Source organism: Protomyctophum parallelum, assembly GCF_964188405.1.
Source record: "Protomyctophum parallelum genome assembly, chromosome: 8".
In the NCBI taxonomy this organism is placed as follows: domain Eukaryota; kingdom Metazoa; phylum Chordata; class Actinopteri; order Myctophiformes; family Myctophidae; genus Protomyctophum; species Protomyctophum parallelum.
Genome location: NC_139703.1, coordinates 42,746,032 through 42,818,120, shown reverse-complemented (window position 1 = coordinate 42,818,120; position 72,089 = coordinate 42,746,032). Strand labels below are relative to the sequence as shown.

General features: G+C 41.6%; 1 protein-coding gene and 1 long non-coding RNA gene across 2 annotated transcripts; one reads left to right on the top strand and one right to left on the bottom strand.

Annotated features, from left to right (window-relative positions):
• Window positions 1-34,656: 34,656 nt before the first annotated feature.
• LOC310862845 lies at window positions 34,657-46,606 on the bottom strand. Its single transcript, XR_014569630.1, has 3 exons — window positions 46,475-46,606; window positions 45,804-46,058; window positions 34,657-35,745 (listed from the first exon to the last, which is right to left on the bottom strand). It is a non-coding gene; the product is annotated as an uncharacterized lncRNA (long non-coding RNA).
• Window positions 46,607-61,921: 15,315 nt separating this feature from the next.
• Window positions 61,922-70,285, top strand: LOC310863132 (tubby-related protein 1-like). The gene is made up of 10 exons (XM_083771284.1): window positions 61,922-62,037; window positions 62,867-62,986; window positions 63,370-63,570; window positions 64,011-64,093; window positions 64,651-64,815; window positions 64,944-65,056; window positions 67,723-67,831; window positions 67,917-68,015; window positions 69,321-69,492; window positions 69,745-70,285. The coding sequence occupies exons 2-10, from the start codon at window positions 62,941-62,943 to the stop codon at window positions 69,876-69,878; spliced, it is 1,122 nt and encodes a 373-aa protein (XP_083627410.1). The 5' UTR covers window positions 61,922-62,037; window positions 62,867-62,940; the 3' UTR covers window positions 69,879-70,285.
• Window positions 70,286-72,089: the final 1,804 nt, after the last annotated feature.

Genomic DNA, 72,089 nt, shown 5'->3' with positions numbered 1-72,089 from the left:
CCAAAATGACAATGCTTTGAGTTGCTTAGTGGATTGGATGATTGAACTCTCCCACAGTAATACGGAAAAAACTAGAAAAAAAGAATCGCTGCAAGCAGCGATAAGGCAGGACCAAGCAGGAAAGCAATAAGAATAATATGCACAATAAGCCATAGAAACATGGAAGACTAAACTAAACTAAAAAGAAGACGGTGGAATTTTGACAGGCAGTGACAGAGTCTGTGGGGGCCGGAGGGCCAGGGCCCCCATGAGGATTTTCGGAGAATTGCACCCAAACGCACTGAAGACAGTCAAGACACTGTCCAACACCGCCCTCCCCTGGCTAAACCATGGACGGGCCCCCATGAGGATTATGAAAACTATTAGTTTCTGTTCAGACAGGGTTGTTTTTTTTATAGTGGGGGGCAGGGTTCTTGAAGACTCATACACGGTGTTGGCAGTACCCGGATTTGAATTCATGACGTTGTGTCCCAAAGGCAAGAGCTCTACCTGCCGAGCTAACTGGACACAATCAGTTCTTGCAAATTGTTAACAGTAAAATCAGTCAGTGTTTTTGTAGCAAGTTGCGCAAGTATAACTAATGATAAAGGTGGGTATAAAGATAAATAAATTGACTGCGTATAAACCAGAAAATGTACCAGATTCGGATGAGGAGCTCAATGAGTGAGTGAAAACCAATGAAATGAGAGTCGGAAACATGAATTAAAAGGTTAACAGATTTTTTTTTAATTAAACTGCAGAAAATAAACAGCTTTGAACATTCATGAAGAATAACAAACACATTTAAGTTGGTGACTTGAAAAGTCCCAGTTGAGTTCCTATTCAGTTCTAAAGGGAAATCAGTCTCTCTCTCCTATTCCGAGAACCAGATTACCACAAGCAGTTTATAGCATGCATGCTTTAATTGTCTTAATTGATAAAAATACAAAAGTATTTCATAATATCGGTCGTCTTATGCAAACAAAAGTGCCATAAACACAACCATGAATCAAATACTTTTAATTGAAAACAACAAAAATAACAAGTCAACCAAATGATCCAATGACGTAGGAACTGATGTCTATTGAAAAATAGCAGATCTACAAGGTCTGCTATTTTTGAAAAATCGAAGAACGACTGACATAGAAACATAGCTTTTTCAGAAAACTGTCAGGATGTAGAAGACATTTTTTAGAATCTGATCTCAGGTCAAAATGGGTCAAACTACTGTGATTTACACATTGCCGTGAGATCTATGGCCAGTAGCAGCCAGCGTCCAGCACGTGTTCTGTCAGACTGACACCCATCCTGGACAGGAGACGATTCCCTGCGTCACACAACACACACACACACACACACAGCATGCTTTATAGGGCTGCAACCATCCATTCACTGCACCACACAATAATACGCCTCAAATAGGGCTGCAACCTTCCTTTATTCTCCAGGGTTTAGTCCATGGTAATAATTAGTGATGCACCGAATATTCGGCCGCAGAAGATATTGGGCAGAAAATGGCTAAAAATGCATTTTCGGCCTATTCGGTTTCGGCCCCGAATAGGCAGAAAAGATATATCGCCGAATAGTGTATGCAATGAATGCATTCAAAAGAACTGAATAAATGTTTTATGGACCCATAATAGTGATTATTATTTAAGTTTTGCCATAACCATTTCCTTTAAGGTACGGCCATGACAGCAATGGTAGGACAAAAAGATACAGTATATAATATTAATCATATTCGGATAGTCGGTATTCAGTTTTCGGCCAACTGTTTCCTATATTCGGTATTCGGTTTCGACCAAGAATTTCCCTTTCTGTGCATCCCTAGTAATAATGATAATAATAATAATAATAATAATCATACATACCTGGATAGTCGGCCAGAGAGTGTGTGTAGCAAAAGTGCCAGGCATGTCCTCCGATCAACAGACCTCCTCCTTCTGCCACAAAGTTCAGGATCTCGTCTTTATGCTCATCACTATAGTGCATGGCAGGGATGGGAAGATATGAAAATTACACGTCGCCACTATCGTGGCAAACATAATTGCGAACAACGATATTACCGCGATAATCAAAATCCCCAGCAATCCTATTCTGGGGAGAAGGAACACTTGCCAAGAATAGCCGATCTACAACGCGTTGTGAGCTTGTAGATCTGCTATTTTACTTAAGTAAAAGTATCGATAATGTAAATGGATTTGTGTATACAGTGAAATAAGAGTGTACCAAAATGCGCTCCTCGACAGGTCGGTTTTATAGTGCACCTATATAAGTGTCTCATACAAACATAATTTTTTGGGACGTGCACCTGCTCGTGTCTCATACAAATATATTAGGACCTTCTTGCACCTGTAGGTGTCGCGCACAAACACGCTCAGGTCCTTCCGGAAGCCCGTACTCGTACACAGCAGTCTTGATTGGCTGAGCAGAGGACGGGCAAAGTCAACGTCCGGGTGGACACCGACCACCCCCTGCCGTCCCTTGTCCAACCAGTGGAGGGCGTTGTGCAGGAATCCAGCCAGCGCCTGTTAATAACACACACACACACGAAGGCTTGATTTCAACAGCACATTTTGGTTTAGTTTTAGTCAAAGTCTTTTGAATAAAATTCCATTTAGTTTTAGTCATATTTTAGTCATCTGAAATGTTTTAGTTTATAGTTTTAGTCGACTAAATATCACGAAGCGTTGTGAGCTTCTAGAATCTAGATCATATTATTTGACATTTATTTCTTATTATTTTAATAGTATAGTATAGTCTACAGTTCGGTGATTACTTTTGATGCAGTCTTTTGCATTTATTTTCTTCTTTTTAGGTATTAAAAAGGTCTTAAAAGTCCATGTCTCTTTAATTGTCACCTGGGAATCCCCCGAAATCATGTAGGGGCCCCCCTGGGGTTCCGGACCCACAGGTTGAGAACCACTGACTGCTGAGATGCAAGTACAGGTGTACCGCAGAATACTTTGATAATATTTGGAATTCATCAATATCACTTCAGTTAGGTCGGACAGACCACCAAGCAACATCGCCAAAAAATGCGGATCTACAAGCTTACAACGTGTCACATCGTGACGCGTTGAGAGCTTGTAGATCTGATATTTTTGGTGAATGTCCCCCCTCCCACAATAGGGATGCTGGGATTCACTTGAATGTCAAGTGTGATTTCCCGCTCGCCAGAATGGAAGCTTCCTCGTGACATTGTATCTTAGTTGGAAATATTTACATTTTTGCGTACCGTTAATATGCCACAAATATATATATATATAAAGTAACAATGTAATCCAGGGGATGCCTTGGATGGAAAAGTTACATTCCAGGGGTGACCTGAGACAGAAAACGTCTGAGAACCACTGCAGTTATATCATATATATTGATCAATATGAACATAGGCTCCTATGCAGTATATGATGAGTTTTTGTCTAATTCACACCTCACCTGTCGTATTTTGTCGACTATTACGAACAATGTTGACTACCTCTTTTCACTGACGAAAACTAAATAAAAACTAAGCTATGATGACTAAAACTATACTGTTTTTATTGGACATTTTGTATCATGATGGTTATAATCTTATTATAACTGTAAGACTAAATATAATGACAAGTCATAGCCGATCTACAAGCTTGTGGAACGGCAATTTTCAGCATGCAACTAACTGTAAAATCAGGCATTGTGACGCCATCAAGGCACTGCCAAAAAATGCTGAGTAAATCAACTGGATTGATTTAGTCAACTACATTCTTGATACTGTATGTACTGTAGTCAACTGAAACTAGACTAAAGCTAAAACATTTCCGATGACTATAAAATTAGAACAAAACTAAATGGAATTTTATTCAAAAGACTATAACTAAACTAAAAAACGAAATTGTTGCATGCTAGATCGAAAGATGTGAGTCGAGTCCTTTTTGGTGTGATTCTTTGATCAATACTTGATCAAGTACTTTGTTACAAGTAAAAGTACGGAATTAAAAATGTACTAAAAGTAAAAGTACTCATATTGCAGAATGTCCAACTTCACAAGTTCAAAATGTGTACTGAAAGTCTGTTGAAAATAGCAGATCTACAAGCTCACAATGCGTAGCGTTGCGACACATTGTGAGGTTGTAGATCTGCTATTTTAAAATGGTCAAAATGTATAGGGTTGAAGTGGTTAATGTCTGTTTTCTAATCAAAATTTAAATCTTCAAAGTAACTAGTAACTAAAGTTTTCAAATAATTGTAATGGAGTAAAAGTACAAATGTTGCCTCCGAGATGTAGTGGAGTAGAAGTAAAAGTACTGGAAATTGGAAATACTCAAGTAAAGTACAAATACCTCAAATTGTATAGTAGTTAAGTAAAAGTACTTTCCACCACTCTTCCTAAGTAGCTCTCGTGCGTGAACACAACAACCCTGCCCCGCCCGTAGTAGGCCCCGGCGAGGAAGACCCGTCCATCCTGGTTAGTCCCGATGGGGAAGGCCCGCGATCCGTAGACCAGCAGCTCACCTGGGCAACTATCGCCCCTGATGTCAAACTCCTGCACGCCCCGTAGGAGGAACGTCTTGGCCTATAGAATAAAAGTACTTAGTTACCTTCCACCACTGGTTATTACAGACGTTCCACGTGGCTACGCTGCAACTGTGAGGTGAACTGTAGTAGAACTCAGTGGCGTGCACAGATAGAGGGGGTGCTAGAGCACCCCCTGCCCTTTTGGCATTGTGCCCTTTTTTGTACAGTGTACACTGTACAGTATGTGGACCATGGTCAATTCTTGATAAAAAGCTTCTAATATATTATTTAGGCCCCAAAATCTATAAATCTTACACTATTAAGGCAACCGGCCGGTTCCACGCGCTGCACAAGGTGCCCTTTTTTCACTTGAGCACCTGCCCCTCTAAATGTCTGTGCACGCCACTTATAGAACTGCTTGGCCCATGTTATCGCTGCAATTTAGTTGTGCTCCAGAACCGTTCGCCCCACAGACTTCAAATTCGACACACGCGTTTTCACACAATATTATATGATATTAGTCTCTCAGACCTGCCAACCTTGGGATATGACATGAGTATCACCATGGGTCCCGCATGTCTTTATGGGGGGAGGGGTGTTATACAGAAATGTTCACACCAGAAAGAAATGTATACATTGCACTAATGGAAAATTATTATAATAATATTAATAACTAGAAAAGTCGTAATTTTGAAAAAACTCTATAACGCTAGAATAGTTTGGTCTTCTTGCCCCTGCAAGGGAATTCATGTCTTTATAAACGATTGTAAAACATAGTTGTTGTTGGTTACGTAACAACAGTCAATTAGCTACTGTTATGCAAAGCTCAGCCAATCACAGCGGACGTTAGGTAGGTTACTCCGGAAAAAGGAAAATAAGAAAGTGCGACAATAACTATAGTCTGTTTGCCCTTTGGGCAACGACACTAATAATAATAATACAATAAAAGTGCCCTTCTGGGCACAGGTCTCCACCAGGATGAGCTGATGTGAAAAATTCCAGGCAAAGGTTTTTCCTTGGCCTCTAGGGAGTTGGCATACAAAGTTATCCACAGATCCGTGCAGTTAGAGGTAAAAACAGTTTTGGGCCAGTTATAGCGCCACCTTGAGGCTGAGTTGAAATTGTTCATGTGGCATTCCGTCCTCGGCCTAGTGGGAATGTGGGTGCACAATTTCACGGAAATCACGCGATGTGTTCATGATTTGCAGCATTTTGTTTGAAACTGAGCACTCCTGTGAACTTTGGAAGCCAATCTTAACCAATCAGGATGGAGTCTGAGAAATCTGAAAGACTGGTTTCGTTGAATGGCTCTAGAGAGACTGTGTACCAATTTGCGTGATGTTTGGACAAAATCTGTAGGTGTACTGTGCAAAAACTTGTTTTGCACAAAGCAGCCTCCTGGTGGCGCTATAACAGGCCGTTCTGGAAATCTGAAAGACTGGTTTCGTTGAATGGCTCTAGAGAGACTGTGTACCAATTTGCGTGATGTTTGAACAAAATCTGTAGGTGTACTGTGCAAAAACTTGTTTTGCACAAAGCGGCCTCCTGGAGCGGCCTCCTGGTGGCGCTATAACAGGCCGTTCTGGAAATCTGAAAGACCGGTTTCGTTGAATGGCTCTAGAGAGACTGTGTACCAATTTGCGTGATGTTTGGACAAAATCTGTAGGTGTACTGTGCAAAAACTTGTTTTGCACAAAGCGGCCTCTTGGTGGCGCTATAACAGGCCGTTCTGGAAAGTTTGGGGCAGAGGTTCATCGTTGGCATCCAGGGAGTGTGTGTGCAAAATTTGGCATCGACCGGGTTAACGGTGGCCGAGATTAGCTGCTCACGGACAGACACACGGACACACGGACGGACGGACGGACGGACGGACGGAGTGCAAAACATACTCTCCCCCCATGCCTTCGGCCTGGTGGAGACAAAAACCAACCACAGTCTCTTGCTAGTTAGAGTGGAGTTTACACAAAGCACTCAAAAATAGCAGAGAAATTACTAGAACCTGGGTTACTTACGTAACCTAGCAGGGAAAGTACTAGAACCAGAGTTAATCACATAACTACTAGGACCGTGGTCACTATCCGCGGGTCGTCACGTGGGTCAAGTGGGTTATTGTTTACACTAATAAGCCCAGTGGTGAGGCCTCGTCTTTCGGCGATGGCCTGGTAAAATGAGCTAAAATGAGCGTGTAAAAGGCCGGAGGCGGAGAGTAGCTTCGGCGGTGAGTCAACTAACGTCTTTCGGCGGCAAGTCAACAAGGCTAGGCCGCGTCGGCGATGTGTATTCAGCGGCGCGGAGCGTAGCGGCGAGTTAGCTCTCAGCGGCCGGTAAACACTTACGTGGTCTTTTGCAAGAGACGTGTTGTCGTGAAGAGGGCTACCGGGAGGTTTGCAGAACACTGTGAATCTCTTGGTACAAGCCGATGGCCCGTCTTGGTGAGATACGGTTTCAACAGGTAAAAACAAACAGGTAGCGTGGCTTAACGTGCGTTCAGCAAGCAGAAGACAATCGGAATGACCCGTATGGCATGTTGGGTACGTTATCACCCCGGTGGGAGGGGTGATCATCATGCCATGGGCGGGTAGAAGTCCCGACCAATGAAATTGTTCGTGAAGTATATGGTTTAATTCTGTGTGTACGTGCCAGAGATGGCACTCCCCATAGGCGATTCACTGAGTGAAGGAGTTTATAGTAACAATAGTCTGGTTGCCCAACCACACTAATAACAATAGTCTGGTTGCCCTGCAACCACACTAAAAATTAAGGAAACACACAGAAAACGGCCAAACCTCTTTGAACAAAAATATTGTCATGACTCATGGAATGATTAATGAGGAAATTAAATTACAAAATGAGGCTTTATTCACAAAATGTGAAGAGAACAAACCATATCACACTCTCTTGAACTGGTAAAAACAATACCTGTGCCACCTAAATAACATTTTGGACTCAAACTTCTTTTTCGCTTTCAGGCTCTCTGGATATTAAATTATAAGATTCCAAATCTAGAAACAGGTGTCGTATAATTTCTATAAGTGAACTTACTAACTAAATCAATATGCCACTAAGTCAAGATAAGCTATTTCTTAACTAGAGCGTAAAGGCTCTCTCTCTCTCTCTCAAAATATAAGAGACAGGGAGCATTTACATTTCACACGTGAAAACAAAGGGTCATTGTTTACAACCCTTTGAAGCACGGTCCCCTGGCGGGCGGAGCCATTTGCTAAACTTGTAGTTTAATTCCACAGGGTAAGATGGGTATATGTTTATATGTTAAAAGGTACGATAAAAACATAGGGTTTCGCGTCACCATGTTGGTTTTTACTCTTAAAAGGTACTATGAGACTATAAGGATTATAGTGTTCGTCACTAGGTTTAAACTGTTCTTAATTCACTCTTTCAGTTCTGTTATATTCCATTAGTGTTCAGTTTTACTTTATAGTTCCGTAACATTTCCTAACTACAAGTGTTCCCATGTTTATATACTTTTAAGGTATGATTAACCATGTTCATAAGTTTACAGTTTACGTTTAATTTCATTATAACTACTATCACCTAAAGGTTATTGTCTGAGCTGGAGCGTCACAGACTTTTGTCCTAAGTCCCGCCTCTCCAGACCGGAAAGAGTTTTATGATTGGTCAAAAAGTCAGGAAACGCCTGCCTTGTGGTGGGGAGAGGTGGGACTAGATACAGGATATAAACAAAAACTGTAACTCATTTCGGGGTTCTGGATCCGGTTAACTCATTTTTTCGGCTCGAGTATACTGTGTGTTGTTAATCCAGGGACCACGAAGGATTTCCTTTGTCTTTGCTTTGACTGTTGGACTGCTTTTTAATACAAAATAAAGCTGCCGCTTCGTAACCTCACCACATCGATATCCTGTTCTTCTCTTTGTCCACCGCCGTACGCTGAAAAGATACCGCACAGGCTTCATTCACACCAATGTGAACATATTGTAACATATTGTAATAAAATAAAAAATACTTTCACTACTTTACCCATCGTTGTTTTCAGTTCACCACCTCTCAGCTTGGAGCAGAGCTGATCCTGGTGAATAATACAGTGGTAGGAAAAGAATATTACACAAGAGTGATGCTTGCGGAACTCGACTACGTCTCTTTCGTGACTGTCACTGTCGTGGCAATAATCACGTTAAACCACACCCTCTAGTGTAATATTGCAATTATACAACAGTTACCCTTAAAACTAAGAAAATCGCTGAAAAAACATTTTTTTATGACAGATGTAGTCACTACGACCACAAATGTCCCAGGAAACTAGCTAGCCTAGTCACCAAGTTTGCTGCACTCTGGTAAAACAGAGCAGCTGAATTCTTTGAGGTGTGGAGTGGTGCTCGTTTGAACCACGGCTGGAAGGCTGTTTCAACCAATCAGATTGCTTCCTCGAAACGACCTGTTGTATAATGCACATAGACCCACGCAAGTCAACAATAGCCACGCAACTCACACAGGGGACTAGTCTGTATGGACTAATAACCTTGAGTGTATTGTGTGTGCTTTCTCTCACCCCAACGCAAGCCAAAACAGACTGTCAAGGCCCCTTACGTGGATGAAAGACGTACAGAGACTTGGTGCGTTTATAGATAAATACAGTATATAAGTCATATTATAATTATATATAATTGAAATTGGGCTTTGTTTATTGATTATGTCACATTATAATTATATATAATTGAAATTAGGCTTCGATTATCGATTATGTCACATTGCAGCATGGCCGAATGGCATTGAGAATTGCTGAATCAGATATGTTTTACTCCACTAATCATTACCTGTTTCTTCTAGGACAGTAAAGTAAAAGTATTTAGTTACATGCAATCATTACCAGTGTTGTTTTTGGCAGCAAATTTAGAATAGTTTACTTTAAACTATTCAATAGACTACTTTAAACTAGTCAATAGTTTAAATAGTTTTAGTCACATTTTAGTCACCTGGAATGTGTCAGTGTTAGTCTAGTTTTAGTCGACTTCAATATCATAAGATTTTAGTCGACTAAATCTACAGTTGATTTAGTCGACTTACTAAAATGTATATTTCCCAGCCTGGATGCCGTCGTAATGACGGTTTTTACACTTGCTGAAAATAGCCCATCTACAAGCTCACAACGTGTCGCAGATGTGAGCTTGTAGATCTGCTATTTTCAGCATGCAACCAAGTATAAAATTACTTATACTGGATCTCTTGTCCACTAGTAGTTTTTATTTGTCAATATATTTTGTCTTAGTTTTAGTCACAGTTTTCATTTAGGCCCTCATTTATCAACCGTGCGTACGCCAAAATATGGGCGCACGCCGAAATTACCGACATTTTCGGCATTTAACATTTCCGGCAAAGCTTGAAATTGAACGTGACAACGGTCAAAACCCACGTCTACTCGTCAGCTGGCGTACGTTTAGTCCTCACCTGTTTTTCTGTCGTAGAACAGCGGAGCAGTATTGTTTGACCAGCTGAGAGGCTGTCACAGGCATTTAAACATATGTTTTCACTCCTAAAATGTTAATATAAAACGGTATGTGTATGTAAAAAACAAAAGAGAGATTTCCAACTTTACAAGTAATTAAAATCGCGCAATTAAAAACAATATAACATGTTTACAATGTATTAGTTTGTGCTTAATCAAACAGTGCTTTACTGGCCTTGTTATGCGAGCGCACTTGTGAGATGATTTTGGAGCGCATGCGGTGATGCGGCATATGTGATTATGATATTATTTATAATAATAATATAAATGGACTGCACGCCTTTATTTCCAAGTGACAATGACAAGCATACAGCTTGCCTATTTGTAGTAAGTACTAGCAGGCTATAGGCGTAAGGGGCTTAATCATTCACCATTTAAATAAGTGCTTTGACAGGTTTTGACAGTTTTGACAGTTCAGATAAAAGCGTGATCATTTTCGGGGGTCGCGGCGTGCGTCGCCAACACATACCAGCACACATGCAAGCAAGCCTTCATCCATATGTTTATGATTCGTTCATCAATGATCAAATCACTACATAAACGTTGATTATGACTGCCTTGACGACATGATAGCCTATCTATAGGCGTAAGGGGCTTAATCATTCACCATTTAAATAAGTGCTTTGACAGGTTTTGACAGTTTTGACAGTTCAGATAAAAGCGTGATCATTTTCGGGGGTCGCGGCGTGCGTCGCCAACACATACCAGCACACATGCAAGCAAGCCTTCATCCATATGTTTATGATTCGTTCATCAATGATCAAATCACTACATAAACGTTGATTATGACTGCCTTGACGACATGATAGCCTATCTCTCATGCAGGCATCACTGACACTCACCCACAGGACTTTAATATCACAGCAGTGCGCAGTATCACGCCTTCGCCCGTTCGCCGTGCACTGCGCACGAATGGGTAAAATGAATATAGGCCAGCCCAAACGTATTCCATTCATGGCGATGCGATGTTGATGTGTCATGTAGGTGCGTGCGTGCGTGGACATGACAGCAAGGCAAGCGAGGTGAGAGGGAAACAGACAGAGACAGGGTAGACCTACAACTTTATTTAATTCATGCAGGTGTTCGTTGTTTATTTATTTAACAACACACCAGTTAGTTGGGCTTGCAAGTTGCGTGTGCGTGCAGCGTGTGTGCGTCTGTGTGTGTGTGTGTGTGTGTGTGTGTGTGTGTGTGTGTGTGTGTGTGTGTGTGTAAGAGAGGGGGGTGAGGCGGGCAGAAAGGCACGGTAACCATGGTTTCCAGATCGTATAGCAGTGGTTCAGGTCGCAAAAACGAGGGCGAGGCTTGATTTCTTAGGGCGTGCCAGATCAAATTCAGCCGTGACATTTATTAACGTGAGAACGAAATTAAGGAAGGATCAGCTGTTTGCGATCACTTTATAAATGCCGTGGCGACGTGGGTGTACTACGAAACCTGCACTCGAATCTGTGGCAGATTTTACACTCGATTGATAAATGAGGGCCTTAGATTCCATTTTAGTTTCCGTCGGTGAAAAAGGTTAGTCGACGAAATCAACACTGATCATTACCTGTTTCTTCTGCACTTGATAGACGGCATCATTGATCCCACGCTGGTGCTTCCCATACAGGCCTTGTGTCACATCAGTGCATTCTGGGAAGTGGGAACCACACACACACACACACACAGTGAATTCAGCCACTCAGACAGAGCAATGAGCTGGGAATATTGTCTTTAAATTATCTTTCAATATAAATAATAGAATAGACTTTATTTGCCATTTGCACAAGTGCATAGGACATCTTGGAGCGCAGCTCCCAGGGTCAGCATTAAAAAAAGGGAGGGACAGGTGAGAAAAGAAACAGAGAATAAATAAGTGCTTCATAGTCTACCTAGCTGGGTCCAAATTCGTTATAATCGTGCACGTGGTGACAAGTTTTAGATTTTTGACATGGTGTTAGGTATGGTTATAAGGTTTTCAAAAAGCATCACAAACGAGTTGGGCTTGCCCCCTAGTGGTCCGTTTGCAATAAATCTAATATGAAATGGGCCAGTATATGGTTAAAAACCATAATAATGGATAAAAGAAAAATTTCAATGGATTCTATTAGTATTGGGTATGCTAAATAACATATTCAAAATGTAGGAAAAAATTACTTCTGGAAAGGCATAATTTTCAAGATGGCGTCCACGATGGCTGCCGTGAGCTTAAAATGCCTATAAACTGGGATTTAATACATAAAAAATCATAACAATTATGCACTTGGTGACAAGTTCTTGAATTTTGGTATGGTGTTAGGGATTGGCATAATGTTTTCAAAAACCATCGCAAACGAGATGGGCTCGCCCCCTACTGGTCTGTTTGCAATGAATCCAATGCTGGCCTATTTAACATTGGATTCATTGCAAACAGACCACTAGGAGGCGAGCCCAACTCGTTTGATATGGTTTTTGAAAACCTTATGCCCATACCATGCCAAAAATCCAAAACTTGTCACTAAGTGCATAATTATTATGATTTTTTATGTATTAAATACCAGTTTATAGGCATTTTAAGCTCACTGAGGCCAACGTGGACGCCATCTTGAAAATTATGCCTTTCCAGAAGTTATTTTCACCCAAAATGTTATTTAGCATACCCAATACTAATAGAATCCATTGGAAAATCTCTTTTATCAATTATCTTGGTTTTATACTTTAATATTTGATTAATTGCAAACAGACCACTAGGGGGCGAGCCCAACTCGTTTGCGATGGTTTTTGAAAACCTTATAACCATACCTAACACCATACCAAAAATCAAAAACTTGTCACCAAGTGCACGATCTTGTTGATTTTGGACGAATTGGTACCCAGCTACTATAAAAACAAGCATATTCAGTGAATCTATCATGATAGTGAAGATAAGTAAAGTGCTTCATAATCCGCCTAAAACAGTGCATAATTCAGTTCATCTTTCATGATTCATTTCATCTATCATATTGATTTCCGTCCCTAATGTCCTCGGCTACTAGTCGCGTAGTAGCAGGGAAAACACTGTTAGAGAATCGTGTTGTGTGGGTGGAGATGCTCTCTGGCCGGTGGTGTCTCAGGTTGTGTCCTGAGTCCCTCCACAGAGGGTGAGCAGGATGTGCAGGATGTGCTCTCCTACAGCGCTGTGTGTAGATTGTGTCCATGGCAGGGAGATTTAATCCAATAATTCTCTCCGCACTTTTGACAACTCGTTTCAGCGATTTCCTCTCAGCTTGGGTAGTGTTTCCAAACCACACCGCACCACATACATGTATTAGATTGCCAACTATGTTCCAAAAGCTTGTAGATCTGCTATTTTCACTAGTTTGTGTCCTGTCCCGCCGGGACATTTTCTCTTTTGGGTCACAGGCTCAACAGAGTCTATACTGTCCGAGCGATGGTACAGGACAGTCTCATATTCTCACCTGTAAAAATGGGTCTTCGGCGAGGGTTTTGGTGCCAGCAGCTCTCCATGAGTCTGATCAGCTGCTCCAGTCCTGGAGCCTTCATTCTTTTAGCAACGTCTAGCGGTGGTCTTTCTCCCCGCTGGACATCAAACTCTGGAACGCTGTTTCCAGTGTCTGAGGAATTTACATTTATTAGAAGACAAGAGAAACCTTAGGAATAATACAAGTGATTTTATTCTTAATGTTGAATAAACAGTGGACTCTGTGAGGCTGAACCAACAATGAGTGGGTAACACTTTACTTAAAGGTCGGGTCTAGGTGTTAGATATGATGCATTATAATGCACTTATAAGGCATTATAGCACTTGTTAAAAAACTATCCAACATGACAGCCATGCAAACAAACACACAATGTAATTTACAGCTAAACGTTGTTCTCAACAATGTTGCATAAATTATTGGAATACATTCACGTACGGAAATACTTTGTTTTGTTGTTACTTTTGGGTCAATATATTTATTTTAGGCTAGTAGCCGTTTAATAAAGCAGCAGGATTGACTGCAATCAATTGTGCCCTGCGTATATAGACCTGACCTTTAAAGCGTTACCAAAAAAACAAAAGCTGAAAGATAATTACTCACTTAAAAGGCTCCACAGCAGCATGGCATAACTACAATAAAAAGAGACATTCATCAGTCATTACTTTGCATATCATCACACATGGAACAGATTGCATTAAGCTGCTCATTCTCAGCGTGATCAGTTTGATAGTTTGCCAAATAAAAGCACTAACTAAATTACCTGGATAAAACCAAGCATATGTTGTTTTGGTTGTCTGTTGTCGTCAGTGTACATTTGCACATAAGAAGCTACATGCATCATCATGACTATTGTCGAACCATACAGCTAAGCAGCAGTCAAAGCTTAGGTTGGAGTTTCACAAGGCTATGCAGTGACACACAGAGAATTACAGTCAAAGCTTACGTTGGAGTTTCACAAGGCTATGCAGTGACCCCAGGCCTTTCCCAAAGACAAAGACAATCTTCCACCTTCAGGGCAGTAAAATCATAGACGGACAAATGGCTCCGTTTTAAACAAGAGTGATTTGTTCAAGTTAAAAGACAATGGTTCCAGGGACGTGCACACATATACATCAAAGGGGCCCTGCCCTTTTACCCATCTGTAAAACAGCTGCCCTCTCCAGACCACAAATGCAGCATGGAAGAAATGCAAATTCCACTCCTTTCCATGCCATACCGGGGGAGGGCAGTATTCAGGAGAATAGCTTTTTTCCCGAAGTCTAGTGAACTTGGAACGTTGAACAAATTTGTTTCAAAATCCATGTCGTACACAGCATGTCCAGTAGATGAAGAGTGCTGGGTTGCGCCCCGAAAACTGCTGCTACAAGCTCTCAATGCATCGCGCTGCGACAGGCAGGCAGGCACCACCCGCCACTGATCATATGCAGCTATAATTTTCTTTTGCCGTTTAAAAAAATATATATCCACAAATATGTTGATGTGGCATATAAAAATATTATGTTCATATATTTTAGGATTTTTTAGTTACGGAGCTATGTGTGTGGAGCCGGCTGCTTGGGTGCCTGGGTATGAGCACGGAAATATCATGGTTGTTTTTCACCACCTGTGTGCAACCTAACACACACACAGGCACACATGCACATATTAACTGTATATATGATGGTTTCGGGTGTGCCAGTACATTTCAGTGACAGTACAGTACAGTACAGTAGAGGGTACAGTAGAGGGACCCCCACATGGTAACTCATTTCTCTACTGTTTCGCTGTGGGTCTGGAACTTCCGGGGACCCCCACATGGAGTTGCACCACTCACTTCACACAGGTGTGATTTTTTTTCTAGGGTGGTAAATCAATGCCAAATCGACATTTCAACGTTTTGCCCCGTTTGCCTGGAGACGGGAGGAAACAACATTTTCAAAGATTTCCACTCTGGAAGGAGTTTACACTTTATTTTTTCAGTTTTCTATGAACACCTTTCTCGTGTAAAGATAGCACCCAGCGCAATGATAGTTCATTGAGACCTTCACTCTCATTGGCTGCCAGCTAACTCACTCACGCCCACATTCAATAAGGTGGTCTGTCTTCACCCTACATGCCAAGCTGACTCAGTTGTTGTTAAGATAAGCGTTCAAATTCCCTCCACCTCACCGACCTCCTCCCTGTGGCACTTAGTTCTGTAATGGGTGATTCTGTGATTATAACTGTGATTTATGGATTATACTGTGATTATGTGGTATCTAGTTCTGTTATGGTATCTGTGATTATAATGTGTTTTATGGATTGTATTATGATCATGTGATATGTATGTGGCATATGGAATGCATTGAAAGTTAGGATGTTGATGTCATGGCTTTATTGCGAGTCTTTGCGACCACAGGTTGCATTTACTATGAAATCGTTCATTTTTGTCCGTCAGTGTATCACTCAAAATCCCCATACATGGAAAAGCCCTCGCGTGATATCATGTATGGATTTTGAGTGATACACTGACTGGCTGACGGACAAAAATCATGGGATCAAATATCATGGGATGGTGATCCCTGATGTCATAGTAAATGTAGCCTGAGCTAACGTGTTAGGTTTCTGGTCTAGAGGGGCGGGTCGCGGCTGAGATTTGCGCACGCCCTGATTGGATCTCATCGATCTGTCCGTCACCCCCGGCCCCTCCTCTCCCCCCTAGTGCAGCGCTACGTCACATCATTTGGAGCGACGCCCACCCGGAAGGGTTGACTCTCACTTTTAGACCAGAGCGGCCAATGCGTTCCTCCAGGCTTTCAATTTTTGCACCAACAAAAATGAAAGCCTGGTACCGAGGCTATAGTAAATGTGACCTGCGTCGCGTTAAGCCCATATATGGGCTCATCAATATTGGCCAGCAACTCTACATAATGACCTCAAACCCTTAGATCTCCATATATGGATATATGTCAGAACCTGTTCTGAAATTCCATATGTTGATCCTTCCCCATCCATCCTTCCTCTTCGATGTCTCCCTGTTGACTTATAGCCTACCTGTCCATTCAAACTCTAGACAGGCCTGCCCCAAAGTTATTAGCGCAGCCACGCCCGGCAGCCGGTGAAAACTAGAGTTCTCAACAGGACCGGTAATTAAGGCTCGGCCCTACCTGGGCCTTCATCAAACCCTGTACACTCAAGAGAATGAGTGGTGGCCTTATATAATGTTTCAATCGTTTCAATTGAAACGGGCCTCGAGCCTCCAGGGGCCTCCCCATTTTGTTGGCAAGATTTAAAAAATAATAAACCCCGACTGTCTGCAGAGTTTATTTCTCCTGCCTTCTGTGTGATTTATTTATCCTTCCAAGCCCACTATACCATGTACTATACATCCTGCGTCTACTACATCCTGTAGTTCACTTAAGAAATAAAAGTATTGTTATAAGTAGCTTTTATTTTAAAGAGGAAGTTGTTTCGGTTGTAGCCAGCTGCCATGACAGTCTACTCGACTAGAAGTGCCGGGTGGTAGTGGAATAATAACAACGACATGCTTTTAGCCAAAGTTCATATGTTCTATGACTTAAACAATGTAGGCTAAACACTTTGGAATTACGTTAAACATTGTATATCCTCCGTGGCGGCGTCATTAGGTGAGTACTAGTTAATGAATTGTTAAGTTTCATAGTATCATTCATCATCAATAACAGGCTGTTGTTGATGCCCCCCAAAATGAACAGGTTACAGCCTACAGGATTCTCATTCTGTTACTGTCACTGCCTGCAAGGATGGCCGTCGTGCCATTTCTTATAAACTATCTAATTCATATGTGGGTCGTCGTGGGTCCACGCAGAGTTGTTGTTGTTCATGCGCCACGGTGTGCGGCGTGGAGAGGACATCAGAGCGCAGAGCAACAGCCTAGTAATAGTATGGCATATTGTCTGTACTCTCTGCACTCTCTTTCTGTCCAGTCCTACGTGTAGAGGCTGGCGATTGTGGCGAATTATATTCGTTAATAAAGAGAGAGCTGTAAAGGGGATATTGTCTATGGTCAGTTCATGGTGTGTATCATTCCAGTTATACCTAAAGTAAAAAAATGTTTAATCAAGCAAGCTGTTTTTTTAAAAATAATTATGAATTATTAAAATGATGACATCATGAACGGAGCCTCCCGATCCTTAAGGCCGCCAGTGCCCGCTACCACCCTTAGATCTCCATAGATGTTCTGACATTTCATATGTTGATCTGACCTCATCAAACCCTGTATACGCTCTATACATGCTCCTGATAATCTGTGATATCACATGTGATATGATATCAGAGCTGTGTCTCGGTGCACAGATAATCTGTGATATCACAGCTTTGCAATGGTTAATGGTCAGTCTGAGCTGAAGAGTCTTAATGAAGCTTTTCAAAGTGAATTGCGAGCGCTGTGAGGTTGAATTCCAACCACACAGGGAATGATGGATACCTGTAGACATCATAGGAGCATGCAGATGTGTAGGACGTGGAGAAGGCCTCTGGAGGCATGAAGAACGCTGTCCCCGCCCCCTTGATACGAGTCGCCGTCACGTTGGTGACAAACTTGGCGAGGCCAAAGTCAGTGATCTGGACGAGTGAGAGAGAGAGAGAGAGAGAGAGAGAGAGATGTTCAATACTACTGCATAAACAGGAAAGCTCTATGTAAAGCACCTTGTATTCTGATCATCTGGTTTTGAGACATACTGATCTTTCCCGATCCGATCTTTATGCCATATCAAAATAGCAGGATATACAACAGGTGTAGACCCACCCTCACCTTGACGTTCACACCAACAGGTGTAGACTCACCTTGATATTCAGTCCAACAGGTGTAGACTCACCTTGATATTCAGTCCAACAGGTGTAGACTCACCTTGATATTCAGACCTGAGTCCAGCAGCACATTGGCAGGCTTCAGGTCACGGTGGATCATGGGAGGAGTCAGACTGTGAAGGTAGTTCATGCCCAGAGCCACTTGGTGAACCAGCCGAAACACCAGGGACCAGGGTGGCAGGTCCTTTAGTTTGTTCTGGTGGGGGGGAGCGGGTCAAACATTTCATTCACAATCACACATACACATAAAGGCTATTTTAACCGTCTTAGTGCAGTAGGTTTGTTTCCCTGCCCACATCCCTGGTTTTTCCTACAAGCAGGTGTTCTGGTGAATTTCATCCACGTTTAGTGATAGTGTGATAGAGAAAAATCCAATACACCCACAATGACCTTTTATTTTTTTCTTCACTGGACCATTCTCACATGTTTTAGGAATAGGTGAAAAGTCATGATGAGTATCTTAAGTTGCCATGTATTGCTGTACTGCAATATATTTAGATGAGAAATATTTTTTTATGGAATATTTTATATTGGTTAAAATATACCCGTGTTTAGTGATGGTGTAAAAAAATATGTTTAGTGTTCTAGGGTTAGAATTCCATAGACTTTATCACGCAGGGACGTGCAGACCAGAGTAATATCGTAAGAGAGTGGCGACACTATAGCGTTGACTCCCATTGTAACAATTGAATGCGAAAGTGCTCATTCTATCTCAATGTATAGTTCCAGCCATATAGGAGCAATGTTTGGAACTATAGCCCATAGGCCCCAGGTTTACGGCAAGATCAAAGCGTGTCGCTACTCTCCTACTCTACACTTTGGTGCAGACATAGCCATCAAAGGGGGCTTCAGCCCCTGCCCTTTTACCCGTCTGTAAAACAACTGCCCTTTCCAGACCACAAATGCAACATTTACTATGGTGAAAGAAATGCAAATGCCACTCATTTCCATGCCATGCCAGAAGGCAGCATTCAGGAGAATTGTTTCAAGTCTCCTGAACTTGAACACAGCATTTTGTGTTGAACAAATGTCTTTAGAAATCCATGTCGTACACCACATCTCCACTAGAGTGCTGGGTTGCGCCCCGAAAATAGCTGATCTACAGCTCTCAATGCGTCGCAGTGCAACGCGCTGAGAGCTTGTAGATCTGCTATTTTCATTATTTGTGTTAAAAAGTGCCTTCTTACGGGATTTCAGCCCCTGCCTCTCTAACACTCTCCCTGATATTACCTAATCTTCAATGGAGGGGGCCACTCAAAAAAGCTGACCTGCAAGGAGTCGAGGGATCCTCTCTCCATCAGCTCCATGACTAAACCCACGCTTATGAGGTTGTTAGTGGGTCTACAGCCCCTGAAGACCCCCAGGACCCTGATGACATAGGGGCTCTCTGCCCGTTGCATCATCTCAGCCTCACCAAGCAAATCCTCATCTGAGAATGATCTGAACATGACAACATGAGATATATAATGTCACTTTATCTGAACATAACATGACATACAGTATATGTCACATTATCTGAGAATATCTGAACATGACAACATGAGATATATGTCACTTTATCTGAACATGACAACATGAGATATATGTCACTTTATCTGAACATAACATGACATATATGTCACATTATCTGAGAATATCTGAACATGACAACATGAGATATATGTCACTTTATCTGAACATGACAACATGAGATATATGTCACTTTATCTGAACATAACATGACATATATGTCACATTATCTGAGAATGATCTGAACATGACAACATGAGATATATGTCACTTTATCTGAACATAACATGAGATATATATGTCACTTTATCTGAACATAACATGACATATATGTTACATTATTGTCTCCACCAGCCGAAGGCATGGGGAGAGTATGTTTCGCACTCCGTCCGTCCGTCCGTGTGTCCGTGTGTCCGTCCGTCCGTCCGTCCGTCCGTGACCAGCTAATCTCAGCCACCGTTAACCCGGTCGATGCCAAATTTTGCACACACACTCCCTGGATGCCAACCATGAACCTCTGCCCCAAACTTTCCAGAACGGCCTGTTATAGTGCCACCAGGAGGCCGCTTTGTGCAAAACAAGTTTTTGCACAGTACACCTACAGATTTTGTCCAAACATCACGCAAATTGGTACACAGTCTCTCTAGAGCCATTCAACGAAACCGGTCTTTCAGATTTCTCAGACTCCATCCTGATTGGTTAAGATTGGCTTCCAAAGTTCACAGGAGTGCTCAGTTTCAAACAAAATGCTGCAAATCATGAACACATCGCGTGATTTCCGTGAAATTGTGCACCCACATTCCCACTAGGCAGAGGACGAAATGCGACATGAACAATTTCAACTCAGCCTCAAGGTGGCGCTATAACTGGCCCAAAAGTGTTTTACCTCTAACTGCACGGATCTGTGGATAACTTTGTATGCCAACTCCCTAGAGGCCAAGGAAAAACCTTTGCCTGGAATTCTTCACATCTGCTCATCCTGGTGGAGACCTGTGCCCAGTAGGGCACTTTTTCTAGTCTGAGAATGATCTGAACACGACAACATGAGATATATGTCACTTTATCTGAACATAACATGACATATATGTCACATTATCTGAGAATGATCTGAACATGACCAAATGAGATATATAATGTCACTTTATCTGAACATAACATGACATATATGTCACATTATCTGAACATAACATGACATATATGTTACATTATCTGAGAATGATCTGAACACGACAACATGAGATATATGTCACTTTATCTGAACATAACAACATGAGATATATATGTCACTTTATCTGAACATAACATGACATATATGTCACATTATCTGAGAATGATCTGAACATGACAACATGAGATATATAATGTCACTTTATCTGAACATAACATGACATATATGTCACATTATCTGAGAATATCTGAACATGACAACATGAGATATATATGTCACTTTATCTGAACATAACAACATGAGATATATATGTCACTTTATCTGAACATAACATGACATATATCATGTCACTTTATCTGAGAATGATCTGAACATGACAACATGATCCTCTGTTCATATTTCCTATTGTTTTGCATACTTTCCGTCATAATACCTAATTTGCATATTTAAATGTACAATTTCAGAAGGGGTTTTCAACTGTTTGTGAACGACGGACCACCACACTGACTTAGAATCAACCTTGGGACCACTGTTGTTGTGTTGGGTGGGGATATGGCAGGGCTATAAGATTTGTATTTTTGTAACACTTGCTATGCATCCGATCCCATGTGTATACATCCCACTGTGTGTTAACCAAAGACTACTATTAATTTCCTAATAATAATGACTCCAACCAGACAGCCCGGTGCACTTCCCCCTCTTGAGATTCTAACTCCCTTTTTCTGTTGAAATTCTTGACCTCCAACTCGTCAGACAGTCATCATAGTAGTGGGGTTCCGTCTCTATGTTAAATTTAGTTGTCATTTACAACTCATGTAAAAGTTTCACTTTCAGTACTAATTTGAAGGTGAGGGTCTATAGAACCATTTTGGTTCGAGTGGCAATCACCAAAATAAAATAATTGGCCTATAGGGGGCGTAGTCAGGTGCCAACCCCCATCAGCCCTACCAATATGTAAACTGTTGTAACTTTTGATTAAATTATCCAATCTGAACATATGATATATGTATGGATTCACAATCAGGAGTAGCATTTGGTACTTAAACCTTATTAGACATATAATATTTGTTTCCACCCAGTATTGGTGTATATCCACAAACGTAGCAGGAAAAACGAGATAAAAACTAGTAGTGGGGTCCCTAGACAGACCGTCATTTACAACTCAAAAGTTTAACTTTCACTTCTAATTTGTAGATAATGACCTATAGAACAATTTTAGTTCGAGTGGCAAGTCTACAAATTAAAAAAAATATATATTTTTGCCAAATTTCCAAAATGAAAGAAATTCTTATATTGCTGTTTTTTCTTTGTTTTTCTTGCTATATCAAGTTAATCCTGTGTGAGGAATCAACTGGATTTCAAATATTAATGTTTTGAATAATCTGATATAGAAACAAAATAAAGATGGCTGCCAATGTACATTGAATTACTACATTACGCCTAACTTCTATCCTGTTGAACCTAGAATGGTGATGTTGGTGCCTATACCTATGTTATCATGAATGACTAATTGTATAAAAACAAAATACATATAATGGGACAATATATAATATTTCACACAAATGAGACAATGCAGTACATATGTGGGGAACTAAAGTTAGATATTGGAATATAATACACCACTCCTGTGTTACATTTGTTTATTATTATTTTTTAGTTATACTATGTACTGCCACTATAGGGGGCAGAGTAGCAGGTGTGTCTTAATTGTTCAGACTTGGTAGCTTGTTAGTTATAAGACTAAGCATACTGCAGAAGAGCATGAGCTGCACTGATTGCTCTCTTGTGGTATTGATATTTTGAAGGTAAGCAAAAAAGTTAAACATGTCATGAAGGATCCTAAAGTGTTTTTTATGAATATGGATAGTCATGGAGTGCCACGATACGGTCTTCTCCCAGCGCAACTGCCTTGTCGTTTATCTCTTGGGTGAGTTCTACCTTCTGGAACGAATGGTCTGCTGCATATGTTTCTTCACCACAAAAGAGAAATTTATTACGATTAACAGGTGCACCAGTCTGGCATGATCTTCTTGCCAATGCCACAGCACCTCCAGAATGCCTTTTTTTGCACTGTCAAGTGCTGTTGCCCTATACAGATGCGGACAAGTTGTATGCCAGAATGCACGATTTAGCTTCATGGATTCTGCATCTGGAAGTTCAACGTCTGGGTGGGGAGAAGCGTCAATTGCTCTGAACTGACTTGCAAGGCCTATGATGTCTGTGTAGGCTCCTTCTCTGCGACTGGCAACTGGATTTGCAAGAGGGCAAACAAGTCTTTCCTCAGTTTGCTTTTGGCACAAAATGCACAACTGCCATTTCGTTGTCCCAGCCATAACAGACAAATACTTTATCCAGGTTTAGTTTTCTGTTAGGGTCATATCATGAAAAAATATAGAAAATATTATATTACTATATTATTAATAACTTTTGTATTTAACAGTTTGCCTCAACAAATTAATAGATACAAGAAAACAGTCAGCAGTGCATATATCTACATTCACATTTACCATTGTAATAATAATGGAAATAATGAAAACACAATTTCTTCCTCAGCATAATTGCTATACTGTAGCTAGCCTTTAGTTTTAGCCTGTGCTATAGCTACAGGCTGCTTTGGTTAATGCTAGCTCATACTATTGGGATGTAGTACTTTGGCCACTTATCCCACATGACTATCCATATTCATAAAAAACACTTTAGGATCCTTCATGACATGTTTAACTTTTTTGCTTACCTTCAAAATATCAAAGAGAGCAATCAGTGCAGCTCATGCTCTTCTGCAGTATGCTTAGTCTTATAACTAACAAGCTACCAAGTCTGAACATAACAATTAAGACACACCTGCTACTCTGACCCCTATAGTGGCAGTACATAGTAAAATAAAAAAATAAAATAAACAAATATAACACAGGAGTGGTGTATTATATTCCAATATCTAACTTTAGTTCCCCACATAATTATGTACTGCATTGTCTCATTTGTGTGAAATATTATATATTGTCCTATTATATGTATTTTGTTTTTATACAATTAGTCATTCATGATAACATAGGTATAGGCACCAACATCACCATTCTAGGTTCAACAGGATAGAAGTTAGGCGTAATGTAGTAATTCAATGTACATTGGCAGCCATCTTTATTTTGTTTCTATATCAGATTATTCAAAACATTAATATTTGAAATCCAGTTGATTCCTCACACAGGATTAACTTGATATAGCAAGAAAAACAAAGAAAAAACAGCAATATAAGAAAATTAAGACATTTTAATTCCGATTTTGGCCATTTTGGAAATTTGGCAAAAATATATATTTTTTTTTTATTTGTAGACTTGCCACTCGAACTAAAATTGTTCTATAGGTCATTATCTACAAATTAGAAGTGAAAGTTAAACTTTTGTTGAGTTGTAAATGACGGTCTGTCTAGGGACCCCACTACTAGTTTTTAGCTCGTTTTTCCTGCTATTTTTGTGGATATACACAAATACTGGGTGGAAACAAATATTATATGTCTAATAAGGTTTAATTACCAAATGCTACTCCTGATTGTGAATCCATACATATATCATATGTTCAGATTGGATAATTTAATCAAAAGTTTACAGTTTACATATTTTGGTAGGGCTGATGGGGGTTGGCACCTGACTACGCCCCCTATAGGCCAATTATTTTATTTTGGTGATTGCCACTCGAACCAAAATGGTTCTATAGACCCTCACCTTCAAATTAGTACTGAAAGTGAAACTTTTACATGAGTTGTAAATGACAACTAAATTTAACATGGAGACGGAACCCCACTATAGGTACCAGGTCATACAGTTCACGGTTTCTTAACTAGTGGAAAGAAAAGTTAAATTCATACATACATAGTTAAAGTCCTACATTACTCAATGCATGGTCAGGGACCACATGCAGTACCTTCACGGACCACCAGTGGTCCACGGACCACCTGTTGAAAACCCCTTAAATCATTGCCTTCGTGTAAATAACCAACTGGGGAAGTTTCATGGTGATAACTATTACTATTATTACTTGCGCAAGCAGAGCGCACAAGTACTAGTTTCGCCCAGGACTATATTCGATGCGTATGCACCGTCCCAGCAACTGACGTAATGACTACTTGTGCCTGATACGGCAGTGGTGCCAGATTACATGCATGTACTGTATACATAGGAGCATTAGCTTTAATCCTCCCGACACTAAAACATATCGTCATTATGTCACCATCGAAAACCAATTACACTCTGGCATTGGGTCCTTTAATCCACATCTTTATTACGTCATCATTGAGAGCTAGTTATACCAGTTATACCCTGACGTCATATGCTGGGACGGTGCATACGCATCAAAAGTGGCGCAAAGTAACCACAGTATACCGCTAATCGATTTACAAATTACATATACACAGAGACATTTAGTATTTATATCACTATAGTCCAAGATTAAGTAACTTTAAAGCAATTGACCATTTAAAATTAAATAATTATACTGTATACGTGATAACATATTTTATTTCAGTTTATATACCTTTTCTTTGAGAAAATAAAAAGGCATCCAGAATAATTCTAAATCGATAAAACTGTATTTCTTTTATAGATAGAAATTTGTACCATACTTCATAATACTACTTTTTTACATGCATAAAGTAGGTAGGTAGCAAATAGCTAAACCTAATAATTCAACATTTCAAACGTTCCTTCACAGAGAAGCTGAGATTTGACAGTTTGTAGCGATCGACAGTACTTGCATGCTCTGCTTGCTTACTAGTAGGCCATTTATGGCCATAAGTAGGCACTCGACAGAGTGCAGTTCTATAGTTCTAATCTGTTAAGCAAATTAGGTTGCACTTGCTGTATGAAATGTGCTATACAAATACAGTTTTGATTGATTGATTGATTGATTGATTCATTATATTTTTACATTTTTACCTTTTCACCTACCACATATAGGCCTACTGTAGGTGAACAAAATGTGTGATAAATATGAAAAAAGCGAAAGGTTATCATATATTAATTAATTTATATTGATCCTATAAACAATTTAATATAGATACACAGGTCTGGCTTATGGACTACTTCTGAACTTTACACGGTTCAAACCGGTGGAAAAGGGGCCAGAGGGTACAGGTGGGTAAGGGTCCATTTGTAATAATAATTAAATATAAATATGTATCCTCTGAATCGTCATCAGTGCTCAGTAACTTTCTCCACTTACCCGTTATCCAGACATAAGAGTTTAATGGCCACATCGAATCTCCACTGAAGATGTCTGGTCTTGAAGACTTGACCAAATCCTCCTGCACCAATCACCTTCCAGCTCTGATCCAGACTCCTCTCACCAATCACTGCTAGAGCTACAGGGTGGCTGGACTGTGCCATTGTTCACTGGATAGGGGGAGAGTAAGGGTTACAGTGTTTCCAGACCTGGGCAGACAGGCGCGGCCGTTTTCCGCTGTCTGCCGGCGTCTTTTCCGGCTGGTGGATGGAAAAGAAGCTCCACCCACACGGGGGCAAGCATTTCCGCCCATAGTACAGGCCGACGAAGCGGCCGCTTCGAGCGCCACTTCTTAGGGGCGCCAGTTAAGCCCTCCAAAAATATATATTTTTCTGCACAGGTTTCTGCTTTAAGTGGATATCGGTCGGGCAACTGGAAACCCACACATTCACATTGGGTGAGGTGACAAATAGGGGTTCTTAAACTAGAACTGCACTCTGTCGAGTGCATAGATAGATAGATAGATTCTTTATTTTTGTGTCATGCACCAAAGGCGCCCAGCCCACATGGACTTATAGGACACACCATATCATTGCTTCAATATTGCATTGTGTACAAGAAACAGGTTCTTTTTTTTTACACAAACAAAACATTCTGCCTTTTTTCCCACGTTTTGCATAAAAAGTCTGCTAAAGCAAAAATACCTTTCCTAAAACAAAATTCCAGTTTTTCATAGTCCTCTAACCAGAAAAAGTTAGCACAGATGGTTGTCATTTTACAAAATAATACATGTCTTAATTGTCTCCACCAGGCCGAAGGCATGTGGGGAGAGTATGTTTTGCACTCCGTCCGTCCGCGTGTCCGTCCGTCCGTCCGTCCGTGTGTCCGTGTGTCCGTGAACAGCTAATCTCGGCCACCGTTAACCCGGTCGATGCCATATTTTGCACACACACTCCCTGGATGCCAACCATGAACCTCTGCCCCAAACTTTCCAGAACGGCCTGTTATAGCGCCACCAGGAGGCCGCTTTGTGCAAAACAAGTTTTTGCACAGTACACCTACAGATTTTGTCCAAACATCACGCAAATTGGTACACAGTCTCTCTAGAGCCATTCAACGAAACGGGTCTTTCAGATTTATCAGACTCCATCCTGATTGGTTAAGATTGGCTTCCAAAGTTCACAGGAGTGCTCAGTTTCAAACAAAATGCTGCAAATCATGAACACATCGCGTGATTTCCGTGAAATTGTGCACCCACATTCCCACTAGGCCGAGGACGAAATGCCACATGAACAATTTCAACTCAGCCTCAAGGTGGCGCTATAACTGGCCGAAAAGTGTTTTTACCTCTAACTGCACGGATCTGTGGATAACCTGGTGGAGACCTGTGCCCGGAAGGGCACTTTTTCTAGTTCTTCATATAATGGGCAGTAAAACAAAAAATGAATTTCATTTTCAATTTATTTAAAATCACACACTAGACACACTCTGTCCTCCTCAGGAGTACCAATGAATCTACCCGTTTCTAAAGCTAATGGTAAGGTCCCAGAATGCAGCTGTGCACAAAAATATCTTGACTTTTGGATATATTTTGTGTAACATAAGGTTCAGGGCCATAATTATTTTTAATAAGACGATATGTTCTTAGTTTTGGTTTGTACCATAAATCAACAGCCCAACTCTCCTTATACCCAAGGAACATATAGTTCTGTATTTCATGAATATTACAGCATAGTCTATTTAAATAAATAAATTATGAATTATTCCTAAAGAATAAAGACTTTACTTCATTAGCCCAGGGGTAACCATTAGAAATGTCCCAGTTAAATGTTATATTAATTTGTAAGTTGATTAGCGGTATACTGTGGTTACTTTGCGCCGTACGCACCGTCCCATCCAACCCGTCACTTTTGATGCGTAGGCCTATGCACCGTCCCAGCAAATTGTGCCTGATACGGCAGTGGTGCCAGATTACATACATGTATACACAGGAGCATTACCTTTAATCCTCCCAACACTAAAACATATCGTCATTACGTCACCATCGAAAATCAATTACACTCTGGCATTGGGTCCTTTAATCCACATATTTCTTACGTCATCATTGAGAGCTAGTTATACATATACACACCATGTAATCTGGTCCCAGCAAATCAGGCACAATTTGCTGGGACGGTGCATACGCATTATAGAATGGCCTGCACTATGTAGTACAAAATACACACAGTCACACAATCCAAGCAGGGGTGCCCAATAGCCTCGGTACCCAGGCTTTTATTTTCGTTTGTGTTCAGCTCAAAAAACGCCTGGGGGAACGTGATACATTTCCTGGTCTAGGAGAGTATAAGTGGGAGTGAACTACAGTGCAGAGGGGCTATGGGTGCCCAAGACAAAATACACGCAGTCACACAATACAAGCAAGGGTGGCCAAAAAGGAGATTGCGATCTACCAGTAGATCACAAAGACTGCCAGCTGCCACTTGAATTAAGGTGACTTGATTAATTGACATCAAAAGGGCCTGTCAGCTCAAACTCACAATGCAATTATTTTTGTGTTGCTGTGCACAAAAACGTCGGTAGCATTACAAATTAAATACAACATTTATTAAAAAAAACGACTGGTCTCAGTCCAAAATGGGTTCAACTGTTTTCAGCAATCGTATAATATATTTGTTGGTGCGTAGATGATGTTGAGCTGGTCATTTTGAAAGTAGCACTCAAGTAATTAAAAATAGTGACACTTGGTGGTCAACTAACTATTTTTAAATCTCAACTCAAGACTCACCTCTTCACCCTTGCTTTTAGTTGAGTTTTATTTTTTAATTTTTTTATGTGTTTTTATTTATTTTATGTTCTTATATTCGGTTTTGTTCTCTGCTATTGTTCTATCATTTTAACTACTTGTGTTTTATTGTATTTTATTTTTGTGTCCTGCCCTGTGAAGCACTTTGAGCTGCATTTTATGTATGAAAAGTGCTATACAAATAAAGTTTATTATTATTATTATTATTTAAAATCTCCAAAATGGTACACTATCAGTAACTGGGCTTCTTACCTGATGTATGCTCCTGATGACCCTCTCTCCTCTGCAGTCACACGTACAGTCTCAAGCAGGTATAATGAAGCAAGCAGCTATAATTATGCAGTGTGTATGTGTGTGTGTGGAGGGGCACACTCCTGTTCCACTGGATTCCTGAACACAGGTTTGCAGGGAGCCAGGAGGCAGAGGAGGGACTGTCAACCTCTGGGTGAACATATTTGGGCATGCCCAGTCTGACGAATGGGCTGTCTATGGGAAGTTGCACCTTGTTAGCACCTTGCTGGCAAGATGGCCGCGGTCTGAATATCGTCAATAGAACTCGTCAGAAGGACGTATAGTTGAAAATGATCGCTTCACAAAAAATATCACCTGCACAAAATTACCTGACAGGACGTAGCTCATAACATGTTCTGTTAATGAAACAAACACTTTGCAGATAGAAATGGATAATTCAAGCTTTTCGTACAGCTGCAATGTTTGTGAGTTTGATGTTTAATCAGATTATAGGTGTCACAGGGCAGCCCGTGCCCTATACACGGACAATGATTGGGGAAATTGCATAAACTTTACTACACCTGCTTCCAATTAATTATCAATTAGCCGGCTTGGAGGTGGCAGTTCAAGTTGTAAAGTGTATGTTCTATTTACTGTAACTGAAATGCATTGCTGAAGTATACTAATTGTTTTAAAGGTATTTATTGTATTGATTTGAAGTTGAAATGATTGTGAGTCACACCTCCCCTCTGCAGTGGCATTCCTGTTGATTGGGAAGGTGCCAAGTGCTGCAGAGGAGGAGGGGTGTTTGAGTCGAGAGCAATCTTATTTAAAACAAAACTATAGTGTGTACGAATGGACGTCAGGAATTTCATGTTTAAGTTAATGTTAAAACCTTCAGTATTGGTGTGTTGCTTATGGTGAGTTAATTGAATTGCCAATTTGCTGTGATATAGTTTGGTATGTCTCTCTCCTATAAAAGGGAGCCTGCAGCTGATGTGTGTTAGTTAGACCTTGGTTGACACACAGGTAACAGCCTAAGTGAGAGCTGCCAGGGCCCTTTAGAAAGTAAGGGTATGGCCTGTTACAGCTTCTCCTTGTTTTTTAGGTGTTGTTGTCTCCACCAGGCCGAAGGCATGGGGGGAGAGTCCGTGTGTGTCCGTCCGTGTGTGTGTCCGTGTGTGTGTCCGTGAGCAGCTAATCTCGGCCACCGTTAACCCGGTCGATGCCAAATTTTGCACACACACTCCCTGGATGCCAACGATGAACCTCTGCCCCAAACTTTCCAGAACTGCCTGTTATAGCGCCACCAGGAGGCCGCTTTGTGCAAAACAAGTTTTTGCACAGTACACCTACAGATTTTGTCCAAACATCGCGCAAATTGGTACACAGTCTCTCTAGAGCCATTTAACGAAACGGGTCTTTCAGATTTGTGAATAAAAGGTGAATAAAAACCCTAAAAGGGCATTCTTGGACTCTTCTGTCTTTTTGGAGCCTTGGCCGGTCGGCCAACTTCACAATAGGACTGTTCTGTTTGGATGTATGTGCTGTCAATGGTTGGTGTTTCAACTCTAGACTCAACATTGTCAACCCTAGAACACTAAACATCGTGTTTTCCTGCTAGTGTGTGTGTGTGTGTGTGTGTGTGTGTGGGGGGGGGGGGTAGATTTTGTTGGTAGATCTTGTTGAGCTGGTTTGAAAGTAGATCTCAAGTCAAAAAAGTGTACGCACTCCTGTTCTACTGGATTCCAAAGGGCAGAGGAGGACACATAACCTGACTCTGGCAGATTGCGGCAGTATTGAGTTCACAAGTTCCCTCCTCCTGCCTGCATCTGGGCTCTCTCAAGCAGAAACGATGAACACGGAAGCAGTGGGACAAAAATCTTATCTCCATAATAATTTCGAGTTCCCCATTAGGTTGAGTTTACATTTGCGCTGTACGGCACAGCTTCAATATGTCATAAGTCTCGCGTTGATCCCGCCTCTAGCGGCCCCATACAGCCGCATATCGCTCCGGACAGAATTGGTCCGTCTCTGCTGGGACCAATGCCCGAGAGATTCCAGACTCACCCTTCTGGAAGAATCTTAAATAAAACTAGAAAGGTCGCAATTTAAAAAAATTGCAGTGTGGTTGCCCCTCCCACTAACGTTGCTAGCCAATTACAATTTCAAGTCACACCTGTGATCATGTGTAAGTAATTTATGCCCCCAAAAATCATGTTTTTGTGAGAAATTGTTAAAGTTTTCGCATTTGCAGCGCATTTGGCTTTTGGTTGATTAAACCACCCCGAACATGTGATTAAAATTTGGGATGGATTGGACATTCCGTTCGTGATTTATGGCATTTTTTGTGATATAGGCCCCTCCTACTAACTTCGGATGACGATTACGGCCGAACGATACGCACTACCAAAAATGGTCGATGGTGTTTTAATCGGATAGGTCCAGAGATCATGTGTGCTGATTTTTGTGACATTTGGGCAAAATCTGTAGAAGGAGCAGCAAAAAGTATGTTTTGGATAAAATTCAAAATGGCGGAAAATCTATCATGACGCAATCCAGGGAAAAAAATATTTTGATTTTACGACCTACGGTTCAAGAGTTATAAGCCAAAACGTAAAGTGGGCTGTTATAGCACCACCATGAGGCCGACCGATAACATTAGAAGTTGATTAATTTTAGTAAATATTATGAACCTACCCTCCAAGTTTTGTAACTATAGTGCTTACAGTCTCAGAGGAAAAAATACTTGAATGTGATTTTTCACATTTTCCCATTCAAGTCAATGGGAAAATGTAATTCACTAATAAAATATAAGGATGAGTAGGCAGCAGCTTACATCCACTCCTTCAGTGTCAACACAACTGAAGCCAGCCATTTATTGAGCAGTTTTATACAAGTAGTAATAGGCATTTCCGTGTAGCACTCCGGCACTTCAGAATAAGAGCAGATATATAAAAGACAATAAAGATCACATGTTAACAGGTACCAACATCAATACAGCATGGAAATGTGGACATATTCTTTAGTTATGCAAACTCATAAAACAATCAAATGGTGGTCCATGGCTCAAATGCAGATTAAATAATGGGCCTTGATATGAAAAGGGTTGAAAATCACTGACCTCCTTCTTCTGGCTGTTCTCCTTACATTTAACCTACCTGCCTACCTCTCCATAATAATATACCCTGTCCAATATAGCATTTTATACAAACCATCCAAAAAATGTCCTCCACAAAAGAGCTAGATTAACATTCTTCTGTGTATGAAAATGATCCCACATCATGTTGTTACCTAAGAAAATATTTGACATCAAATTAAAAGCCCCCCCATATCATTTCTCCCCAGAGCAGGCAGGCAGGCTCTATTATCTCTGTGGTTAATATTTCAGCCCTTTTGATCTGGGGTAGAACAGGAAAGTTATATGGTGCAGCTTTAAGCCTCTGAACATGTCTGTGTCACAATAGAGCACCGAAGTCTGACGTCAATATCGGTAGAGGGCGCAAATCCAAGTGTTCATGTACTTTTTATTTGCATTGTAATCCCCATAGGGGGATTTTAGATTGCCTCATATAAAAACTGTGTTTGACAAATAGACATGTCATCCAGGACTGACTGAGAGAAAACGCTATTGTTACTGCTACTGAATTAGTTACATTTTCGCTAGAAACAGACTATCATATATGAGTGACTGACTGTCGCAAACGATACAGAGACACCTCCCTGACAATAAGGCAGAGACAGCTTGTTTATTTTTGGACCACAATGCTTATATGGAACGATTTTAAGATGATCCCATGTTATTCTCCATAGAGAAATGACTTCCGTGAACCAGGGGAAACCAGGGGATGAGTGAGTGACGTCAGGACTTCGGCGCTCTATGCAGACAATCGGTGGAGGTACTGTCAGTATGTTCTTATATTATCGAGTTTGAAAAATTGCTATAGGTTTAAGTGATCTGACTAATTATAAGTTAATGCGGATATCTTCATAACCGCCAATCCGACTATCTCTGTATCTCTAATTCCTTGTCAAAAGATTTTATTTTTTTATTTTTTTTGTTTTTGAGGGGCACCCAATGCATGGCTTTGTTGTTTGTTTGTTTAGAGCACTTACACATATAATAATAATAATAATAATAATAATAATAATAATAATACATTTTATTTATAACAATTTGAAACAAATCTGCAGGCAAATTTTTTTAAAAGAAAATATGATGTTAATTGAATGGCAGCGAAGTCTATGGACTTGTTTGTTAAACAAAACTGTTAAACAAACATTGACGGCGTGAGATGTCATGTGGCCGATATAAATATAGTGGGCATGCCCCTCACTTCACATGAGTGTGATTTGTTTTGGAGCTGACTGATTGACTGATTGACTAGATTGACGACACATTGAGGTTAGACAACACATTCCATATTTGGTCACTAGCTGCATTGGGAACGTCTTGGCATGCATGGCCGAGTCGTAGTGACATGAGCGTGATGACATGATGTACACAAAGAAATACTAGAATATCAAGAAAAAGAAAAAAAAGCAACAACAGTACATAAACAGGGAAACATAAGAACACAATGCAGTGGAAGCGGAAACTCTTAATCATTATGTTCAAATGCCAAGGAGTACAAGTGAGTTTTCAGACGTGATTTAAACACAGACAAGACTTGAGAAGTTCTTACATGAGGTGGAAGTTCATTCCACAGTGTGGGTGCTGAAGCACTGAGAAAACTGTTGCGCCTTTCTTCGTCCTTTTTTTCAAACTTGACTACGGTAGCGGTGGTCTCAAAAACATAAGGTGCTACACAGTGTGTAAGGTGCTACACAGTGTGGGTGCTACAACAGAAAATGATCTATCCCCCCCGGGATTTCAGCTTTGATTTAGGGATCTTGAGAAGTGACTGGTCAGTCGACCTCAGGGCCCTTGTCGATACTTTGGGAGCTACAAGTTCCGATATATAGACTGGTGCCAACCCATTTACAGACTTAAAAGCAAACATTAAAATCTTAAACTGGATCCTGTAACACACAGGAAGCCAGTGTAGGGAGGCAAGGATCGGGGAGATGTGGTCATACTTCCGTGTCCCTGTTGAGAGGCGAGCGGCCGCGTTTTGGACTAACTGTAGTCGTGACAGACAGGCTTGGGTAACACCAACATACAGTGCATTACAGTAGTCAAGTCGGGGTGAAATAAAAGCATGTATGAGTGCAGTTCTAGTTTTAATATAGGATATGGGTACAGACAGTATGTTACATTATTATGGTTAGGGAAAACTCATTTCATCTTTTATGTATCTACTATAGTTTTAATATAAGAGACATCCCATGGATTGATTGGCATAACAAATTGATTAGCATAACAAAGAACATTACATTTTTTTGTATTGCCTTTTAAAGTGTGAAAAACAAACAAAATACATCTATATTTAGAATATTATCCAAAGTTTTCTGTGCCTTTGTATCAAACATAACATAAAGGTTGAACTAAATTAGTAACTATATTTCAATAAAGCATCCAGTGTTGTTAGGCAATTTTTTTTTCAACTATACTTAATTAAATACAAATATGCATTGAATTGCGATCGAACAGCTGTGAAATTTCAGAGCCTCAATAGAAATGCAAAAAAATAAGGAAAAAAAGATGTAGCTATACTTTGATGTGCTTGACCAGATATTGGTCCTTAACTTTAGTAAAGCTCGGATTCTGAGCGGGAAGTTGTGGAGAAAACTTGTTTTTCCTGCCCACCAGATGGCACAATAGTGCCTCAAGCCAGCGAGCCTGATCAGAGAGTCTCAGTGCTTCATTATTGAGAGTTCCATGTTCCAAATGTTCATTGCACCTCTCAAGGAAGGCAATAGACTGTATAGTTATCACCTGAATAGGATTCGATCCCTCCCACAAACTATACAACCTACTACCTCACCTTGCCAGGTCCCAGTCATCACTGTAGGCTACCTTATTCAATGTACCCATACAAACCATTGGCAAAAAAGCAACATCATCCTTTACTTTTAACCACATGAACCCTAGCATCCCTCTCTTCTGGGCATAATAGGTGAACATTCTGTGACAATAGCAGAGGAAGCTCACAGGGCTGTGTTTTGATGCGTTGTGAGCTTGTAGATTGGCTACTTTTGGCAGAGATATTTGGTGTAGATGGGGGGGGGAGGAGGGGACCAAGTAGGGGGGGCTGTGGTAAACTTCTATAGGGTTTAAGTGGTTAAAGGTAATGTAATATAATGTTACATCCATCTACTGCACCAGAGAGCATTTGTTATTAATTTAGGCTAACTCAATCCACCCTAGTGTGTCTGTTGATGCTGGTGTATGTTTTCTTCCTTTTCGTATAGCCTATTGGGTTCACTCTAAATTAGATCAAAATAACATCCACACGTTCCAGGACATGACTCGTGGACCACCTTGCCCTTCAGAGTAGGGTGTGGGTCGTGAGTGTAACAGCTGATCAGCCTGTCTCCTTAGGAAAGACAGTAGATTGTATAGTTATCTCAGAGGGAGAGCACAAACCCCACAACTATTCAATCTACTACCTCAGCCTCAAGGACAGAGCGTTTGTGTCGGAAGGATCGGTGGAGGGGTTGCAACGTGCTTCAGTCCAACTGGAAGAGGAAAAAAAGAAGAAAAAAAGACTGTTAGATTGTTGGGAGGCTAGAAAGCTAGACATATGGTTAGATGTTGCATTGGGATATGTTCGTGAGCTGAAGAGATTTGTCTGTAGAGTGGGAATAAGGAGCATACAAAGTGCAGAGCCCTGGGGGAGCCCGGTCAGCTAAGTAGCCTATGGTTTCGGTTAATTTATACTTTGTTGCACAATGAAAATAGCCAATCTACAACAATGCGGCAAGCTCACAGATCGCCAAATGACCTCGGCTCCTCTGGTTTCCAACCATGTTAACCATAAAGAGATCACTTTCAGAGTCCTGAAACTGCATGGTGAAAAGCCATATTCACACATCACATAACATACACACATGCACAAACAGATATGACATACAAATACACACGAATGCATGCACACATGCAACTGCAGCACTATAAACACACATGGTTATTTTCATACAATAGAAATATAGCTCCTCGCATAAAACAGTGGGCGCACGTGCACACATGGAAGGAGGTAGGGCCCGCACACCATTCTTTTGGTAAAGAATAACTTTATTGAATCGACAACGTTTCGATCTTCACAGATCTTCGTCAGGTCAGTCACATGTGCGCACACACACACACACACACAGTCACAAATCCCACTAAATTATTCTAATGACCACTTGCTATTGGTGGAGGTACTGTAGTCTGGTAATACTTTTATCAAGGACCAATTTCCTCACAAGATTAGGCACACTGTCACTGCAAACTTAAAAGGTGTATAGAATTATGGGAATGACTGTCATCAAAACTGTCATCTAAATAAAGGATGAAGGTATGCATGGGAAAAAATGGCACAGTAGTTTGACGTGTGAATTGAAGACAAAATATACTGTTGTTTATGTGGAAAGTGTGCTAATTTACACAAGTGTAGAACATAACTCATTGGCATCCAGAGAGGTTGGCGTGCAATATAGGAAAGCTGTGCCAATAATTAGTGCCTATTTCACTCTATTTCATTCTATCTTCACTACCCTACGGAAGCTTGCTGTTTAACGGGCAGAAGTAAATAGCTCAATTTGAACATGACTTTCCCCATTGGCCTCCCTTCAGAATGTACAGCCAGCAGGCAATGCAATGAAAATGGATCAAAACAAAATGGCTGTACATCGGCCATTTTAGGAAGTTGCTTGAGGTGACAAGCTGTGGCGCGACCTGTTAACTGCTCCCTTCTGCTTTCACATATTCAACGGGGGAAACCTAGATATTGACGTAATGATCAAATTAATCACCATAGATAAATGTTGATTATTAAATCATTCATAATCATAGGCTATGCCCAGAGAAAGACAACACTGCAGGAAATATCGACCACTTCTACGATGTCAGAGGCGTTGAAAGCCACTTCAAGTCTTTTGAAAAAGTACCCTGTTTACTGTGCCAACTAAAGTCTGGGATACAAGCCGAGTAGAGCCGTCTGGGCCCCACAGGACCATACTTTGGCTGGGGCTGACTGAGCCCAGACACTGTTATGGTAGACGATGGTCAAACCATGCAAAGGCCCTGACGCTTTGCATAAATTAGCATGTGAACCATGGTGGTTGAAAAGCGGCTGGGCAGTTCATTAACATTCTGAATTCCACTTTGGCCTAATTAAGGCAGACAGTGATTGAAATGTTTTGGCAGACTCTGGCTGCATGGGAGTGCCAGTGCATGCTCACTGGGGCAGAATGAAAAGGCACAGGGGCAGCAGAGAGTGGGAGGCCTTAATTGAGATGTTGAATTAATTAGATGGCAAATGGTATCAAACTCTTCTGACTGGCTGGCGAATGCAAGAGGGGACACACTCAAGAACCCATTCAAGTTTTATACCAGAATTGTTGTGTGGACTAGAAACAATATTTACTGATGTTGCCATTACTGTACCTGCATCTCCTCTAGAAATTATGTGAAGTTTGTTTTAATTAATTGAATACTACTAGCAAATATTTGTAACGTAAGACACAACATGCAGTTCTGTTAGCCAGTTCCTCATGTACTGTAGGCTATAGTGAGTTTTCAGAATACTAAATTAAGAAAATACATGGCTCAACAAAACCAGTCCAAATTATAGTCGTAATTTTTCAAGTGAATATGTGTCACAGAGAATGACCTTATAGGCCTACACCTGAATGTGCAGTCTCAGGTATGGTAGTTGTGATTAGTGCATTGTAGGGAAGCCAACATGACTCAAACAAGCTTGTTTATATTTCAACTCCCCGAAAGAAAGTTACAGGCATTATCTTTTGCCCCCGAAAGACATGCACAAAACCTGTGTTACAGTTTAATATGTAACGGTTGCATAACAATTCTCTTATTCAAAAAGACAGCTAAACCCTCAACCCATCTTTTCACAAAACTGTGATTTATGAGATCAGTTCTATCAAAAGGCAGTTGGGCACATTTATATGTGCAGTTACTTAACTTTTCACATTATAAACTGTATTAGGGAATATTATAATCATATCTTTGATTTTCTTCCCCCAAATACATCATAGTCGTGTTTTTGTCAACATGATATTATACTCTTCAAATGTACAGTTCTATTGGAAAGTACACATTCCACTGTAATAATGTTGTATGCCCTATGCTGTTTAGCATGCACATTGCACAACCATGCTTTTTTTCATCCCACCCCCGGATGTGACGTTTTGACTTTCACATTTACCATACTGCCTAACAACATTGCAGAAAATAAAATGGCCGATCCGATCCGTTGCAGAAAGTTACAGAGGAAGCCAGTCAGGAATCGGATCCCTTACCCTTGATCGGACCATTATCAATTGATATATCGATGAAATGGTCAGTCACTGTTCCCTCAGATAGTGAAGCCCAGAGCAGCAGTCCTCACCCTGCATGGGTAAAACATTTGACTTATTGAATACATCCATTCTGTCGCCCAGGTGTCGAACAATTGGGTTTGTCTAGACGAAGGCACGAAAATCGCAAATTGGCATCGGTCCACGTGGATTGGCAGAACACGAGGGGTGGGGGGCGACCGTGAGGGAAAAGGCTGAGGTTATGTGCCTCTCTTCAATATTAGGTGCCAAGAACTGGGCATTGTTTGTGTGCCAAACTGAATTTCAATGAGTCAAAAAGGGGGTGATGTGGTGGATGCAGCATGGTAATGCCCAATGCTGCGGGGGGAGGAGAGTATTGGCAGCCAAGCAATGAGCGGAAGCCATATCAAAATGGGTGTATGTGACAACACAATAATGTATGGTGGCAAAGCTTGCTACCAAATGGACGCAACGCACTGTCTATACCAGTGGTTTTCAGACTAGTTGTGCACACCACAAGTCAAAAATGTCAAGGCGCACAGTTCAACGTCATCGCTGATTCGCTATGTGTTGTGAGCTTCCACATCTTTGACGATTAGTAAAAAAAATCAAATTCATAAATTAAATTAAATTAAAAATGTTTTCTTAAAACAGTTTAAGAGCCATAAACGTCAAGACGTCTAATTGCCAATTATGTACCGGATGCCACGGACGACAAGACGTGATCCCTTGGGAATTAAAAAATAAATAAAAATTCCTCTAATCTGGTGTACAGGTGATGACATGCACATTACATGCATAATAGAATTACAAATTATTTCTTTCTTTATAATGGGAGAATTGGCACTCAAAGCCTAAACTGGTGACCACCAGGTGGCTCTGAAGGAGTTTAAGGACCACTTTTCAACCTATCTTCATATAACTGGTTCTCACTAATAATCATGATAAAATGCCACCATTTCTTTAGAAAAACGATGGCTTCCATTATCGTATTGCAACTTTTCAGTACTAGAAAGCCTGCAGTTTCTATTAGCTTGGATTCCCCATCGATGATGTCACTGGTGGACGGGTTTCTGAACTGCCCACAGCCCTCCTATGAGACACAGACCGAGTAGAAAAAATGTGTGCCATTTTATCATGATTATTAGTGAGGACCTATTATATGTTGAAAAGTGGTGAAGTGGTCCTTTAAAATGAAATACCCAAAATAGGGACAGGTTGAGTAGTTAAAATATTTATTTAGGGTATGGAATTTTCCTCTATAGCCTATTGGGAAATTACGCCGCACAAAGTACTGATAGGCTAAAGGAAATTAAAAGATATAATTCATAACTAGGCCTATTGCCATAATAATGTGTCACATCAGGACTTCACATATCAGTGTGCCGCCCTCTGAACCACTGTTCTATAGTGCTGAGTCGGGTGCTCCAGCTATCTGATCCTGAGAAAGTGTTCATAATCATAACTGACTTTGTCCATATTATGCTGGACTAGTGTCTTGTTTGTGTCTGAGGTTCTACTGTAGTTGCTCTCTACAGTAGAGATCCTCTCCTCATCTGTGATGCAGTACATCCTGTTTACTTAACTTGCATCAGACTGCCGTAACGCTGTTCATATTGATCTGCCTGGCCAAAGGCAGTGCAGTCATAATCTTAATTTCCAGCGTTGTTGATGTGGACTGTCTTTGTTCCACATAAAGCATGCCAGAAGAACATATTTAATCTCCTTGATTGGCTGACCTGTTAGGAATGCGCTTAAGATACTATCAAGAGGTATCGTATCATCAAACAACATCATCATATGGAGACACAAAACATATTCAAAATATTAACTAATTTAGTCCTGAGGCCGATTCTAAAGAAAATGTCCTGACAGTTTTCAGAACCCCCAGAATTATCTGTATTTCAGACCACCATCTGAAAATATGTTGTTCCAGGGACCCCCCAGAAGCAAAGATTTGAGTTAAAACGCTCTGTACAAGCTCGTAGCGTGGCTCCCGGTGTCGCGCTATGAGCTTGTATCTGCTACTTTTCAATAGCTAAAGTATAACATAATTCTTAAAACACCAAAATGGGTTTCCGTCCTGAATGGGAACAAGAGTTAAAATAAGCAGAGATCCACTCGCTTAATAAACAAATAATTACTTACTATCCTCACATCTTAAGACCATTCATGATGTCAAAGGATTCCAGCAGAGGAGAACGCCCTGTATTCAAAAATAGCGGCCCTCAAACAGGAAGTGTGTCTCTCTGCCTGACCTCATTTGACTTCATGCTGTAATCTCAGGAGGTGTCACCGTGACCGTGGCCCTACATGAGATAGCACAGATACTACTGTGCTGTCTCCTGCACTTAAAATGGACAGCATGTTGACATAATCAACAGCACACTAACACAAAGTAAATGGTACTGAAAATGTCCTTTCTGCCATGGTTTAGCCACCACCTTCACCCTGGCATCCCGGGCATGTAGGTAAACATTTTCAAACCATATGTATGGGATTTAGATTTGTCTTCTTCTCCATAAATCAGTGCTATTGAACACCCTTTACATCTATCTGTGTGTTGGTTAAAAAACTATTTGAACCAATGAAAACTATAAAATAAAGTGCTTCTGACAAAACCAGCTAACTCATTGGACCCTCAAACTGGTTAAAGCAGCTAACTCCACCACCTCGCCCCCACTCATGCAATATATATGACAATATAACGTTTACAAAACAAACATTGAACTAAAGACAAGCATTAAACCTGTATATAGGAGGGGCTAGCTCCCCTCAAAGTCACAATACAAACTTTGATGAGGCTTTGTTTTAAAAAATATTAGGTTTTGTTCATTTCCTGAAAAAGGAGTTAGCTGGTTTCTGCCCGACAGCAGAGATATTAAAATTGGCCCTCTGACGTAACTCTAACTCAGACATAACCATAAACAAATCTGGTACGCCCATATACAGGCATGTCACTATGACTCAGACATAAAACAAACCCGATATGGCCATATAGGCATATTTGGAGGTCCGGTTGTCCAGAGCCACAGATCCAACCGCTATGGGATGGCATACATGGGACCGACCCACGTCAACCGCTATGGGATGGCATACATGGGACCGACCCACGTCAAACTATGGGATGGCATACATGGGACCGACCCACGTCAAACCGCTATGGGATGGCATACATGGGACCGACCCATGTCAAACTATGGGATGGCATACATGGGACCGACCCATGTCAAACTATGGGATGGCATACATGGGACCGACCCACGTCAAACTATGGGATGGCATACATGGGACCGACCCACGTCAAACTATGGGATGGCATACATGGGACCGACCCACGTCAAACTATGGGATGGCATACATGGGACCGACCCACGTCAACCGCTATGGGATGGCATACATGGGACCGACCCACGTCAAACTATGGGATGGCATACATGGGACCGACCCACGTCAAACCGCTATGGGATGGCATACATGGGACCGACCCACGTCAAACTATGGGATGGCATACATGGGACCGACCCACGTCAAACTATGGGATGGCATACATGGGACCGACCCACGTCAACCGCTATGGGACGGCATACATGGGACCGACCCACGTCAACCGCTATGGGATGGCATACATGGGACCGACCCACGTCAACCGCTATGGGATGGCATACATGGGACCGACCCACGTCAAACTCAACCGCTATGGGATGGCATACATGGGACCGACCCACGTCAAACCGCTATGGGATGGCATACATGGGACCGACCCACGTCAACCGCTATGGGATGGCATACATGGGACCGACCCACGTCAACCGCTATGGGATGGCATACATGGGACCGACCCACGTCAAACCGCTATGGGATGGCATACATGGGACCGACCCACGTCAACCGCTATGGGATGGCATACATGGGACCGACCCACGTCAACCGCTATGGGATGGCATACATGGGACCGACCCACGTCAAACTATGGGATGGCATACATGGGACCGACCCACGTCAAACTATGGGATGGCATACATGGGACCGACCCACGTCAAACTATGGGATGGCATACATGGGACCGACCCACGTCAAACTATGGGATGGCATACATGGGACCGACCCACGTCAAACTATGGGATGGCATACATGGGACCGACCCACGTCAAACTATGGGATGGCATACATGGGACCGACCCACGTCAAACTATGGGATGGCATACATGGGACCGACCCACGTCAAACTATGGGATGGCATACATGGGACCGACCCACGTCAACCGCTATGGGATGGCATACATGGGACCGACCCACGTCAAACTATGGGATGGCATACATGGGACCGACCCACGTCAAACTATGGGATGGCATACATGGGACCGACCCACGTCAAACTCAGGCCAGTGTGACTCGGCATAATGTAGGTGTGAGGCTGCGTACTGGCCGTGTGTGTGTGTGTGTGTGTGTGTGTGTGTGTGTGTGTGTGTGTGTGTGTGTGTGTGTGTGTGTGTGTGTGTGTGTGTCTGTGTGTATTAACATAGTATACAGAATACACCTAAAAAAATCTCCAAACTTTCCAAAATTCTCAATATAAAAGTTCATAAACGTTTCTATTATGATAATATACACAAAGAATATTATATTTTCATTATTCATATTCTTCATATTATTTCATATTATTATTTCCTAATATTCTGTTGTTTGAAAAGCATTGCTCATGATCATGTTACATGCTGCACTACATGCGAGAGGACTTTCTCTGTAACCATGTCTGACTGATCATTTATGGGCAATTTTGGAAGGGTGCTTAGATGAGATAATCCACCGTCCCTAGCATAATATCCATTGCTGACGTCTTGCGCACAAGATATTTGTAATGTCTGCATGTGAAGAAGTAGTTCTGAAATGTTTTCAAGTGCTCTATTGTGGATTTGTTTATCACATGATGTTTTATGAGAGTGATGGGGCAGGGTGGTCATTCTTTGTCATGTACTCGTACTGTATATCCTACTTCAGACTGTGGAAAAATCTTTCCCCTCACCGAGCCTTCACTGTACTCACCACTCAATATAGAGAAACACTTCATGCACTATCAGTCTCAACTGCCCTGGGTGAAAAAGTGTTTGCGAATACTTTTTGATTTGTTTTAAAGGCCTATTCATACTCCAGTTTTAGCTGATAAGGTGACCAACGAAACGGTGGTTACTACAAACAGAAATATGTGGTGAGTGGTGAGTCCCTTACCACTGCGGCATGACGTCATGTTGTAGTTTACGGTGGGCACCTTAATCACCTAAAACAATAGTACAAATAGACCTTTACCCTGTCATATGTGGTTGTTTGTAAAATTATCCATTCATTGTCAATGGGAATTGACTGTTTGTGTAGGACAAAAATTGACACTATGCCTATTTGCTCAGACACTATCGTAAAATTCTCCATTCATTGTCAATGGGAATTTAATATTTGTGTAGGACAAAGTTTGTGAACATACACTAAAAATCACACTTGTGTTAAGTGAGGGGCGCTAATATATTAAAGTCTAACTGATGTACCGGTAATGGTGATGTAAAACAAACGGTGCCAACAAAAACATTAAACGCCATTAACAATAAAGAGACAGTATGACAGAGGCACATTATGACGTAGATTTTCCCTTCATTGTCAATGGCGTTTACAAAACAAACATTGAACTAAAGACAAGCATTAAACCTGTATATAGGAGGGGCTAGCTCCCCTCAAAAATATATCGGAGGGCTAGCGTCCCTCTGACGCATTTTTAGGAAAAGGGTCGATCACAGCTATAAAAAATGCAGAGTCGAATAAACTTGAGTTGGAATCTGGTTTGCTATTAAAAATCATCATATACGGATATACTGTGGAGAGAGAGAGAGCGAGGCCGAAGAAACTGACTTTGATCCTAGAAACCACAGTGTCACAGTAACCAGGGGGAGGAGAGTCAGGCAAATAGCTGAGGATGTGAATGGCTTTCCAAAAAACATGTCATCAAGCAGTAGAGCGAGTTCATCTGAGGAGAATGGAGGGAGGAGGAAATAAGTTAATTTTCTGTCTCTCTGCCCATCCTCCTTGCACCTTCCCCCTTTTTCCAACTTGCCCTTTCACATTACAGTTTGTCATGCTATGTTGTTCTCTCACAAACAAACAGAAGAACACACACACGCACGCACACACACAGTGCAGACTTAAGCAAAGAAAACTTCACACAAATTCTCACGGGCAATTATGTGTGTCAAAATGTTCAGGCAAAGAACACATAAAACAGACTCATTGTTTGAAAGGAAAAAAATAAGAAGAAATATGACGCTCATAAAACGAACAAAGCGATTTTCAAAAAGGAGCGAATCAAATTTGTCGTGTTGTTTATTCTGCTGTCGGGGAAAGCCTATATAAAACCGAAAATGGTTTGATCTGAAATGGAGACCCTAGCAATGATACAATACAAGCCCCTTCATGCATAGAACAATGCTTGCATCAGAGGGATCTGGTTCATACTGGTTTCTGAACAGGTCTGTGGAACAGCAACAGCACAATCAAGAGCAGGTCAAGAAACATATGGTGTACCTGCATGATACATGGGGATAGTTATTGTTCCAGGGTATGATGCTTTTATTTTGTGACAAAATACATGGGACATATTGTAGTGATGATGTTACCATGGCTCTGTAACTGTAACTGACACATGCTGTACAGCTGGCAGCACATTTCACCTACAGTAATAATAGAAATGTTTAGTTTAAATGCAGATTAACCTCTTTTATCTCAAAAGTATTTCCTGGCGGTAATTGCTTCATCCAATTGGGCCAAAATTAATTCACTGTACTGCAATAATTGGAGCTGTAGAATGTTTAGGCTCTCCAGCCTATATTTAAATATACACTTTAGCCCTAATAATTATTGCACTACCATTAACATTTCATCTGTTCTGTCGAATAGTTGCACATAAACTCGCTGTTCATTACATTCAACGTCGAAGGACGTTCTGGTTCTCTGATGGCTCTCTAAAACGCTTCAACACGTGAAAACTCAAGCTGTTAAAATGTATCTCAAAACTTGTGTGCCTCAATCACACAGAAGTGCAGAGATTTCAGTAATGCGTTTGGTGAAAGCGAAGCAGACACGTGTACAGCAGGAAGGTGACAATAGAGTATAATGTAAAAGTGCAAAGGAAAGAGTTAAAAAAGAGAGCTGTACCAGAAACAGGAATCACACGGCCCCAAACAAGAAGCAGTATCAAAAAATTGAAATACCTGGAGCTGAGTTTTTGTATGGGACAGGGTAGTGTTGACCCGTAGAGATTAGGCCATGGTGGTGGAAAGGAAGGGGGGAAAAGGCGGGCGTGAAGAGGAGACAAGAATGCATTTCCACATCCCTCTCTTTCGCCTGCAAGATGAGGGAAAGACTGCGTAGTGTACTAGCAAGCAACCCCACTCGAACATGGGCTGGGGCTTGAGAGCTCTTTCTGGGCCATGCCCTCCTCTCTCTCCCTGCCCACTTTTGCCCTGCTGCCAAGAGAATGAGCGGTGGCGGGGAGGGGGGGGGGGGGGCAGAGAGCGAGAAATAACGCATTAGGTCATAAAAGCCTTCTGAAACAGACCTTACAGTACCAAAGATTTGAGATGCAGTCAGCAGAGCATGCATGCAGTAGAGTACAGCAGCTTTGTTTAAACTGAGCTTTGCTTTGATGCGAATGTCAACGACTTAGCTGAGTAAACCACCTAGCGGAGGAAACGTTTCAAGTTACATATCCTGTAGGCTATGTTTCATTAAATAGATATCTCACTTGATGATTGTGGGTTGCAGATGAAAGAGCAAAAGAGCAAGCGTGAAAGAGGGTTAGTAAGATAGGGGGGGTATTGGGGTCGGTGGGTGAGAACTAAGAAGCAAGCTATAGGATTAATGTACCAGAATGGGTACTTACATGTCTGGATATGATGCCAAAAGCTTTGACAGATTTATGTAGGCCAAACAATTTTATGCCAGATATTCCTGATGCATTTTAGTGTAAAGAGAAGCTGAAGGCTTCCTCCTGAGCCACGCAGTAAAGCCTTTTGTCAGAAGTTGGCATCTGTCCCAGGTAGAACATGCCTCTCGGTTCCCATTTTCGGTAGTCATGTCCAGACGTCTTTAGCTGTTCTGCACCTGCCTATGTTTTTGTTTTGATTTGTCGCATGGATCTTAAAAAAAAAAACTAAATTGCTTTAAGCCGTTTGATCAAGTTCAGCCATGGCAGCGTGTGAAAACTTGGTGTTTACAGTCAACATTCATGGAAAAAGGTAGGGGTGAAGAAGCAGACTTTCACCTCAGTTTGTAGTAACCATCCTCAGGCAAATAAGAAGTGGCATGAAAGATGTAAAGAGAAAATGTAATAAGGAAAGGGGTCAACCTCTAGAAGAAAACAGCAGTACTAATATTTAAAATATTGACTCCCATGTGGACCCTCACCAAGGACAGTGAGACACCAAAATAATCCCACGTCCGACCGAGCCAAAACGTGCACATTGCTCTCATTTCAAGTGTCAACCACAAGTACCACAGTCAGACCCTCGTTCACTCATGTACAGTATCTCCTCAGGCATTATCCAGGGCAGCCTCCTCTGTGACGTCATTGTCTCTTTAGATATTTGTTCTTACAAATCATATTCCTCACATATAAATGCCATCTCCTCTCATGCAGATCCTCTCTCCAGAACAAAACGAGTGTTTGCTCGTAGATTTTGCAGTTCTAAATGAACAAAGAAACGTTGATCTCTCTGGCAGGTTGAAAAACTGAAAGGGAGAGAAGCTACACACTCTTTTACAAATCTTTCTCTGTCTCTCTCTTCCTGCTCTGCGAGCACTGAGCTTGTAAAAGTTTCAGCTGCAACGGCTTGGGCCAGCCTCTATTGGCACCATTTCAAAAAGAGTGCTGCCTGTTTCCAAAAACACTGGGGACAAGTCTGCAAGCTGGCTCTTTATGCTCTCTCTCTCTCTCTCTCTCTCTCTCTCTCTCTCTCTCTCTCTCACACACACACACACACACACACACACACACACACACACACACACACACACACACACACACACACACACAGTACACTCTCTCTCTCTCTCTCTCTCTCTCTCTCTCTCTCTCTCTCTACTACCCTTTCCCGGGGTCTCAGGGCAGTATCTACTCCCAGGGCTTACTCTCTGCTCTCATGGCCATGCCATGTGTGATGCCCGTTCAGTAAGGCAACTGTTTTTCTGTTACGGATCCACAGGTACCATGGTTCATCTCGCAAAGGAGTGCGCTGTCTGTTGGTCTTTGCAAACCATTCAGATACACATTACACACACACACACACACACGCACGCACGCACACACACACACACACACACACACACACACACACACACACACACACACACACACACACACACACACACACACACACTGTAGTTTGTACTTGTATACTTCCTGGATTCATTCTCCATTTCAGATGTATGTCAAGTTCTCATGAGACTTGAATGCTGCTTGGGTTACAGTTCACACAGGGTTCTCACAGCTTTGCCCTCATTTCTGTTCTGGGTGGTGCAGGGATTCTCTTATATGGCCATGCGACTTCCTACTTCCACAATAGTTTTGTGTCAAAATATTTATAGCCACAGTACATTTTGTTATGGTGAGGGGAATGTAAAACAGGCTTGTTTTCAGAATTTGATCAAACTAATACTAATCCAAGATTAAAAATAAATAAAATCAAAAATCAAAACGTGAATGATTAAACGGTGACCTACTGTACAGTACACAGTGTTCATCATCGCTCCCTTGTGTTGCTTGTGCTCTGTGTGTGATGTCTTTGTTCAGCTGTGTGTCTGTACAGGTGTCATGTCAGGACATTGTCCCCATGGCCACGCCACTGTATCACACCAGGGGCAGAACAGAATCACACTGTGTTTACTCTTAAGGTTTATTTCTCTGGGTAAGGTGCCAAATGGGAGGGTTTTTTGGCACATACACGGGACAATGCAGAGAGTGACACAAGGTTGAACAATCACAGGAAAGAATTTGAGCAGTTGTGCTTGGTAGGCTGCCTGTGTTATGATCAACAGTGTGTTTGACACCAGCGAATTGTCCTTGTTTTCAGTAATACTGAACACCTGATACTAAAATCAGGTTCAGCCCACGGCTCAGAACCTCATGCTATAGTGTATCTGTGCTAGGTTCTGACAGGGAGACAGAACCTCATGCTATAGTGTATCTGTGCTAGGTTCTGACATGGAGACAGAACCTCATGCTATAGTGTATCTGTGCTAGGTTCTGACATGGAGACAGAACCTCATGCTATAGTGTATCTGTGCTAGGTTCTGACAGGGAGACAGAACCTCATGCTATAGTGTATCTGTGCTAAGTTCTGACATGGAGACAGAACCTCATGCTATAGTGTATCTGTGCTAGGTTCTGACATGGAGACAGAACCTCATGCTATAGTGTATCTGTGCTAGGTTCTGACATGGAGACAGAACCTCATGCTATAGTGTATCTGTGCTAGGTTCTGACAGGGAGACAGAACCTCATGCTATAGTGTATCTGTGCTAGGTTCTGACATGGAGACAGAACCTCATGCTATAGTGTATCTGTGCTAGGCTCTGACATGGAGACAGAACCTCATGCTATAGTGTATCTGTGCTAGGTTCTGACAGGGAGACAGAACCTCATGCTATAGTGTATCTGTGCTAGGTTCTGACAGGGAGACAGAACCTCATGCTATAGTGTATCTGTGCTAGGTTCTGACAGGGAGACAGAACCTCATGCTATAGTGTATCTGTGCTAGGTTCTGACAGGGAGACAGAACCTCATGCTATAGTGTATCTGTGCTAGGTTCTGACAGGGAGACAGAACCTCATGCTATAGTGTATCTGTGCTAGGTTCTGACATGGAGACAGAACCTCATGCTATAGTGTATCTGTGCTAGGTTCTGACATGGAGACAGAACCTCATGCTATAGTGTATCTGTGCTAGGTTCTGACAGGGAGACAGAACCTCATGCTATAGTGTATCTGTGCTAGGTTCTGACATGGAGACAGAACCTCATGCTATAGTGTATCTGTGCTAGGTTCTGACATGGAGACAGAACCTCATGCTATAGTGTATCTGTGCTAGGTTCTGACATGGAGACAGAACCTCATGCTATAGTGTATCTGTGCTAGGTTCTGACATGGAGACAGAACCTCATGCTATAGTGTATCTGTGCTAGGTTCTGACATGGAGACAGAACCTCATGCTATAGTGTATCTGTGCTAGGTTCTGACAGGGAGACAGAACCTCATGCTATAGTGTATCTGTGCTAGGTTCTGACATGGAGACAGAACCTCATGCTATAGTGTATCTGTGCTAGGTTCTGACAGGGAGACAGAACCTCATGCTATAGTGTATCTGTGCTAGGTTCTGACAGGGAGACAGAACCTCATGCTATAGTGTATCTGTGCTAGGTTCTGACAGGGAGACAGACAGGTTTCTTCCCTCTGCGCTTCCCCTCACAGAACCTAATCGCAGTGTGGGAAAGTAACTAAGTACATTTACTTATAGGTACTGTGCTTAAAGGTATATTCAGTGATTTCACTTAATTCAAATATCACTTATTTTTTTGTTTTGTTGTGATAATCCTCCCTACTATAGAGTGTGCGGGCCATATAAGGAGTTCCTCCCTGTCCCCAGTTAAACCCTGGGGGTCAAAAAACCTTAGGTTTCGTTTTTGACTCTCTATCCTGATTGGACGAAAGGCTGGGTCCCACAGCCAAAAACGAAACCTAAGGTTTTTTGAGTGAAATCACTGAATATACCTTTAAGTAAAATTTTTGCTCACAATGCGCTGTTTTCAAAATTATTATTTGAAAACTTGAAATGGAACATTCTGCATTGTACTTAAATGTAAGTACATTTTGAATTACGGCCTTTTCACTTGTAACGGAGTATTTCTACATTGCAGTATTGATACTTTTACTTAAGTAAAACAATTGAGTACTTTTCCCACCACTGTCAGGTTGAGACCACAGCTAAGAACCTCAGTATCCGCTAGGTTCTGGCAGGGAGACAGACCAGGCTTTTTCCCCTCACAGAACCCCAATCGGTATAGTCCAGTTAACTGTGTGCAGTTATGTGGATTACAGAAACACTTTGACCATTCATGCAGCTACGTACAGTATCTGTGGAATGAGGAGGGACTCGGACAAGGTTTGCAGAGAGATGAAGAGATGACAGCAAAAGCAGCTGCTGTTGTACAGCTTGCCATGCAGACGAGATTTGCAAGAATGACTATTTTGGAGGGTTTGCTGAACGACGCCGTCATCAAATAATCATCAGTAGATTGTGAATTGACGGCTGCTACTGTGCTGTATGTTAGGCATCTTATTGAACATTCACAGTAATGCCCTCTTTCTCTTCTATAGTAAGTGTGTCTCTAGTACCACAAAATAAATGACTGAGAAGAACTGAAAAGTGTCTAGATTGCTAGATCATTTCAAAACCATACAGTTCTCTCAACCCTAACCCAAATGGTGTTTAGCGCTAATGACACCTAATGACTACGTACTGTGTGTGTGTGTGCTCTCGCGCAACTGTGCGTGCCTGTGCGTGCGTGCATGCCTGTGTGTGTGTGTGTGTGTGTGTGTGTGTGTGTGTGTGTGTGTGTGTGTGTGTGTGTGCGCGAATTTGCACACGCATATCAAAACCACTCACATACTCATCTGTCCACAAGTCTGCATCTGTTTCTATGTTTGTGTATTGACAGGGAATCAATTGGCCTTAATGGTCTATGTGGCGCCAGTTTCAGAGGACACCCTCTCCACTGGGACCCTAGCTTGATTTACTGCCAGGTCCTGCTTGCATGACAGCAATCACAACAATGGCATCGCCCCAAATGCTGTACATATTAGCGGAATCCGCCTTCTCTTTCCTCTCCTTTTTTCACTCTCATGGGACAATAAGATCTCTCTAAGGCAATATGTATTGTGGATTGTTCAGTCTTAATATGATCTGCCTTTTTTTCTAGTTGAGAAGATTTCATTAAGCAGGCGGAGACACCAGAGAGTCTTGTGAGAGAGGGTGGGGGGGAGAGAGAGAGAGAGAGAGAGAGAGAGAGAGAGAGAGAAGAGTATGTTCTCAATTTGCCCCTTATTAGATTTGACACAGTATTCATTGGGCCTGCTTGGGGAACTTTTGTTCCATTTCAACATGTGTGTCGTTTCTCCTCGCAAAAGCAGACAACCCTGATGACATATGGCCCGATGGAGAGCACATGTGTGCAAATCAAGACATAACTTTGGCTGAGAGTGATAGAAATCCGACACTGCAGCTCCTGTGACAGTGAGTTTGAGCAAGAATTAGATTATACACAAATGAATATTTGAAGTTCCCAAAACTATCCATTTAACCGTGTATTACAGACACACACCCCCACACACACACACCCGCAGGCACACGCACACGCGCACACACACACACACACACACACACACACACACACACACACACACACACACACACACACATGTACCATGTCTCTTGTATGATCCCCCCTTTGGGAAAAGGATTCATTCAACAGATTTTCCTGTTTCGTCTTCATTGTTTGCCCTTCCTGAGATACTGGCCCGCTGTGTTGATGATTCACCAGGCTTTACAGTGCCACGTTGGGTTCATGTCCTCACCAACCTGCTGCTTCAGCACTAAACACATGATAGATGAACTAAAATATCACCACCTTTCCCTTCACCATCAAACTCGTGTCTCCGCCACTTAAACCCTACCTTGTATGTACATGACTTCATATTTGGACAACTGTTTTCAATGGTTCATTTTTTGCCGTAACTTTGATGAATGTGTTTTCATTTCATCCAGGTTTGTTGTTACAGTTGTTGATGTAGTACGGAACTGGTTTTATGGCCTCCCTGAGGCTGCCGTTCGCTGCCTCTCGCTGTTTACCGTCGTCCTCTAACAACACACGGGTTTCAACGTGAAATAGGGTTAGAAAAGCAGTGATGTGGTCAGATATGGACTGCAGTTGCTGTCCCTTTAAGATTTTGATGGCCTCTCCTCGACTCCCCTGAGGTCATTGGCCCTCCTTAGGCTGCCTGCCAACTGCCATGTTGCTGTCAAGCGTTTGCTGCAGAAATGCCAGCAAAGCCATTAGTCCAGACTCCCCTTGTCAACAGGCTGGACGTTGTGAGGCGCAGGACACCGGTGCATGGGGAGAGACAAAGAGCTCTGGTCTTATTGCATAAACCTACAAAGCAAAATGACTGTTCCTGCTTCCTACCATCTCAGCTGTGTGTGATTTCCTTTATGTCCTCTCCTTTTGTTCCGAGACCCGAGAACAGACAAAGATCCACTTCTATGATCAATACTGTAATGACTGTCCTTTTCATTTCACAATGACCATGACTATGACTTTTCAGCTTTCAAAACAATACTTAAAGTTAAGTGCCTCATTTTCAAAATGTAAAACCTTTGAAAAGAATTGCTTTTTTCTTCCTCTTGTGCCCCCTGGCGCCTTAGCTGATTATTGCATTGCTTGCGGTCTCCAAAGATACAGCACCATCTTGTGCTTGACTGAAGGAGTCACACTTAATTGTATTGAACTTTAGCCCCTTAAAACATTTTTAAAAGCTAAAATCCGGGACTTTTTTGAATGAATAAAATGTCATTTTAAACCAATCCATATGCATGGTAATGCTAACACAGTAGTGCATCTGCAATATGGTTTGAGTTGGTCTTCTCCAAACATTTCCATTGAGAAATTTCAACCCTGGGTGGTGTTGGGTAAATGCTCTGCATTATTGACTTTATCCAGTGTGCTGTACATTGTGCATTACATTCACCCATTCACACATAGAAACAGAAGCAACCATGCAAGGTGTCGGTACCGTACCACTCTCATCGGGAGAAGTTAGTGGCCTGGCCATAGCCATTACCTGCTTCAGTCATAGGACACTGACTAGTTGATAATGTCAGTAAAGTGAAGTCAAGTGAAGCAGGCGGTACACCAGATTGGACAGTATCTGCCATCTTTGTTGTAGTTTAGAAAGTAGATTTGGCAACAGTTTCAGAGCCATGTGGCCCATACGTATCCTGTTAGTGTGAGGCAGCTTGACTGTACAAGTACACACCATGGAGATGACACTAGTATACTGCAGGGACTTAGCAGAGAGCGAGAGAGGTGCCAGAGGTACCAAGCATAGAGTTATTAATTGCATACAATTTGTATAGTCTTTACTCTTTAGTATGGGGGCTCGAACACCCAACTATGCAATCTCAGGACAGACTCTGGACTATAGTTTGCATATCCCCCCTTAAAGGCTCACTGACTTATGTTCATGTAAAGATGAGGGCTTGAGTCACCTTATCACCTAAAACTGGAGAATAGGCCTTAAGAGTTTTTTTTTTAATTACTTGAAGTGCTGTACCATTCTTTTTGTACCCTTTGGAGCCCTTGCAGCACTCCAGGTGATGTCACTTAGGTCTGTGAGGGTTCAGGGCTTGAGGGTTTAGGGGGAACATTACATAACATTAGTCTCTAGTAGAGACTAATGTTATGTAATGTTCCTGAGACTCTCTACTCAGCTAGATCAGACATTAATGCAATTACATCTTGCTGTCAGGAGAGGGAGACATTGATTAAATCAAAGACTGATTGTAGCCTTTGCTTTTTGTAACAATCACAGCAAGAGTATATCTTTATAGGAGAGTTGATGCATTTACCCAGAAAAGTTACATGTTCTGTAATTCCCCCCCCCCCCCCTCCATCACACGCACACGCACACACACGTGCGCGCACACACACACACACACACACACACACACACACACACACACACACACACACACACACACACACACACACACATACACAGACACACACACACACTGTAACACACACACACACACACACACACACACGCAGACATTTTTGATGAAAACCCCTAGAAAATGCTCCCAGATGGTGTGTTGCTGATTAGGGTAATCCGAATTGTAGGGTCAGGGTGTGTGGAGAGGGTAGTAGTGGATGGGGGTGACCCGTCGGTTTGTTACAAATCCTCTTAGGAGTCTGATCATGTGACCCCTGTCTACACAGGATATGGACGGACTGTTGTGGACATTCACAAACTAGATGGCCGGAGAGCTGAGACCGCACTGCCATCTGCAAGACAACTACCTGCTCACAGAATAAGGTAGTGCACACATTACTGAGGTTTGCGTGCGTGCGTGTAGTAAGTAGTCATATAGTGTGTCTACTGTGTATATGTCTGTTCATGTCGGCTATTTGTGTTATTACACTTATTAGGATTAGGGCAATTAGGATTTTACTGTTAGTAATCATGTTTTAATCAGTTCAATTGAATTCATTGAATTGCTTATTATACTTTTCCTCATTCATTCAGAGCAAAACTTGGATCCGGACCTTTCCTACAACTGTCCAACATGCCATCATGCCTCTCCAAAAGAACACTCTGAAAGAGGTCTGGACTGATGACAGGTACAGTATGCCCATGATCTACAGAACATATTGAACAACATGCCCAAGACAAACGGCTGCATAACCGCAATGCACTCAATTCAATTGGCTACTGGGACCTACAGTATATTGGCAGCATGGGGCGGCAGTGGCTCAGGAGGTGCAGTGCCAGCCTGGGAACCAGAATGTTCCCTGTTCAATACCCAGTGCCTCTTGGCTTCTTTGAGTTAATATGCATAGGCCTACTCCAGTTTTAGGTGAATAGTGGTCACCTCATCACCGGAAACTGGAGTATGCATAGGCCTTAAGACACCAACCAAACCCCTAACTGCTCCCGATGAGCAGCATGTTTGCCTAAAGATCATCTGTGTTTGCGAATGGGTGAAAGTAACTCACATTAAAAAAGCGCTGTAGAAATGCAGACCATTTAATTATCACGTCTCTGTCCTCACTTATCATTGTCCTGGATAAATTAGACATAATTGACCATAATCTTAAAACACATAACAATAGAAGGAGGGTTGCTGTGATGAAAATTATACTAACTGATGATACTTTGAATCTTGAGTGTACCGTATGCAAGTTATACAATATCAGTATCACTGCTTAACCTCAAACTTGAGTTGCTCACCTGCAGTCCTTTAGAGCTGACGGAGTTTAGGAAAACATTATTTGAGCATCGTGCCTTTCCATTTCCCTACGGTCCTACTTGACTCGGCACACTTTTCTCAACGGCTATTAATAACATACCACACCCAGTTTCCATTGGGGCTAGCCAAGTGGCATTAAACCCATGAGTGCCAGGGGAAAGCTTGAATCTCGGCTGTGAGGCATACAAGCCTAATTTATACTAAATACTGTATGTATGAATTTGCCATTACTGTGGCCCAGTTCCCACACCCCGTGTGACCTGTTAATGTCAGAATAACACTTTGGGCCACAGAGGCTAAATGATGCAGCTTTGGGAAGGGGTGGATGAAGGCCTTTCCAAATTACTACTGGTTGTCACAAATGGTTTATGGCCATTGTCGGCTTCTCCTGCCTACTGTATAATTTCTATGTATATCTTATCTGTAGAAGTTGAATTACTAGACTATTTGGATTCATGGTTTGAGGATGAACTCTTCTTTAATTAAACAGGACATTTCTCAAAGCAACAGAGCAATCCTTTCTATGCAGAATAAAAACCTTGCAGTCATACAATTTGATAAAAGAAATTGCCAATTTGTGTTTGTATTATATAATATTGTGTTATTTCTTATTTTATTAAACTGCTATATATGACATTTCTGCCCTAGGTTTCAAGAGGGTGATGATTCTTCAGAGCAACAACAGAAGCGGGTATTTATTAATTTTTGTTTGTTTGCTTACATATAATCAATCATTTGTCACTTACTCATTCGGGTACAAGCAGGAGAATGTATTTATTTATATTTTTCATTTACTTAAAAATATCATTTGCAAAATGTCCTTGCTTTGGACACAATTGAAACTGGATCACAAATGCAAAGCATTTACCACTCGGTGTTAAGTAACCTGAGCTCCTTAAGATTGCCATATTCTCTGGGCTTTTTCCAACTTGGGGATATAGTGGCATCTCCTTGTTTCCATCCAAATCAACAAGGCCTCGATCTCCTTCTTTCCTGAGCTCTTATTGGTTCCTCTTGTTGACGTGTATCTGGAGAGCAGATGGCTTGACACATAAATCCTATTAACAACTTTCTGCTGATGAAGACACACTGAGTACAGGGCTGTCTCACTCTCTCATTACCTCCAGTGAGCGGCCTGCTTTAAAAAAGAAAAAAATATATAACTTCTGAACAAGAAGCACATAATTTGCTGGAGTTTGCTCGGAGACTGCGCCATGTCTGGAGAGAAGGTAAATGGGTGGGGTTGCACTTTTGTGGTTTTCTCAAGAGACTTTGGAGTGCGGTTGGTTCTCAAGGGTTAGATTTATTTTTTCAGTACGTGTGTAGTGATGACATCTTTGATGAACATGTACAAAAAGGAGGGAGGGAGGGAGGGAGGGAGGTGTGTGTGTGTGTGTGTGTGTGTGTGTGTGTGTGTGTGTGTGTGTGTGTGTGTGTGTGTGTGTGTGTGTGTGTGTGCGTGTGTGCGTGTGTGCGTGCGTGCGTGCGTGCGTGCGTGCGTGCGTGCGTGCGTGCGTGCGTGCGTGCGTAAAAGTTAAGATGTGTAATCATCTGCTCAGGAACATATTGGATGCCCAATTACTGTAAGTAGAATATGATTTCTTACCCTGACGTGAAGTATGTGACACTACACAAATGTGTCTGAATGCCAAGGTGGGATAGTATCCCAGCAGGTATAATATTTTGGAAAGGCCTCAGAAGTAGAATCAGTAGTAGCAGTTTGCTGTAGCATTGACACATCTGGCATTTGCATGCATCTTGATGGCAATCCGGATCTCACTCGGATAGAGCTTATCCGCCATGTGGTTGCCCCCAGAGAGATTGAAGACAGCATGCAATCCAATCACTTAAACACTTATGGTATACTGGAAATGCAAAAATACATTCTTGTCATGAAAGATCAATTACAATTGCAAAATATATACAGTGTATATAGAAATAAAAAAGGAAGTAATTGATTACACTATATTAGACAATGCAATGGACAACTGAAGTCCTGATGTCACTCCTCACAGAGTGATGTTTTGTATTGGGATTCCCATTGTCAAATCTTAGATTGTGTCAGTGTAAGAACTGTGTTCCAAAAATAAACAAACCACCCTGGCAATTGTGTCAGGTATGTGACCCTGTGTTGTTTATTGCGACCACCAAACCCCCAGTAAGGCTTTCCAACGTTGAAGCTGCCACTACCTACTGGCGAAAAGTGGAACTGCAGCACGTTCATGGAGGTGGACGGACGTTCAGTGACGTCATGTGCGTGACGTGCGTGACGTGCGTCAACCCCAACTTCCGCTCACTCGAGCCATTGAGTTATAATTGTACTTCCGGCAGTCTTCCAGGTGCTTCAAAACGCCACTGAGCAACTTCCATCGTAATGAATTGCGTGGGGGCTGGCCAATCAATATTGGCCAGCAACTCTACATCTCACCTCAAAACTTTAGATCTCCATATATGGAGCTGGCCTGTTCTGACATTCCATATGTTGATCCTTCCCCATCCATCCTTCCTCTTTGATGTTTCCCTTTTTACTGATACGTCTCCATTTAAACTCTAGATTGGCCTGCCAGAAAGTTATTAGTGCAGCTGCGCCCGGCAGCCGGCGAAAACTAGAGTTCTCAACATACCCGAAAATTCAAGCCTGGTCCTACCTGGGCCCTCATCAAACCCTGTACACTCAAGACACTGCCCCCGCTGCCACCATTAGATCTCCATGTATGGAGCTGACCTGTTCTGCCATTCCATATGTTGATCTGACCTCATCAAACCCTGTACACTCAAGACACGCTCCATACTGTATATGGCCAATACAGAATTCATTCCATATGTTGATCTAAACCCCCATTCCAAAGCGCCAGTGCTCGCCCAGCAGTCTGCTGTCACCCAGGCGGATATGTTGATCTGACCCCCCATTCCAAAGCGCCAGTGCTCGCCCAGCAGTCTGCTGTCACCCAGGTGGATATGTTGATCTGACCCCCCATTCCAAAGCGCCAGCGCTCGCCCAGCAGTCTGCTGTCACCCAGGCTTCTCGCCCTCAGGCGTCTTACTGGTGACATTGAGTTAATTTGATAACGTCTGTGTTTGGAGGAGGAAAAAAGAATGGATACATTAGTAGGCTACTTTTTCACCGTCAGTTGTTGATCCTTCGTATAAGTAAAATCGCTGGGGTGGTTTGTTTATTTCTGGAACACAGTTCTTATATGACGCGATATAAGATTTGCCTATCGGAATTCCAATACAAAATATAACGCTGTGACCCAGGGGGGATAGCGCCCTCTAGTGGCAGTGATGTCAGACTTTGGTGCTCTTCATTCCAGATGAAAAAGTGGGGTCCAGGAACCCGCAGGCAGTGTTGGGTCTACATGTAGCTTAACTTGCCCAACACTGGTTTTAATTCTTTATTTTATGTTTTTTTTCCAGTATGAATTGAGGCTCGAATACCTGCACGTATAGTGGAGTAAGCAATAGGTCTATTAAAGTTAATTAATAGGCCTATTAGCTATGATTAACTGTTTTGCAGTGTTGGGTCAGCTACATGTAGCTTAGCTTGCCCAACACTGCAGATAACAATGCATCATAGCTAATAGGCCTATCAATTAACTTCAATAGACCTATTGCTTACTCCACTATACGTGCAGGTATTCGAGCCTCAATTCTTATTGGAAAAAAACTTAATAATTAAAACCAGTGTTGGGCAAGTTGTAGCTGACCGCTGGATAATTAGAGTCCAAATGGACCCTTGGGGCACTGTGGCCTATACCAATCTTGGTGTCTTGAAATGAAACTGTTTGAGAACCACTGGCTTAGAGGAAAAATATATAGAGATGATATGACAAAAATCATAAAGAATTGCAACTGTGGAGGATTGAGTGAGGTGAAGACAGAAATAGGCCTGCCCTGCATCTATGGCAGATCTGCATCTAATAGGATTAACTACCATGTCACAATCACAGGCACCTCCTTCTTCCTGACTTGAAATCATGGCAGCGTGTCACTGTATGAGAGAGATTGGTTGTGCATGGGGAAGCAGTGAGCACACATTTTATTTTATTCTGCTAAAACATTTAATTTATGTTTTGAGTGACTTGCTGAGCGCGAGGGGATCTTTTCAAGAAAGGAAAACGTACAAGTTACATTAATTAATCTCGAGGAAAGAAAAGAATCACACTCGAGTGATGAGAGGGGTGACTGGTAATGTTTGTTTAACTGCTGTAAACAAACATAGACTTGGCTGCCATATGACGTGATTTGCTGTAAGCTAGCAACCCTAAAATAAATGTACAGAAAACTGATTTAGGAGATAGTCTCAAATAAAAACACACTTCTTAGGGCAGTGTGACAGGGCAAAAGCCATTCTACATGCACGTGTATACACCGTGTACCTGATCTGGACAAAAGCATTTGTTTGTTATTTGAGGAACAAATTGATAAATGAGTCATGCTCTCTCTGTCTTATGTCCTTCTATTTAGAAGCGTGTAAGACAAATCATGCCAAGATGTCACATAATATATACCATAATAGATTCTTATACATGTGATGCAGATTGGACAAGTGTTGGAGATTTGTATTATTTGAGTTAGTGTTCCATTAGCCTGGGGTCCACCTATGCTTTCTATGGCATAGGCAGCTCCCGGCAGGATAGAATCTAGACACAGCAGCGAGACATGAGACTAATTAATTAGAGCGACAGAGAGAGATAGGAGTGTGTGTGTGTGTGTGTGTGTGTGTGTGTGTGTGTGTGTGTGTGTGTGTGTGTGTGTGTGTGCGTCAATTTAACAAAGGTGCAGACGATCAGAAATCAGCAGAGAGTGATCGACGTTTGCGCTACTCTATGCCGAATTGAAGTGGACTCGGTCCCAGACTTATTTTTTTCTCCCTGGAAATAAAAACGTCTGGGTTTCCGAGGCTAGTGTTCCATTAACAATAGGTTTTTATGATGCTCTAAAATTGAGGGCAGAACTTCACCCCATAGTGTCACTTTAACCACCTGATGATGATTTAATTCAGTTGTCTTGATGTTCAGTATATGATTCAGATTTGAATTATTAAAAATCAACACCATTGATCCACACCCCGGTCCCCGGATCTGTAAACCGTATACGATATGGTGGCCACAGGGACCTGGGAAGCAGATGGTCCCTGGTTCAAACCCAACTCCTCCTGACATTGTGTCATAAGTGTCCTTGAGCAAGACGCTGAACCCCTAACTGCTCCCAGCAAGCTTGTGCATTGCTCTGTTGCCTCTACCATTGGTGTGTAAATGGGTGAATGCAATGTATGTTGTAAAATTGCCAAATAAATGCACACAGTAAGGATAGAAAATGTTTTTTATTTGACTGCTGTCGTATTAAATACTTTTTTCCTCCGTCATTTCCCTTGCTTACATTTCTGTGAATTTGTGATGGTGAGTACGGTAATTATAAAACATATTGCTCCCAACATCTCAGTGGCACTGACATATAGTAAATGCATACTGATATCTTACTATTAAAGCTACATACAGTACACTTGCCTGTCTTTCTCAATCTCTTTTTATTTGTCATATTCTGTGCCCTGTACTTTCCATCTCCCAAAAGTCTCATCCATGGTCTGTTTCTGATTTTCTCAGCAAATTGACAGAAACCCAAAAAGAAAAAGGAGGAGGCCAATGGCACGGCAGAAGCCAAGACCAATGGAACTGAAGCCAAACCCAAGAAAACAAAGAGCAAGAAAAATGAAGACGGGTCAGGGGAGGAGACGTCTGCCATTCAAAGTAAGATCACATCTCCGATAATGCAAGGGTTTCCTTTGAAGACTTTCTTTAAGAGGTTTATGTCCACAATGCTGTTTATTCACATCACATTACGGTCCCTCTCTCCAAAATGATAAAAGATGGGAAGAAGGTGAAGAAAAAGAAACCAGACAAGGACAAAGAAGATGCGGAGAAAGAGCCAAAGAAGAAAACCAAAAGTGCACCAAAGAAGAAGAAAGGTAAGCCATCAACACACTGTTAACTGGACTAATGTGTCAATGGTTCTCAAATGTTTTAATTACAAATACCCCCCCCCCCCATAACTGTGAGAGTGTACAAATGGAACCAAGTGGACAATTTGTACTCTCTCTCTCAGAGTTACGGGCCTGTGAGAGTCCATTTGGAAACCCCTCACAAACCCCACTTTGAGAACCACTGGTGTAATGTGGCAAGGAACCGATGAAGGTTTTTCAGCGTATGATTTGGTATGATCGTTTTGCATTTTTGCAGATTCAGACACTGAAGACGACGATGACGAAGAGGCCGCGCTCAAGAAGAAAGCTAAGAAGAAGACTTCAAAGGACAGTTCTCTATCTACCACTTCCACCAAGGAGAAGAAATCTAAGTCTAAAGGTAGGGCAGTTGCAATAGAATTACTCTGAGGTGGTGTGTGTGTGTGTGTGTGTGTGTGTGTGTGTGTGTGTGTGTGTGTGTGTGTGTGTGTGTGTGTGTGTGTGTGTGTGTGTGTGTGTGTGTGTGTGTGTGTGTGTGTGTGTGTGTGTGTGTGTGTGTGTGTGTGTGTGTGTGTGTGTGTGTGTGTGTGTGTGTGTGTGTGTGTGTGTGTGTGTGCATTAACGTGCGTGAGACCAGACTTATGTTGGTAAGAGGATTAGATGGTTTCATTGTGTAATAGTCAATAGTGAGTGAATGGAAACATTAGCTCAGCAACAGTGATGGTACACAAGTTGTTTCCCTGCTGGGTAAACAATTAACAACTTGTTTTTATATCTCACAAATGAGAAATAATCTAATCAGGCATTGGTTAGGCTTATTTTTGTGGCATGTATTACAATCTTCTGTTCTGTGTAAATGGCAGCACATTTGTCAGTTTGTTGTACTTGCTGCCAAAAGAATAATAAAACAAATACCAATATGATCACCAAAATAACTAAATTGTTAATTGGAGCACAGCAGATAATGACATTTGTCTGAAACTCAATGTAAAACTCAATCAGAAATGTTCATTACAGCGCAACCAATGAATTACAATGTCCCTGGTTCGGTTATAACCGGATACCAGTATTGCCTTTGTCTTTCTACCACTGTGCGTTCAGATTCCTGGTCTCGTCAATCTTAATAAAAAATAACAATAAAATGTTTGATGTATGTCATATCATCCTACACACACTATGATCCGTAATTCAACAAAAGATTATTTTCCTTTTCATTTCACTTCTTTCAGAAGATAAAGATTTAGAAGGAAAAGAAAAGAAATCCAAGTCCAAGGAGAAGGAGAAGAAGAAGGAACCAGCTTCTATGTTCCAGATAAATGGAGATAAAGACTCAAAAAGCAAGAAGAAAGGTGAATAAATGTTGAAGTTAATATAAAGAATTATAACAAAATACATGACTATTTGTTTCTGCCTTAATCATATCTTGTTCTTGATGTGTATCGTCAAGCCAGAGAATGGATGAACTTGACTAATTCTTAGCAATCGTGACAAAGTTCTAAGATGCTACAATGACATACGCAGAAAACTCTGAAGAATTGCTCACCAACACTGTGAAGTGGTCTTTTATAGCAATAAATATAAAAACTACTGTTATGGACTACTATACATTAAAACTGCCTTTGGTCTGAAATGCCTTTCTATCATCAGTGAAAGACGAGGCTTAAGTACATCAAAGCAAATAAGAAACAGATCTTTCAAAATTGTTACAAAATGTTTTAACATCCCCGTGCAGCTGCCAAGCCAGACAGCGAGGACAGTGAAGAGGAGACCAAGTCAAGCAAGTCAAAAAAGAAATCCACTTCAAGCCCGGTGTCCATGTTCCAAGCGGCAGGAGACAAAAACAAAGACAAGGACAAGGACAAGGACAAGGACAAAGACAAAGACAAAGACAAAGACAAAGACAAAGACAAAGACAAGAAGACTAAGAAGAAAGGTCAGTGAAGTTTTTTCCACTTTCAATCTGTTGAAACCCTTGCTAAAATGACCCCAAGCATATTTGATAGTGAAATATCCCTTTAAGTTTAAGGTCTTTACACATGGACCGTGACGATTAAACAATTAAAAAAATGCGTCTGCAACAGATACAGGTTGATGCTTTGATTCATGATGAACCTCGTTCTGCATAATAATTGCATGGTTTTATCACAGCGTAATATTCACAGTCTGTGTGGATGTGTTCATGATACACTATACTATTTTCAGGTGAATTACCGCTATTTGCACGAAAACAACACTTTTGGTGTATATGTGCTGAATGCTATGAGTTTCTTTTTAGCCCCGCTATAAGGCTTCTTGGGACCACCACATGTGAGGCTTTTTGTCTGAGTTTTGAGTCAAAGACACATCTGATGTACATGTTATTGTCTGTCTCAGGAAAAGCAGAAGACAGTGATGACTCTGACTCAGAAAAAGATAGCAAATCCAAAAAGAAGAAGGGTAAAGGGAAAAAGAAAAAGGTATCTTTCCTTGTGAGTGATGTGATTTTGGCAGTAGTGGAAAAAGTACTCTGATTTGTTACTAAAAGCGACAATGTAGATATAATCTGTTACAAGTAATTGTGCATGCAAAACTGCATTCTAAATTTAGCTCACGTTAAAGTACAAAACTATTCAACATGTATTTATCATTTACAGTACAAAAATAAAGGTACAAATGTTTTTTTAAATTAAAGTTAAAAAACGTTTAAAAAAATAGCAGATCTACAAGCTGTGAACTATTTTTGAATATACAAATGTAAAGTAGGGCTAAGTAAGTGGTTAATATATATTTTGTAATAATAATAATCTAATTCAACAAAGTAACTTGTAACTAGTATTTTCAAATATTTGAGTAAAAAGTACAATATTTACCTGTGAGATGTAATGGTGTAAAATAAATTGTACTTAAGTACAATAATTTAGTAAATAAATACTTACGTTACTTTCCACCACTGGATTTTAGCGTTATGTAAACACAGTGCCACCTTGAATCAAGACATCCATATTGATGCCCATGTGTTTCTTCTTGCATCCAGGAAAGAGCTCCATCACCTGAGATTGAGTTTGACAACCTAGAGGAGTTTGTCATGCAACCTTCCCCGCAGGGCGTTACAGTGAAATGCAGAGTGACTCGTGACCAAAGGGGCATGGACAAGAGTATGTATCCTACATACTACCTTCATCTTGATAATGAGAAAAAGGTCAGTGTTCTTTGTGGGCATTGAGAGCAATCATTAATGATTTACTCTTTCTAATTGATATTCCATAAGAAGTACATAAACTTTATTTATCCTATGTTACAATATCAGCTACATTTATGTTTTTATAGACATTCCTGTTGGCTGGAAGAAAGCGAAAGAAAAGTGCCACTTCCAATTACCTCATCTCCATTGATGCCACAGATTTGTCAAGAGGTGGAGAAAACTTTGTCGGAAAGTTAAGGTAGGCCTGTACAGTGTTCACTGTAAATCTGTTCTATAAATGCCCCAAGTCTCTGTGTGTAGGTCTGTACGTCTGTAATCCGTTCGCCCCACCGACACACGCGTTTCACACCCCCACAGGGAATGCAATGCCCGGTGTCGAGTCGGTCGGACCCACGGTTGTTTACTTGTTGTACACAGATGCTAAGGATGTTATTTAGATAGATGCTAGGCTTGTTGTCTACTTGCTACATGCTTGTTAATTGTTACTTCGTAGCACACACTTGTTTGTCTTAGCACTCCAATTACCTGTTGGTTCTCATGCTCCATTCACACTAGCAGCAACAAAAGCTACAAAACGAACAAGAATGGCCAGCTATGTTTCTGCTTTATTAGCCACACTGTGTAAGTGTCCACCATGGGGCGCCTGCTGTGCATGCCACATATAGACTTTGGCCTGACAGCGTGTCACATGTTCGAGTCCCGTTCATGACGACCTTTGCTGCATGTCTCTCCCCTTCTCTCTTTCCTGTCCATCTTCACTTGATACTATCAATAAAGGCAGAAAAGCAACAAAATAATAGAATATGTTTTCAGTTTTGCACTCTGTCCGTCCGTGTGTCTGTCTGTCCGTCCGTCTGTCTGTGGACAGCTAATCTCTGGCACCATTGGCTTGATCGCAGCCACACTCTGCATACACACTCCCTGGATGCCAGAGCTGAACCTCTGCCTCAAATGTTCCACATTGGCCTGTTATAGTGCCACCAGGAGGCCACTTTTTGCAAAACCCTTTTTTTCACAGTACACCTAGAGATTTTGTCCAAACATCATGTAAATTGGTACACAGTCTCTCTATAGCCATTACACGAAACGTGTCTTTCAGATATTTCATACTCTATCCTGATTGGCTAAGATTGGCCCCCAAAGATCGCAGGGTGCTCTGTTTCGAACAAAACGCTGCACATCATGAACACATTCTGTGATTTCTGTGAAATTTTGCACGCACATTCCCACTAGGCTGAGGAAGAAATGCCACTTGAAATGTTTCAACTCAGCCTCATGGTGGTGCTATAATTGGCCGATTCGTGTTTTTACCTATAACTGCACCAATCTGTGTAAAACCTTGTATGCACACTCCCTAGAACCTCCTAGAGGCTAAGGAAAAACCTATGCCCGTTATTTTTCACATGTGGTCTTTATATCGCCACCAGGAGGCCGACATATGTAATTGTATCCAAATTATGCAAATCAGTACACATGATCTCTGTGGTCATGTGATCAAGATGGGTTTGTTTGATTTCTCATATTCCACCCTGATTGGCTAAGATTGGCTTCCAAAGTTTGCTGGAGTGGCCCATTTTGTATAACCTGACTCCGCCAGCTGGTGGCAGCAGTGAGTTCCTCCTCCTCTTTCTCGGGCAGAGACGATGCACTCCGAACTAAATCTGATCGGAGCGATATGCGGCCGTATGCAGCCACTAGAGGCGGGATCAACGTGATACTGGTGACATATTGAAACTGTGCCACAGCTCAAATGTAAACACAACCTAATAAGACTACAACTCGAAATTATTATGGAGATATCAGATTTTTGTCCTGCTGCTTCGCGTTCACCGTTTCTGCTTGAGAGAGACCAGATGCAGGTAGGAGGAGGGAACTTGTGAACTCAATACTGCCGCAATCTGGCGGAGTCAGGTTACGTTTTGTACAAAATGCCGCAAATCATCAACACAGTGTCTGATTCCCACTAGACTGAGGAAGACGTGCCACTTGACGTTTTTCAAATCAGCCTCATGGTGGCGCTATAACAGGCAGAGTCGCGTCTTTACAAATAACTGCACCGATCTGCGTAAAACATTGTATGCACACTCCCTACAGGCCAAGGAAAAACGCCCACTTAGTGCAACACTTTTTTAATATTTTGTTATTCTTCCTTACCGAACGGAGAAGGGCAGTGTGGTGAAACAAAAACATATTATTGCGTGATGCTTCATTGCGTCACTGGAGCACTGAATAAAGTTGAAGCTAGCTCAACTTTTTTTGTCGCCCTCACACCTGTCATGCAGCGAGGTGTCAGTCGCTGGCTTTCATTATAAAACTATTAGGGCCCGGTCCGGGCACCGGGCTGGTTATCCAGCCTGACAGCGTGTTGCGGGTTCGAGTCAAGTGTGAGTGGACGACACCATAAAGTATTACACTTGTTTACAAGAGGGTCCACCATTTTCAATTCATCATAACATTTAGAGACGTACAAATATACACTTCTAGCCAAAAACAGAAGTGGAGGAGGTAAAAAGGTAAAGATATAGTAGGGTAAAAAGGGGTGGTGATTCAGAATTTACGGGGGCCAGTTTTGAATGGCAGCCGTCCGTAGGTGCCCTTTGAGAGCGGTTTTGAAGGAGTCAAGGGATTTGCATGTCTTAATAACTGTTGGTAGGGCGTTCCACATTTTGGTGGCATAGGAGTGAAATAGGAGAGAAGTGTCCCTTGTTTGTGCCGAATCTGGGTTGCACATGGTTTGAACTCCCTCTGGTGTTGTGGGTGTGGAAGTATTTAGACAGGTACATGGGTATCTTGGTGGTGTAGCGAATCTTGTGGACCATTGCTAAAACTAATTATGCCCTTGTAGTTGTAGAAAGATTCTACATTGTATCATTAATCCATTCATGATTTTTCTTTCATATCTAGGTCAAATTTGATGGGAACAAAATTCACAGTGTTTGACAATGCTCTGAATCCAGACAGAGCTCTACCAGACATGTCCAATGCTCGCCAGGAGTTAGCTGGCATTATTTATGTAAGTAATTAACACACCACCAATATAACTACTAAATTTGACTCCCCCAAATGTGTTCTTAAAATAAATCCTGATTTCACAACAGGAAACCAACCTGCTGGGAATTAAAGGGCCCAGACGGATGACGATCCTGATTCCAGGAATGGATAAGGACAGTGAGCGGGTTGCTGTACGACCGAAAAGCGTAAGCATGCTGCATCTGATCTAGAAACATAAGCATACTGCGTCTGATCCAGAAACATAAGCATGCTGCATCTGGGGCGGCGGTGGCTCAGGGGTAGAGTGTCTGGATGGTAACCACAAGGTTGCCAGCTCGAACCCGGGCTCCCCCAGAGTTAGTGTCGAAGTGTCCTTGAGCAAGACTCTGAACCCCTAATTGCTCCTGATGTGCTGGTTGGTGCCTTGCATGGTTTCCGCTGCCATCGGTGTGTGATTGTGTGTGTGAATGGGTGAATTGAGGCACAATCTATGTAAAGCGCCTTGGATAAAGGCGCTATATAAATGCACCATTTACCATTTACCATCTGATCCAGAAACATAAGCATACTGCATCTGATTCAGAAACATAAGCATACTTCATCTGATCCAGAAACATAAGCATACTGCGTCTATACCATAGACTGTAAAAAATATGGACAAAGCGTTCCCCGGGTCTAACATGGACGTAAAATGAAGCCTGTTATCCCTGCACTGTAAGTCGCCATCTTTCTAGATCCGTTTGGGCCCAGCTGGCCATTGGCTGGCTCCGTTTGGGCCCAGCTGGCCATTGGCTGCCCAGACAACGAGGCGGGACTTCCCCCCTTCTTCTCCGTTGGTTTTTATTTTGACTCGAGTGGGTGGAGACTCCCGATCATAGACTGTAACGGTAGCCACGCCCCTCAGAACATACGCGACTTTATGGTCATTTATTTTATAAATGGGACCATAATTTTCCAAAAAGAATATTATGACATTAGAAATGAGACTTTAAACTAGTGACTGGAAGCAGAAAGTATTCATGACCATGTTTATTAAGGTAATACAGTCTAGGTGAAGTTGGGCCCAAATACATGGACTTCTATGGGGCTATGGGTTTTTTTGGGTCCAGTGACAGCACCACAACAGGCCATTATATGAACTTTCAGGAGTTTCAGGCTTCACAAAATATCTGTCTGACTGCCCCCCCTGGTCTATACGCAATATATACGGAAGTATACTTGTGTTATGGATGTTTACACAAAGATTGTTGTTTTTATGTTGTAGATCCCAGGAAGAGTTTTTGATTGATTGATTGATTGATTGATTTAAATATTTATTAACAGTTTGCAGAATTACAGTACATTTCAAGCACAACTCAATACAAAGACTGTTAACTGTGAGTGGAGTAAGTAAGCTAGTGAGTAAGCTAATACGAATCTGAATGAACAATAAACATCACATTAGGTTCAACGTCAAGAAAGAAAGAAAGAAAGAAAGTAAGTAAGTTAATGTGGCTCATTCCTTTCTCCAGGACATTGATGGTTTGTTGTACAGGCACCAGGCCAGAAGAATGGAAAATCTAATTGAACTTCATAACAAGACCCCCGTGTGGAATGAGGAATCATCGTCTCATGTGCTGAATTTCAATGGCAGAGTCACTCAAGCCTCCATCAAGAACTTCCAGATAGTCCATAGTAAAGACTGTGAGTACATTAAATATCACAACCAACCAATGGGTTTTAATCTGGCATGACCTGCTACTCTTGGTGATTACAATAGTATTTTTGAAAATCTAAAAGATTTTATGAATGATCATTTATGCACACTATAGTATTGATCTATCATTCATTAGTCTGTTTCTGTGTTTGGTCTGTTGTCTGTTATGTATGTATGAATATATATCTATATACATTTGTTGACATTCACTGAAATTATCACATCTTTTCTCCCTACAGTGGACTATATTGTGATGCAGTTTGGACGAATAGCTGATGATATTTTCACACTGGATTACAGCTATCCGATGTGTGCTGTACAGGCCTTTGCAATTGCACTCTCAAGTTTTGATGGCAAATTAGCCTGCGAATAGCAGAAAAGTGTAAGCCTCCAGGGGTTACTCAACAAGCTGCCACCACTGATGTCTGGTGTACATGATATATTATGCTCACGCCCAAAACAGACCAGTCTTCAACTCAATACTTCATACCATGGGAGGTAGTATGAATGATGGTTCATCTTTTGAGACAGACTTTTACTTTCGTTTTTTTGGCTTCACAAATTACATGTCAGCTTGTCAAGTCATCTCATTTGACGCAATGGGCAGAAGAGGACCCTGTTTTTTGCCTTGGTAAAGGGAAAGCAATGTCTTGATTGTCAATTTAGTCAATTTAAGTGTTTTGAGTAAAACACTGACTGAAAGACTTTCGCCACTCCAAAAGACTCCAGCAACTGGAGAATTGAAGACTTTTATGGGTGGATGATGCTAGCCTACACCTCAATAATGAAATGTTAATCTACATGTCTTTATATTGTATTGCGCTTTGTTTAAAATGTGGAATTGGTGGTTTTCACCTCTTCATTGTTTTGTTTTGATGTTGTAAATTGAAGAAAATGAGTGATGTCACTTTCAGAATCACAAGTAATTAGTTTGAATAAATATTCAAATATCAAGTTATGAATGTAAGTCTTTTTGTAGATTTTTCCAATAGAGTTAACCCAAAGCGCCATCGCTACGTATACGCACAATACACACTGCGAGTAGGGCAACACGCCGAGGGGGGCAACAAAAAGTGGCAAGCCGACCCTCATAATAACAATTTTCTCTGCAGCTCTGCCACGTAATAGCGCACGACCCTGTGTGTGTGTCCTCACAAACGGCTAAAGTAGCCGATCTGCATGAGATAACGCAGCGCTGTTGTCGGGAGGGGGCACATGACTATAGAGATACTGTGTAACGATTTGTGGGATTTCGGACAGAATCTGGAGGAGTAATATAAGAAAAATGTTTTACAAATGTCGGCCTCCTGGTGGCACTATAAAATGCAGATGTGAAAAATGCAGGTCAAAGGTTTTTCCTTGGCCTCTAGGGAGTGTGCATAAATGTTTAACGCAGATCGGTGCAGTTATAGGCAAAAAAATAAAATCTAACTCATGGTGGCGATATAAGAGGCCGTTCTGGAAACTTTGGGGCAGAGGTTCATCATTGGCATTCAGGGAGTGTGTGCAAAGTTTGGCATCAGCCGGGTTAACGGTGCCGGAGATTAGCTGTACACGGACGGACGGACACACCGACGGATGGAGTGCAAAACATACTCTCCCCATGCCTTCGGCCTGGTGGAAACAAAAATGGATGGATTTTGGAAATTAAGTTTTGATTAAGGTCTTGCGATGAGTTATTGTATACATTTTAATTTAGTTAAAGTTAGGGTAAGTGATCTCTCGATTTTCTTTCGTGAAAATAAGTGCTCTATATTTTTATATCATTGCTATAGTGTTTGTTCAGTAACGGGGGTCTCCCTGTCTCTCCAGCTCTTTATAAAACGGAAAATGCATTTGAAATTGGAAGTGATGATGACACAATGAAATGGGCAGACACAATTAAAACTGTAACACTGTTAGAAATTAAGCTGATAAATGGGTACCTGGTCAGCTGCAATGTTGTCGACTAGCTGAAAAGGTATTTTGTGTGTATTCAAGAGATGGAGAGACAGGGAGACCCCCTGTGACACTCTGCAGCAATGTGTTAGTAAAAACATTTTGTTTTAAATATGATTTACCCTATCTTTAAAATTACTCAGTGTCTGTCTGTCTGTATTGATATAGGTTAGGTGGGAAGGGCTGGGGTGGGCCTTGAGGATTGTTCAAAATATGCTAGAGGTCCAACGCTCCAAAAAGGTTGAAACCCAATGGAAACATTTTCTAATAGTGATTTGGGACAGTGTCAGCATCAGACAGTTGGCAGAAAATATACACAAGCTTTGTTTCTGTGGCAAGATGGATGCCCACAGCCCCACCACACTGTTTTTCAATTGGCTGCCTGAAGTATTGAGAAATACTTGCTCTCAGAATGAAAAACCTGTTGGGCCAAGGAACTCAAGAGCAAGCGAGAGGCGTGTATTCTGCCTGAACCTGCTCAGGCAGTTGTCCAAACTCGCAGATTCAATGAAGCCTAAAGCACTCAAGGTTTCTGGACAGATGTTCATACTGAGTTATTCCTTCATTGTGGCAAGCGTTTAAGGATTATCCAATCCAATCCACTATATTTATATAGCACATTTTACAAACACAATGTTTCCAAAGT

Bases quoted from the DNA above. Each gene is read 5' to 3' on its own strand.
- LOC310863132 (XM_083771284.1), top strand. From the start codon at position 62,941: ATGTTCCAGATAAATGGAGATAAAGACTCAAAAAGCAAGAAGAAAG. The intron at 62,987-63,369 runs GTGAATAAATGT...ATCCCCGTGCAG, and splicing joins CTCAAAAAGCAAGAAGAAAG to CTGCCAAGCCAGACAGCGAG. The intron at 63,571-64,010 runs GTCAGTGAAGTT...TGTCTGTCTCAG, and splicing joins CAAGAAGACTAAGAAGAAAG to GAAAAGCAGAAGACAGTGAT.